The 72,089-nt window shown below is 36.3% G+C and overlaps 1 protein-coding gene across 1 annotated transcript; it reads left to right on the top strand.

Moving 5' to 3' along the window:
• Window positions 1-29,667: 29,667 nt before the first annotated feature.
• On the top strand, window positions 29,668-36,089 carry MRPS30 (mitochondrial ribosomal protein S30). Its single transcript, XM_050794765.1, has 5 exons — window positions 29,668-30,332; window positions 31,772-31,917; window positions 32,662-32,767; window positions 33,954-34,130; window positions 35,698-36,089. The coding sequence occupies exons 1-5, from the start codon at window positions 29,744-29,746 to the stop codon at window positions 35,985-35,987; spliced, it is 1,308 nt and encodes a 435-aa protein (XP_050650722.1). The 5' UTR covers window positions 29,668-29,743; the 3' UTR covers window positions 35,988-36,089.
• Window positions 36,090-72,089: the final 36,000 nt, after the last annotated feature.

The following is a 72,089-nucleotide window of genomic DNA, read 5'->3' on the forward strand; positions in this document are numbered from 1 at the left end:
TAGTTTAATAACAGAGTAATGAGAAATTCGTCATCTGAATTCTTGCTGAGCTACTTAAATGCGCCCATGGGAATGAAATGAGGTAATCGTGAAAGCCTTTTGAAATCCCCCAAATTGTCCTCATTTAGAAGAAAAGGTCCAGAGACCCTAATTTCAATTAACTATTTTCTAAAATACTGAAGGAAGAAGGTGTGGTTTGTTATATGGTGGTTTTTATTTTTCTCTAGCAAGTCTCAGTTTTCTGAGAGCCCCAAATTAAAAAAGAAATTCCAAGTTTAGTGTAAGAGGCAGTCAGGAGAGAAGCAAATGGATATTTAGCTACTTCCTTCTCTCATAAGTCTATGCACAAACCAGAACCAAATGCTATTACCACCACATTAAAGAAAAGAGGAGGAGTGGTTGGCCATGCTAATAGAGCTTCTATCAGACATTAACCCTGTGTGTGGTGGTTCCAGAAGCCAGTTCTCTAATTCTTGACAATTTTTTCATAAGCACTGACTAAGGATCACAGAAGGGGTCAGATATTCTATCACTGTGAATTCGTCACTCAGTTTATTTAAACATATCTCAGTTCTATGTAAACAGAAAGTACAAACATATTTGCAACCTGTTTATTATTCATCATATTTGCTATATTTTATGAAATGCCCTTTGTGGACCAGGTGCTATGCTAAAAGCCTTATATATCGCATCTTAATTAAGCCTTACAAATAATGCTAGGAGCAGGTATACAGCCAAATATGTTCAATATAGCACATGAGAGATACAAGATTTGAAATCCATCTATTTCTTATTCCTACATTCTAAGCCACTTCATTATACTACTCTTCCATTGTTTTTGCTTCTATATAGCCATTTAAGACTAGGTGATATATTCCAAAGGAGTTTGTTGACTCATAGGTTCATTTAGATTGTAGGTTTTAAATCTAGATGGTAATTCACACATTTGGGATTTCAATACCAGTCGCAACTGGTCCGCTTCAGTTGCTAATTTTTAAAAATCCAGCAAATATGATTTTTCCTTCTCCTGTGCTATGAATAATCAAGTAGACAGTTTCCATGTGAATAAGAACTCATCGTATGAATAGTATATACAATAACTATATTATATTTTATATATTGTATATTATTGTATAAATAGTATACTATTTATATAATGAGCACTATTGATACAATGAATATATACTGTAAAAATAAATATATAAATATATATGCTATAAAATATATAGTGTATATATGTGTGTATGTGTGTATATATATATATCATACATATCTTGGCTTGTGTGGTGTCTGACCTGTGTTATTATAAGAGAAAATGAAACCAAGAGGACAAATTTATTTATTTATTTACTTTGAGATGGGGTGTTGTTCTGTTGCCAGGCTGGAGTGCAGTGGCGTGATCTCAGCTCACTGCAACCTCCACCTCGAAGGTTCAAGCGATTCTCCTGCTTCAGCCTTCCAAGTAGCTGGGACTACAAGCATGCACCACCACGCCGAGCTAATTTTTGTATTTTTTAGTAGAGACAGGGTTTCACCATGTTGGCTAGGATGGTCTTGATCTCTTGACTTTGTGATCTGCCCGCGTCGGCCTCCTAAAGTGCCGGGAATACAGGCATGAGCCACCGCTCCTGGGCGACACATTTATTTTGCTACTTAATCAGCCATAACCTAGAGGTCATAGCATTGCAGTTCAGTATAAGGCTGGAGAGGTAGATTTTGGCCGTATACATAAACACACACATATCAGACATGTATATAAATGCACACACTCATCAGACCAGTGGGAATCTGGGTCACAGTAATTCATGGGCAAAAGGTTTGGAAGATTTGATTAATAAAGTAGGCAATGACATTAGACTACAAAAATTATTCTGGAAATCAATGATCTCAATGTATTCTTGATTCCTCCAACTATCTGTTGTATCAAATTCCAGTTTGAGCATCATATTTTAAGACTATCGTAAGCCTCCAACATCAGAGGACAGTAGCAAGATGATGGGGACCTAAAATTAGTACTAATATTAAGATGGCAAAAAACTGAAGGTGAGTTTAAGAAAATGAAAGCGATGCTTAGTTAAATGACAATTTTCAACAAGTATTTGAAAGGTTGTTATGCAGAAGCAGGAAAGAACTTATCTCTATGTGGTTCTCAAGGGCAGAAGTAAGACCAATGGCTAAAAGCTACAGAGAAGGAGTCATCAAGTTTGACTCAGGAAAAACTTTCTAGCGATTAATACTTTTCCATAGTTCAACAGGTGACCTTAAATTCTCACAGAATGGGAAAAAATGAAAAGTACTCTAGAACTCTTTTAGTCTTGTTTCTTAATTTTACGGATGAGGAAATTAAGGTTTGGCAATAAGTGGTTTGATGAAGGTGATGAAAACTAACTGTGGATCCAGAGTTATAACTCTTTCTCTCCTCTTGTACAAACTAATGTTTTGGGTTTTTTTTCCTTTTGTTAATACTCCATGCCATCTCCAAAGCAGTGAACTTGTCATTGTTTTTCATTCATTCAGAAAATGCTTAATAAGTAATCACATGCAGCCCAGCAGGGGCTTTGTGAAATCATGATAACTTTGAGCAGACTTTCTTGAAGGAGACTTACTCAATTTTTCAATTAGAGATCACTAACACAGAGACTGGCGTGTAGCTATTGTTAAATCAACTGAACAAGACTGAATAAAATGGAGGATTATTCCATACACTCCTCAAATCCTTCCAACTCTCAGCCTAATAGCATATGAACTAGGAAACAGAATTGGTTCAGAACAGAGGTCTAAGTGTGAGACTATAGTATAGGCAGGGTCAATAGAAGAGAAATGAGGGGAAATAGAAGGACTCTAAAGAAAGCAGGAGGAGTAAAAAGCAAAATCATAACAGAGTCAGAGTTATGGGATCTGCTTTGGAAATCAAAACTTACATTAAGGAAGGTTTAAATAAAGGCATCCTGGAAAGTAGGGGGTTAACAATAGACTTCTTTCTAAGTCACATGCAAAGTAATTTTTTAAATATTGTAGTGAAAAGGTAACAAAATCCAATTTAACACATTCATTCCTAAGCTATTATTTGGGGGTAAGACCAATTCTAGTCCTTAAAGCATCTTCTATGACACTCTTTTTCATCTTATATTAAATCTTTTCTGGAGGAAATGTTCATTAGTTCAAATAAAGCTATTGTTCCTGGTTAAAAGAGTAATGCCAACTCGGAGTGGTTTTGTGGGTTTATTCTCCACTTGAGACTAGAGGCTTCAACTTCATTAGCAAACCATATTGTTTTAAATTAAATTTCCAAAGAAATATACTTGGGTGTGAATTCAACTGAAAATATTCTGCAAAACTAAAAAAAAAATTCCAAAGTCTAAAAACATTCCAGCGGTTTCGAAAAACTGAAACATGTTGAGGGTTAGTTCTTGCCAAGGATTTTAAAATAATGGTTTGTAACCATACCTGCCCCACAAAACCTAGCTGCTGTTGAAGGCACACTTCCCTCCCATACATAGGTTAACAGTGACATCTTGTGGTCAGTTTTTACTTAAACATACAGGCAAAGTACAGAAATACATACTTTCATCATTGCAAAAATATCCAATTTCTCCTTGCCCTTCCAAATATTTCTATGGTACTTATCCACTATGCAAACACTCTTTTATATTTTTTTATTTTTGTGGGTACATACTAGGGGTATATATTTATGGGGTACATGAGATATTCTGGTAAATGCATGCAATGCGTAATCGTCACATCATGGAAAATTGGTGGATAGCCATCTCCTCAAGCATTTATCTTTTGTGTAGAGACAATCCAATTATACTCTTTTAGTTGTTTTAAAGTGTACAATTTAATTATTATTGACCATAGTCCTCCTGTTGTGCTATCAAATACTAGGTCTTTTTCATTGTTTCTGTTTTTTTGTACTCATTAAATATCCTCACCTCCTCCCATTCCCCCACTACGCTTCCTAGCCTCCGGTAACCATCCTTCAGTTCTCTATCTCCATGAGTTCAATTGTTTTGATTTTTAAATCGTATGAATGAGTGAGATCACACAATGTTGCTTGTCTTTCTGTGCCTGGTTTATTTCACTTAAATAATGACCTCCAGTTTCATCCATGTTATTGCAAATAATCAAATCTAGTTATTTTTCATGACTGTACATATGTACCACATTTTCTTTATCCATTTATCTGTTGGTGGACACTTAAGTTGCTCCAAATCTTGGCTATTGTGAACAATACTGCAACAAACATGAGAGTGCAGGTATCTCTTCGATATGCTGATTTCATTTCTTTTGGGTATATACTCAGCAGTAGGATGGTTGAATTGGATAATAGCCCTATTTTTAGTTTTTTGAGGAACCTCCAAACTGTTCTCCATAGGGGTTGTACTAATTTACGTTCACACCAACAGTGTACAAGCCTTCCCTTTTCTCCACGTCCTTGTCAACATTTGTTATTATTGCCTGTGTTTTGGATAAATGCCATTTTAACTGAGGTCAGATGATATCTCATTGTAGTTTTGATTTACATTTCACTGACAATCAGTGATGTTGAGCAACTTTTTATATGCTTTTTTGACATTTGTGTATCTTCTTTTGAGAAATGTCTACTCAAATCCTTTATCCATTTATTTCCTTATTTATTTATTTATATTTTTTATTTTTATTTTTTTTTTTGAGACGGAGTCTCTCTGTCGCCCAGGCTGGAGTTCAGTGAGACAATCTCAGCTCACTGCAAGCTCCGCCTCCTGGGTTCACACCATTCTTCTGCCTCAGCCTCCAGAGTAGCTGGGACTACAGGCACCCGCCACCACACCCTGCTAATTTTTTGTATATTTAGTAGAGACGGGGTTTCGCCATGTTAGCCAGGATGGTCTCAATCTCCTGACCTCGTGATCTGCCAGCCTCGGCCTCCCAAAGTGCTGGGATTACAGGCGTGAGCCACTGTGCCCGGCCAATCCTTTGTCCATTTTTAATCCATTGTTAGATTTGTTTCCTGTAGAGTTGTTTGAGCTCCTTATATATACTGGTTACTAACCCCTTGTCGGTTGAGTAGCTTGCAAATATTTTTTCCAGTTCTTTGGGTTGCCTCTGTGTTTTGTTGACAGTTTCATTTGCTGTGCAGAAACTTTTTAACTTGATGTGATCCCATTTGTCCATTTCGACTTTGGTTGCCTGTGCTTGTGGGCAAGAAATTTTTGCCCAGACGAATATCCTACAATGTTTACTCATAGTATTTTCATAGTGAGAGGTCTTAGATTGAAGTGTTTAATCCATTTGATTTGATTTTTGTGTATGGTGAGAGATAGGGGTCTAGTTTCATTCTTCTGCATGTGGATCTGCCCTACAGGATATCCCTTCATGATCCTAAGTGGCATATACTGAGTGTTATAAGTGAAAACTTTCCACAAATATGAAATTAATATGTGAGTGTTGAAGGAGAGTGGGAAAATCATGTCTGTTAAATGAATGAAGCTAAAATCTTCATTTTCCTGATGCTTTCATCTTTCTTATCCTTACCACTGACATCACAGAGTACTAGGTAAACATAATAAACATAGTAACAGTTAACATTTGTTGAACAGTCATGATACATCTGTAACCCCCCTAAGCCACTTTGAAGTGCTATTATTGCATTTAAACATAACAACACCCCCATCAAGCAGTTATGTCGTTATTTCCATTTCAAACATGAATAAAGGGGACACAGAAAGGTAAAATGACTTTCCTAAGATGGCAACACTAATCATTGGTAGAACTATGATTTGCCCAAGGCAATCTGACTCCACTGGATGCACTTATCCACTAATCTGAAAAAGAGGTGCTGCTGGATCAGAACACATGGGTTATTATCCTCTAGCTAACCTACATTGCAGAGTGAATCAACACCTTAGGTTTTATTCCTAGTGTTCCCTGATAATCTTAAAGGCCACAATCATAAAAATTCCACCTCTCTTTTTGTAGGAAGTCACTGTAGTCATAGTGATATTTTCTAATTAACTCAACATGCAACTAATTTAAGAACTTGAACGCAACAGACTGATTTCAAATTTCAAGAATGAATAAAGAAAATAAACTAGTTTTTCTTGTAGATCTCCAGGTGCTATAAATTCTAAGGATCTTTCTCATCAATTTCTTGAACTAGAAATTAAAGTCTCTTCTCTTTTGTGATGCACTAAAGTTCAATTGCTCTATACAAATGCAATTTGAGGTATTAATAATTGAAAAATAATGTACAAAAGCCAATCATGAGAATGTTGAGGGCTGCCTGTGTGTGTACATATATGTATGCATTTGTGTATGTGTGAACTTATAAATACACACCCATAGACCCTGTTTTTCATGCAACCCAAACCCCATTGTGCATTATTCTATTAACTCAATCTGTAAACCTTACCCTCTGATCTTCTCTTGATGTTTGGCATACCCTTTTGTATACCCTTCTGGGATATCCCTGGCTCTTCTACTACATTGCTGGAAAAAAATTAAGCATTCTCTAGATTTCTGTCAGTAAATTTAAGTTTCTACACTTGGCTACCCCCTTAGCAATATCTAAGCAGAGTTTAACCTAGAAATTTAGAGCAAAAACGTTTTAATACAGGAAATTATTTTGCTGTGCAATATAGGCAGACAGTTCGCCTTCAGAAATTCAGAAATGCAGCTTTTAGAGGGAGGTCAGCATCACTGGTTTCAACTACCTGCAATACAGAAGGAAATAATTTATTTCATAGGGAAAAGCATGAAGAGGACTCTTATCTCACACCACACACAGAAATGAATTCCAGCTGAACTAAAGACTAAAATGTGAAAAAAAAACCAAAATTATTAAAATTTTGGAAGATAATATATCATAATGTCATATTTGTGAAGTATTTCTTTAACCAGATTTTTTAAATGAGCAAAATACAAATATGATCACATTGAAGTTTAAGAACTTCTCTTTATCAAATGTAATACTGAAGAAAGTGAAAAGTGAAGCCACAAACTGGGCAACATATTTGCAAACTATTGAAAAAAAAAAAAAAAAGATGAACAAATCCTGAATAGGCACTTCACAGCAGAGGAAATAAAAATGACCAATAATTGTATTAAAATAAGCTCAAATTCATTAGTAGGCATGGAAATGCAAATTAGAACCACGAAAAGATGTCATTTTACCCAATGAATGAAAACTTAAAAGTCTGACAATAACAAGTGTTGCCGATAATAAATTGCTAGTAAGTGAAAGAACTGTTCAAAATTGATATATAATAGTTAAACTAAAACACTGTTAGAAAACAGTTTGTCATCTTACTAGAGTTGAAGATGATTCAGCCATCTTTATTCCAGACACTCTACTGCTAGCATACACTAAAGAGAAGTGTATATTTAAGGAGGGCTGTTTACAATAGGTCAAAATGAGAAGCAATGCAAATGTTAAACAATAGGAGGATTATCTGCTGAGAGTTATCCATGGAATGTAATACTACATAACATAAAAATCATGAAACCATAGCTACAAAATTCAACATGGATATATCTCATAAACTTAAAATTGAATGACCAAACACATTACAGAAGAAAATACAAAGCATGCCTTCATTGATATAAAGTTCAAGAACATGCAAAACTAAACAATTGAGAGGCCATAAAAGTTGTTCACTGTGAAAATCCAAGGCTCCCCTTCAGAGAGGGTAGATATTTAGGAATATCCACTCATGACAAAACTACAGAGACAAAATAATAATAAACATAAAGTTCAACATAAACATATGTTGAACTTTTAACAAAATAATAATAAACATAAAATTCAAGACAGTGGTTACCTCTGGTGGAGAAAAGGAGGGATAGGATTGGACTCACAGCAGAGGGGGACCTCCTGAAAGCTTTCAACTGGTGATGTCCTATTTCTTGATCTGGAAGGTAGGAATGTGATTGTTTATTTTGTTTAATTCTTAAATGTTACAAAAATTTTATCAATATTATCTTATGTGTATTCAATATTAAATTACAAAATTTAAAAGGACTCTCTGGTTCCACTTCCTCACCTGCATAACCTGGCCTCTCCTACTATTCTTCACTACCATCTGAGTTATCTTTCTTGTATGCAAACATTTCTCTGCTTATAGTTTTACAGTGGTTGTCCATCCCCAACAGGAGTGTATGTAGCATACAAGGCTCTGCATAAAGATACAGTCATTAAAATATCATTAATTTTCCAGTTTATCCTCTCCAAATTTGAACTTGGGCACAGACTATTAAACTCAGTGTAGAGGATCAGCGCAACCAGAACTCGACTTTGGAATCTGTACATGATCAGGTATATTCAACAAGTAATTGTCCACTTGATGGAATAATATATAATGCATGTATTCAGATTCTGGTGAAGCATTACTTTTCTTCCACATTTCTTACTTCTAAACCAAGTTTTGTTCTGATTTTTAAAAGAAATAGGCTGACGGGCATGGTGGCTCATGCCTGTAATCCCAGCACTTTGGGAGGCTGAGACAGGTGGATCACCTGAGGTCCGGAGTTTGAGACCAGCCTGGCCAACATGGTGAAACCCCATCTCTACTAAAAATACACAAAATAAGCTGGGTGTTACGGCAGATGCCTGTAATCCCAGCTACTTGGGAGGCTAAGGCAGAAGAATCGCTTGAACCCAGGAGGCAGTGGTTGCAGTGAGCCGAGATCATGGTACTACACTCCAGCTTGGGCAATGAGAGTGAAATTTTGTCAAAAGAAAAGAAAAGAAAAGAGCAATCCGTAACCAGTAAAGATAAATTAGAAATTACAAGGAGAAAAAATATCAATAATCCCATCATTTCCTCTCAACTTTTGTTAATATTTTATTGCACTTCTTTCCTGTTTTTTTCTGTGTCATTACGTGTGTATGTCTTCTCCTACCTTGTAGTTTATACATTTTTTAATCTTGGGTTTTAAACTCATCTTTATTTCAAAACTATTTTACTATTTTAAAAATGTTATTTTAATGGTTTCATAGTAGTCTTAATATACTACAACTTATTTTACCAGTCCTCTACTACTAGATAGATATGTGTGTGTGTGTGTGTGTGTGTGTGTGTGTGTGTGTGTGTGTATACACCCCTCATAATGATTATACAAAATTGTGCCTAGAGGAAGGGGAAGACGCAGAGTGGTGACTCAAATGCAAGGGAGAAAGAAGTTTAGAGGAACAGGGTTTCTTTCACTAATTGTGAAGAGAGAGAAAAAACTGTTCTGGACAGAGGACCAGGAAGCTGGATGGAAGAAACTCACCAACCAAGTAGTAGTAGAAAAACGACTGCCCCCACCTGCAGGTCAACAACCCTGGGTACTTTAAACCCTCATGACTGGGAAGTAGGGACTTAGATCTGCTGGAGATTAGGTGGAAATGATGGTGCCATGATCGGTGAGCTTCTAGTCCTTGACCTGGGCAAAACTAAACTTTTTCCAGAGACTGGGAAAGCAACCCACTGTCAACACTAAAAGTTGTGTGTGTCTTGGATGCCATAAGGCACTCTATTATCCATGCCATGTAAATATGCAGAGACACCTTTGCATCAAATAACATAGCCCTTCTAATAAAAAAAAAAAACAAAACACAGTTGTGTTTGTGTGTGTGTGTATTTAATATGTTAAATTATATTGAGTCACTCTGATTGAATTATAAACTTTTTCCTCAGGGTCAGAAGTAATGACCATTTTAATAGACTGAACTATATCACCAAAATACTCCCCAGAAAGGTGGTAATAATTTACTTTCCAATTGTGAATATCATACTTTTGATGCCTATTCATAAATTATTTGAGACTATTTTAACTACTTGAGTTATTTTAGGAAAATATTAATTTTAGGCCAACTTATTTCAACATAAATTTGAAGGAACTATGTTGAATAATGAGACGAAAATTATTGTTTTTCTCCTATGTTATCTTACAGACAAGTTTTCATTAAACTGGGTTGACTTCACTTGCCAAAGACATTTGATATATCAAATGCAGTCATATGTTCTAAATATAACAGATTACTGCCATGTGCATGAGTTAAGGAACATTGTATTGTGTAAGATGAAAGAACATTTAAAATATATGGTTAAATTTCAAATAATTCCTGTTGCATACATGTTCATATTTTAAAGACAGGGAAATAGGAAAATACATAGCTTGGTATTTGAGGTATAATCAGTTTGATGACACCTAAGCCATATTGAAATCTGGTCATATCTCCAAAAGAGTATATTTAAATTCATTGGTAACTCCTCAAAAAGTCTTTACTGGGGAGGAGGAAGCAGAAGCTACATATGGATAAAGATAATAGGATGTCAGGAAACTCATCAGTCTAATATTAAAGGAAGCGTTGTGTGCATGACTTCTTGGTGCCTCACTTATAAACTGTGAATAGATAATGAGTGGACAAGCATTTCTACTGATCCTAGTTTTATTCTGTTTGTTATGATTTTTGGCATTAATTTTGACTTTTAAATATATTTTATTGAAATATTATGTTGATTATGGAGTTTTTTAAAACCCTCCTTAAGTTTTGCACTGGTGGCAAGTAAGACACTCAAATTACTCCTGTCTCAGTAGACATGCCCTTGGCTACCTTTTTCTTCCCTTCATGATCCAGAAGTTTAGCATAGTCATGTGGCTGCTGAAGTCAGAATTTCTTACTGTATCTTCCAAGCCAAACCTTTCCCCATGGGCTTTTTTTTATGCTTCAAAAGGCCTCCCTCTTTCTCATCTCACAAACATCAAAAGAACTCTTAACTACATTCTATTCCTAGGTGTTCTTCTCCTAGCTGGTTGTAGACAATATAATAGACAATATATTGCACATGAATGTTAAAGGGTCATTATATTACTATTGCTAGGGTAAATTTATGTGTTAAAAAGATTTACCTAGAGATAAACTCTCTTATCTATTTTGACAAAAATATGTATGCTTCTAGTGGTATGATGATAGCTGTGAACAAGACATACAAGATTCCCATTCTCATGGGATTTACCTTATGGAAGATATACAAGCATAAAGATTTGATTAGGACTGATGACATCTCATGCACTTTGGCAAATAATGAGGAAGGAATAATAACAAAAATGCTGGTAACATAGTCAGGACCTATAAACAATCTTGAAAAGATAGGCTTGTCTGATCTGGGTAAGATGGCAGAAAATAAGATAAATGTAAACTGTTGAATTTGAGTTTTAATGATAACTACAGAGAAGGGGCTGTAGCTTAGTGATAACTCATACACTTTGGTACATAGAAACTCAGTAAGAATTGACAGTTTGAAATGATCCCACTCCTAATTCAGATAATATGTAATATGGAGGTGGGTGTTTCCAGGGTTGTTGTTTCAGGGATATAAAACCATTCTTTGGTTTGCTAGGAGTCACAGAACTCAGAAAAGTGGTGATATTCATGGTTATAGTTTATTACAGTAAGTTAGTACACACTAACATCAGTAAAGAAAAATGTGCATAGGGTAGAGTCCTAGAGAAAACAGGTGCTACCTTCCAGTTGTCCTCTTCTATTGCAGTTACATGGACAATGCTTACTTCTCCCAGCAATAATATGTGACAATACATACAAAGTGTTGCCAACTAAGGAAGCTCACTTGAGCATTTGTGTACAGAGTTGTTTTAGGGGTTGGTCACATAGGCACAGAGTGCTTGCCTGATGGACTTTAGTTACTTGTTCTCTAGTCTTTCCAGATGTCAAGCTGATAATATGTGATCCAAAGCCCCAGGTATACAATGATACTCTCATCAAGCAGGATATACCACGGGACTAGAAGTTATCCCCCAGAACCCCCAAGACCAGTTATTTTATTTATTCATTCATTTATTTATTTTTGTAATGAACAGAATTTTAACACTCTGAGTCTGGTGAGTTAATCTTTTACTGCACAGTTGCTTAATTTAGCAGGACAAAAAATGTCATAAAGGAACCAGGACCATCTTTCCACTCTGTCATTCTTGGTATTCCTGTGATGTCTCTTTGCATAATTGTAAATGGCTGAAACAATTCCAAGCATTACATGAAGATATAACAACTATTGTTGAAGTTGATGGGGTACCTTCCTTTATCAAACTAGAAAACCTATCCAAGAAGCTTCAAGAAAAATTGCCCTCAACCAGTGTAACTCAGGCTAATCATGATATACCCCATGGACTGAGGGGATTGTTACCTTTCCAGAGCACACTGGAGAGTAAATGCCTGAACACAATTCAGGTTCTACTAGTTAGGAAGAAGAGGGCAAAAGAATGGTCACTGGGTTCCAAAACTATCTGCCACAACCAATCCATGTTTTCACAGGAATCAAAACTGAATAAGTCAGAAGTTACAGGAATATCAAGCTCAATTTAGTATAATGAAAAACACTGGATTCACACACTACTTTTTATGTATTCTTAATGTAGCACCTATTACATTGTATTCAAATTATCTTTCCATGAAATGGTATTTACAGCTATGCTTTGAGGTTCTCAAGAACAGGGACAAGTCATATTTCTATGCCTAACCCTTAACATACATTAAACATTAAATAAATCATTGATGAGAACATAAATGAATTAACAGAGTAGTCCGAAAAATAAATAGGGATACTGTGGCAGTAGGTGACTTCTTCATCATTCACTTGATAAGATACAAGAAATAAGTCAGGTATTAAAATGGGTGCTGATACAAAATAACCTTTACATATGCTTCTAATACTAGATATTTTAAAAATGGAATTGCTAGATCATGAGAATAAATTGGTTTCTAGTGCTAATAACGTACTTCCTTTTCTTGTATTACCACCCCCAAATAATAATACTAATGAAAACATAATACTTAAAGAGCATCTTATTTAATGACTCTGTGAGAAATCAGGACAGGCAATAATCATCCTATATAGATAAGAAAATTGAGGCTATGAGGTCTTAAGTAACTTCTCCAAACTCACACAACTTATTAAAGTAGAGGAGCTGTTACAGGAAAGCAGTCCTGATCCAGACCCCAAGAGACGGTTCTGAGACTTCACACAAGAAAGAATTCAGGACGAGACCATACGGTAAAGTGAAAGCAAGTTTATTAAGAAAGTAAAGGAATAAAAGAATGGCTACTCCATAGGCATAGCAGTGGCATGGACTGTTTGACCAAGAATACTTATATTCATTTATTGATTACATGCTAAGCAAGGGGTGAATTATTCATGAGTTTTCTGGGAAAGGGTTGGACAATTCCAAGAACTTGGGGTTCTCCCCTTTTTAAGTCATATAGGGTAATTACCTGACATAGTCATGGCATTTGTAAACCTTTATGGTGCTTGTGGGAGTGTCTTTCAGCATACTATTGCATTATAATTAGCATATAATGAGCAGTCAGGAAGACCACAGGTCACCATCTTGGTTTTGGTGGGTTTGGGTTGGCTTCTCTACCACAACCTATTTTATCATCAAGATCTTTGTGACCTGTATCTTGTGTTGACCTCCTATCTCATCCTGTGACTAAGAATGCCTAACCTCCTGTGAATGCAGCCCAGTAGGTCTCAGCCTTATTTTACCCAACCCCTATTCAAGATGGAGTCACTCTGGTTTAAACACTTCTGACAGAGCCAGGAACATAACCCAAATAACCTGATTCCAGAATTCTTACCCCTAACCACTACACTTTACAGTATTGACTCACTCTTTCTTGCCCATGTTCTTTACTTCCTTTCCCTGGGCCATCAAACATTCTTCCTGAAATCTAAAAAACATAATCTCTATTTTTTATTTTATTTTTATTTTTTGAAACATAGTCTCGCTCTTGTCACCGAGGCTGGAGTCCAATGGCATGATCTCGGCTCACTGCAACCTCTGTCTTCCGGGTTCAACCAATTCTCCTGCTTCAGCCTTCCAAGTAGCTGGGATTATAGGCACCTGCCACCACACCTGGCTAATTTTTGTATTTTTAGTAGAGACAGGGTTACACTATGTTGGCCACGCTGGTCTCTAACTCCTGACCTCTGATGATCCACCTGTCTCGGCCTCCCAAAGTGTTGGGATTACAGGCATGAACCACCACGCCTGGCCTATCTCTACTCTTAAAAGATAATTATACATAAAAAGTCTTTCAAAAAATCTCCACTTCACGTAACTGCTAGATTAACTCACACACTCCATTATTCTATAAGACCTACAAAACTGTAGGAGAGAAAAACATAGTTTTCTCTAGCCCTTATAATTCTTGAGACTTCTCTGTAACAAAAGACAGATTAACAAAATGTGAAAGGAAAAAAAATCTTGGGACTCTAAAATCTCTAGGTTAAAGGGAAAAGTCTAGCTGGGAACTGCTTAGGGCAAACCTGTCTCCTATTCTACTCAAAGCCATCTCTCTGATCACTGACATAAATGCATATCTATTACCTCCTTTGGTGAGGCTAATCAGAAACTCAAAAGAATGCAACCATTTGTCTCTTATGTATCTACGGCCTGCAAGGCCCCTCCCTGCTTCAAGTTGGCCCACCTTTTCAGACCAAAATGTTCATCTTATATATGTTGACTGATGTCTCACATCTCCCTAAAGTGTATAAAACCAAGCGGTGCTCTCATTACCAGAAAGGGATCTCAATCCACACCCCAAGAGAGGGTTCCTGGTTCGTGCACAAGAAAGAATTCAGGGTGAGTCCATAGTGTAAAGCAAAAGCAAGTTTATTAAGAAAGTAAAGTGGTGAAAGAATGGCTACTCCATAGACAGAGTAGGGCATTCTCGAAAGTAACAGGAAGATATGGCGAGATGAGCTCTGCTACAAGAATTTGTGATAAAGGATTTATTTTCTTAATTACTATATTTTGCAAGAATTGATATTATTATCTTTAAAGCAAAATTAAGAATGTTTCTGTTCTCAAGATTCAGGATATCAGGACATTCCTAAGTCTGGGTCTCTTTAGTGAATGCTATCAATCTGTTCCCTTTACCATGAATATCTAGAGGCTGGGAATACCTAACTATCTGGCAATGCAGCCCAGCAAGTTTCAGCCTCATTTTCCTAGCCCTTACTCAAGATGGAGTCACTCTGGTTCAAACGCCTCTGACACTCTGGTCACTTTGGGCATATTTCATCAGGATCACCTGAAGCTGTTTCACAGGCATGCATCCTCAACTTTGGCAAAATAAACTTTCTAAATTAACTGACACCTGTCTCAGATATTCAGGGTTCACAAAGAGAAAAACAAACAAGTTTTTTTTTTTTAAACATATATTGCAGATATATATGAGAGAAAACCCAGAGAAATGAGTCCATTTCTAAGTAAGTCACAAATAAAGGGTTTAAACTTCATGCTTAGATTTCATTTGCTAAAACAAAGAAAGAAGGGTGTGGGGAAAACCCACAAAAACCCATCTATGGACAGATGGCCAGGAAGAGCACAGATGGCCAGGAAAAGCACATTTGTTATGCAGATTTAAGTCTAATCCCTCTCCATTCGTTCATTCCCCTCTTCCTGTTGCAGAGAAAGGGAGACATTCTTACAAGTGTAATTTCCTTTATAGATGTAAATTTCTCTTACAAAAGGGTAACTTTTCAAAGTTAGTCCTGTGCCTACATTTTCTCAAAATAACCAGTTCAAAATAATCAATGTGCCAAAGAGGCATATTTTGGGGTCATATTTTGGCCTCCTGCAGTCATGTTTTGGGGTAGTATATCCTGAGACCCAATAGTATAATGTAGAGCAAACACAAAGTACCTCTGCTTCCACTGCCCAGATGTGCTTATCACTATCTTCTCAAACGTGTTATATCAACATTATTTATTATTGAAGAATGTAGTTAAGCTAAAATAACCTAAAATGATAAAGAATGAATATAAAAAGAAAGAAAAGCATCTTTAAAATTATGTAAACTAAGCTTTAAAAAACTTGAGAAGTGTGGGTTGTCCCAAAACAATTACTGTTGAATTAGATGGGTCTCAGATTGTGGTGAAATATGGGAGCAGGAGGAGAGAAAGGAATAAGTCTAAAAAAAATCTATATTCATATTGTTTTGTGCTGCCAAGTCTGTCCTGCAGACTCTGGCTGAGCGATGGATGAAAGAATTACACTGACCCAGGCATTTTACCTGACAGCTTGGCTAGGGGACTGTACCCCTACGCACCGCTGACGAGAGTGTAGTGCAGCCACCGAGAGAGTGCAGCCCCAATAAGCTAGTACCACTCACATTTATTTAGTAAAGATTTAATGAAAAAGGCTTGGAGCAAACACAATTTGTGGGTAATAACCATAGTCACCACCCTCCCCAGTAGAGGGCAGTCCTGCATGCAAATGATCAAAGGCTGGTTTCTGGAGACAGGAGTAAACAAATTTATCTAGATAAGTTCCTTTACATTCCCTTGTTTTCTACCCTTTGCTCTCAGGGTCCGGATAAGAGAATTTGGCTGCCTTCAGGCAAATTTTCTTTTGAAGCTTTTGCAAAACCTCCTGGCCTTCCAAGAAGGTTTGTGTCTTTCCCTATAACTTTTCATAACTTTTCCCACCACCCTGACCAATCTCCTACAGTTTTGTAAATGTAGATCTATTTCACATTAAATAAACCAAAAATGGAAATTGTAGATGGTAAATTATGGGAGTGATTTATTAAAAAAAGAAAAACAAAAAACCTGGGGATCTTAATTAGGAAGCCATATTTATAAAGGAGGGCTTGGTACTACATCAAAAACTGGCAGTAGTTCCTATAATTTTCATTTATTATTTAAGATAATTTTAATTTATTTATGTAACTACCTTTAAAATCAAGAGCTATTACAAATTCCAATGGTTGGTGATAAAGGTATTTCTTTTCTAGAGACATCTGCATTTCAACAGGAATTTCTGGAGACAGAAAAGTAAGGACTTTTCTCACAGAAGAATTTTAAAACTAGGGAAAAGGGATGGGACCATTATAGGTCTGGAGCATTCTGTCATACTGAAACACACCGAACACACATTCACAGAGTTGTGAATCTGAATGCTTTCCTCTAGAAGATATTTAATGTGACAACAAGAGCGTAATCATTCCTTGTGAGAGGCCAGCTCTGTTTATCTCACAGGGTCCTGGCAAATGCCTGTTTTCTCACTGAGAGAGTACAGAGTTGTGATCAGTGCAGTGGGTCCTAGCAACCAGAGATCATGCCAAATGTTTGAAAGACAGCTTATTTTATTAAAAAGACATGCTTCCTCTTGATTTCCTTCTGGGATTAAATCTACTTAACTGAATATAATACAAGCTAGAAATATTTCAAAATGTCAAATTGTTGTTAAAATGTATTCGAGTGGAATATTCATGAGAAAATATGCCCTTTAATTAATGTTATATTGGCTGAATATTTCCTATCCTAAATTTTTCTACCCCTTTCTATTATCTTTAACTGAATTATGACATGCATGAATAAATGGCAGGGAAAAAAAGGATAAAACTTTTTCTAATCTTTTATTTCTCAAAGATTCAATTCCCTGTATTTCCCACCATTATCTGCTTCACAGCAGAGTATCTAAATATCTACGCTTCTTGTTAAAAGTAATAGGAAGATTAATGTGTACAGAAAGACAACAAAGCCTACAAGGCTCTTTCAAATGTTCAGCTCAATTAACACTTGAAATTCTACCAGAAAAGTAAAAATGTATGTGGGAGGAAAGACAAGTAGGTAGAGTATTTGTTAAGCTAGAAAATCACTTGACAATTGAAATATTACACTTGGAGAAAAGGAATCAACTCAAATTGAGAAACAGGAGATTTTAGGTGTTGTTTCTTAAGCTTCTTTTAGCATAGGGCAGAAAAATAAAACAATATAGCAAATAAAATTGGTCAATATGTGAGTGTCATTAATACAGATTGCCTTTAAAGTGGAAGAGAGTTGTGAATCTGAATGCTCTCCATTAGACAATATTCAGTGTGACATCAATGACTTTATCCTGAATTGTACATTGACAAAGTGGGACATGGTTTAGGTTCTAAAAGTGAAAAAAGTCAATGGGAGCTAAAAGAAGGATATAATTCTTCTGACACAAGTTCCAACATCATTGTGCTGCTGGTCAGAGGCAATGTACTTGTGGTAGCCAGAACTAAAAGGACAGTTGGAAAGAGCATTTTATCTATATACCCAAAAAATTTACCAAAGCAAAATTTGAGACCAATATTTACTAAAAATCAGTATGCAGTTGATGTTGAACCATACGCAATCTAGTAAAGTGATATATAGCCATACTGAGCCTATACATTTATTTTAGTTATTAATTCCTGAAACATCAAATGTATACATAGTCACATACAAATTGAGATAGTAGTTTGTTAGGACTTGTTTCTCAAGAACAGGTCACAAAGATGACACTGATAAAACAGGATATGGTAAAGAAACTGGCAGAAATCAGTCAGAATCAAGATGGTGATGAAAGCAATGTCTAGCTGTCCTCCCTGCTCATTTTACTCCTGGCATGTTAATAGAAACACCCAAAAGTGCCATGACAGTTTGCAGATGCTATGGCAATTCCCAGAAATTACCCTAGATAGTCTAAAAAGGGCAGGAACCCTTGATTCTGGGAACTCCCTACCCCTTTCCTGAAAAACTCGTAATTGACCCCTTGTTTAGCATATGATTGAAAATAACCATTAAAAATAGACAACTAGCAGTTCTTAGGGCGACTCTGCCTATGGGGTAACTGCCATTTTATTCCTTCACGTTTTAATAGACTGGCTTTCACTTTACTCTTGAATTCTTTCCTGCTCGAATCCAAGAACCTGCATGGCCTCCCAGGCTGAAACTCTAATTTTGGGGTTCATCTTGTGACAAGCTGACCTCCTCTTGTCAATTCAAAGTCAAATATAATCTATTTAAACCTGCATCTACTATATACCTCTAATCGTGTAATAATTGGAATGTTTCTCTTGAATTTTATCATGCATAATCCAGTTGCACTATTCTTTTGTGAACTCTATGACATTTAAAAAAAAATTTAAGAACCACTGCTGTAGATGGAATAAATAAAAATCTAATTTTTTTAAAGTGAAGGATCTTCTGTAGCAAAACAGGAAACTAGAATTGCGACTTTGAATTCATAAAACTGCTGTGCAGCAAAAGACTCCAAAAAAAGTAAAAAGATAAATTATAGATTACACAAAATATCTGCAACTTTTATGACATATATAAGGTTAACAAAACTAATATTAACAATAGACAAAGAACTTCAAGGAGAAAGACCCCAAAATAAATGCAAATGCCAACAAACACGTTAAAATGAGTCCTCAAACCCCAGGCCACAGACTAGTAGCAGTCTGTGACCTGTTAGGAACCAGTCCACACAGCAGGAGGTGACTGGTGGGTAAGCAAGCATTATTGCCTGAGCTCTGCCTCCTGATCCTTGTCGGATCAGCCAAGGTATTAGATTCTCATAGGAGTGTGAACCTTATTGTCAACTGTGCATGCAAGGGATCTAGGTTGCACACTTCTTATGAGAATCTAATGCCTGATGATCTGAGGTGGAATAGTTTCATCACAACACCATCCGCAACCCCCACCTCACACCATGGAAAAATTGTCTTCCGTAAAACCTGTCCCTTGTGCCAAAAAGGTTTGGGACTGCTACATTAAAAGATACTCAATCTCACTTGTAGTCTGATAAATAAAAGTTAAAACAATTATCGAATATATTAAGTTTGGCTGAAATTATATAAGATTTTTTAAAAAACTGCTAGTAGTATTGGTGAGAATGTAAGAAAATGTGCACTTTGTGTAGTATGGTAGGAACATAAGTTGTTGGCAATATGTCTAAAAATAAGGGTACATAACCTACACCACAAAAGTTCCACTGCTGAGAGTTCAGCCCACAAAATAAAAGCATCAGCACTTAACACGTTTTTCTTTTTTTTGTTTTGTTTTGTTTTTGGTTTTTTGGGTTTTTTTGAGATGGAGTTTCATTTTGTTGCCCAGGCTGAAGTGCAGTGGCACAATCTCAGCTCACTGCAACCTCCACCTCCTGGGTTCAAGTGATTCTCTTGCCTCAGCCTCCCGAGTAGCTGAGACTACAATTGTGCACTACCACGCCTGGCTAATTTTTTGTATTTTTAGTAGGGATAGGGTTTTACCAGGTTGGCCAGACTGGTCTCAAACTCCTGACCTCAAGCGATCTGCCTGCCTCACCCTCCCAAAATGCTGGGATTACAGGCAAGAGCCATTGCGCACACTCTTAAAAATGTTTTTTATAGAATTAATCGTATTGTTAAATAAATACATGAATAAAAAGGTAATATAATTAACATGAATGTCCATCTAGAAAAATGTCTAAATACCTGGTGGTATTTTGATATGCAGCTATCAAAAGAAGTTAGTTAGATTTTTGTCTATTGACCTGGAAGACTATCTGCAGTATGTATGAGATTCTATCTTGATTTAAAACAAATTCTCTCCAAACAACAACAAAAAAAAGTGTTTGGCACCCACATAAAATATTCATAGCTTTATGAGCTTTGTGGGAACCAATGACCATATCTGTCTGCTACTCTGAAGCCAAGTGTAAGGGCGAAAGACTGCAGAAAAACAGAACAGTAACAGAGAAATGAACCTGAATTCTTGATTTTTTTTCTTCACACAAAACAAGTCTAGAAACAAGTACTAAGGCTAGAGCATGGCTTAAAGAAGACTTGAGTATCTCAGATACACCTATCTTTCTGCTTCACTATTCTGAATGGGATGTTTGTCCTGATGGCTTATGGTGTCTTGCATTTGCGTTCCAGAAAGAAAAGTAAAAGGGTGAGGGGCAAAGAGCCTCCACTTGTGCAGTTTGTCTTTTTATTCAGGACAGAGTGCCCTCTCCAGGGACTCAGTAAGACAAAAGGTGGGGAAATGGGTAATTTGATTGATCAACTACTTGTATTGTTATAAAATTACAATACATGTCAGTGGGTAATCAATGTACATACTAGAAATAAAAAAATATGACTCAAAACCTACAATAGGAAGGGTGCAGTGACTCTTGACTAACTCCAGGGCTTTGAGAGGTAGAGGTAGAAGGATCACTTGAGGCCAGGAGTTCAAGACCAGTCTGAGCAATATAATGAGACCTACCTCTGCAAAAAAATAAATAATTAGAAAGGCATGATTTGTGCCTATAGTTCTAGCTACTCAGGAAGCTGAGGTGGGAGGATTGCTTGAGCCCAGGAGTTCAAGACTGCAGTGAGCTATGATTGCACCACTGCACTCCAGCCTGGGTATATAAAAATATTTGATTCTTTGATGATTTATGTAAAATGATTTTTATAAAGAATTCAGATATATATATATACACACACACATATATATCATATGTATTGCATATATTCCTTATTTTCTATATATCTTCTCTCTTCATCTCTCCTTCTGTTTCTAGATAGATGATAGATAGACAGATACACAGTATATAACTATTTATGTTTTATTTTCAGCAAAAGTCCCAAAACACTAGGTGCCAATCAGTTCCATATTTCCAAGGAAGGTGCCAGACTACCTACAAAATAATTGCAAATGAGTTTTTAAATCACGGTTTATGAGACATGGTTTTGTATTTCTTGACTCTCCCCTGCCTCAAAAGACATGAGACTGAAAAAGAATACTGAGAGCCTATGCCAACCAAACCTCATTATTGAGAGGACAGAAGGAATATTTTTCCAACATCTCAAGCCTAGCTAGGAAAAAGCGTCTTCCAATAGCACCTCTTGAAGGAGCTTGGTATGGGTTTCCTGAGGACTGGGGACACAGTGGACTGGTGTCACATTCACAACGTGAAACAAGAAGATGTAGGGCCGGGCGCGGTGGCTCACGCCTGTAATCCCAGCACTTTGGGAGGCCGAGGCGGGCGGATCACAAGGTCAGGATATCGAGACCACGGTGAAACCCCGTCTCTACTAAAAATACAAAAAAAAATTAGCCGGGCGCGGTTGTGGGTGCCTGTAGTCCCAGCTACTCGAGAGGCTGAGGCAGGAGAATGGCGTGAACCCGGGAGGCGGAGCTTGCAGTGAGCCGAGATCGCGCCACTGCACTCCAGCCTGGGCGACAGAGCGAGACTCCGTCTCAAAAAAAAAAAAAAAAAAAAAAAAAAAAAGAAACAAGAAGATGTCAGTGACAACCTAATGAATGGGAAAGAAGCCTAAGTAGAGAAACAGAGGAAGCCCATTCTAGCCTCTTTGTAGAGCAAACAACCTGTGTTAAGTAAGAGTGGAGAGAAGATAGAAATTTAAAGTTGACAGCATTTTTTTTTCTTATTGCACTGAACTGCACATGCAATTACTGAACTGAGATGTTTCCATGACTAGAAGATGGACGTAAGATCAACTGGTAAAGTGACAAGATTTGCTCGAGATTTTTTCCAAATATAAGAAAGAAACAGTTCTTCAGAGCAGTTTTCAATAGGCAGTCAGTAAAAAGAATAAAGTTTGTTAAATAGTATCTCACGTGTCCTTTTGAGGGTGTACATACATGTAAATATTCTTACACAGGAATAGAATTCTGTAGAAAGATATACAAGAGAATAGTAACAGTAATTGCCTATGGAAAAGGAAAAGAAGGGATAAGTTGGAAGAGGGATCTTCACCGTCCATTCTTTGGACTCCAAATTGTTTACTTTGGGCATTTATTACTTAGGAAAAATTGATTAGGTCACTGACATTCTGCAGCAGCTCTGATTTATCTTTATAAACATCAATTATAAATTATGTAATCATGTTGAAAAGTAGCGAGTTCTGATCAATAGAATACCAATAAAAGGAGCTAGTTAGAAAGTTTGAAGATCCTGAATTTGCATTTTCTTTGAAACCTGAAGTGTTACCTACTTTTTAATCAAACTTATCTAGGGGATTGAAAACTGGAAAAAATATTATCATTTCACAGATTTATTTTGTGGTTGAAATTTTCTGTCTTGAATACAGCTAACACATAGACTTTGACAAAACAAGAGTTTTATTTCTACTCACTTATACTATTCCTTAACTACTACCAGTACCACCACTAAAGACAAATAAAGACAGACAGATACTTTTCAGGTTTACAGGAGGATACTTTACAGATTATTTATCCTTGACTTACTCTTACTTAAATTAACAATTAACCTGAAAGTTCCGTGCTCTGTTATAATCATGATACAAAATATCAGTCAGTAAGAAAACCACCCCATGTTTTTCCCACAAACTTTTGCAAAGCATTGGGGTACAAAGGTTGCTCTGAAATTATATGAACTAATAAATTTTGCAGCTTTTTTTTCCATAGACATATTAAATTTAATTCATGGGAAATTTTCTGCAACATTATACTATTGATATGTACTGGAGAAACTTATCCCAATTACTGTTTTTAATTTAATGAATTACTCTTTCCATGACTATATTTTGTTGTTATTTTGTTTAGGTTTATAGGACACTAATGCCTCAAGTTTGTTCACCCACAGCGGAGGACTCTATCTTGATTATCAAAGTTAAAATGCTCTTACTTTTTAGAGTCAAAATAACTCATAAAATAATTTACTGATATGGCAGTCAACTTCCTCCAATAATTCACAGAATCTATGTCCTTTTGAGTTGACTTTAATTTTCCTCTGGAATAATGTCAATCTTTGTTTATGAGAATTCCACTGTGATCTCCAGTGTTCCAGGGATCAGCAAACTAATAACCCTGCCTAATCACTGCTAATGTTGTCCTATTATCCCCATATCACCAAGATTTTTTTCTGCTTCCTTCATGTTGCTTATTTATGGGAAAGGAAAAATTATGGACAAGTCAAAATAATATACAAGAAATTATGAAATATTTTCCTTTATAGCAAGTGCTTATAAATGAATTTCACATTTTCCCAATTTTAATTATTACTGAATTGTGCATACAATCTTAAGATGCTGACTCATAATCTTTCAAGAGTTTTTGCATCCCTTCAAGATCCAAGGTTCTAGGTTACAAAACCACTGGTATAAAAAACATAGGCTTCATGGTCTAAGATCATGGTTTCATGCTGGTCTGGCATTTAGGAGGCTGAGCTAATGTCTTAACCACTTAGGGCTGCATTTTTTCATCTATAAAATTAGGGCCATATGCCCTGATTTAAAGTATGTTGCTGACAGAATTAAAACCAGTGGCACGTATAAAGTGTTGGTGTTCAGTAAATGTTATTTTGCATCATTTTACACGTGCACCTCATTAAATCCCCATAGCAAACTTGTAAAGTCGGTACTATTAGTCTCCTAATTAAGAAAAGAGAAAGTGGCAGAGCCTGGCCAGATCTCAGTTGAGTTCATTGAGCTTTCAAATCAGTACAGAGACTAGTTTAGGAAACACAAAGAATATACTTCCATGGATGGACATAAGTTGTTACAAGTTGAACCTGTGGGAAAATAACATTCATCTTCATTTTTTCATATCTAACTATAAATGTAAACTACATTAAACATTCAAAATCCTATCAGATTCTATGCCCTCTTTTATAACAGTAGTTTATAGTTTGCAACACTCCCTCTAATATCCTGAAATAAAATCTTCAGATAACAGACTGAAACCCATAAATTCAAAAAGTATATCTTTATATGATACTCCACTGTAATATAAATTTTAAAATGTAATTATTAATTTGTAGTTCAAGATAAAATGCTCAGGTTCCCCTATTTGTAGAATCACTGGGATTGTGACAGCTACCGATGCAGACCTACTGAAGCCTACTTAACCTGAAGCATATAATATTTCTCCCTAAGTCCAAGAACTCTACCTCATTTGCTTTTATTTTTTAATTAAAACTTATTTTAAGATAATTATATATTAACAAGCTTTTGCAAGAATAATACAGCTAAATCTCCTACACCTTTCACCCAATTTCCAGGAACATCTTGCAGAACTATAGCAAAGTAATACACCAGGATTGACATTGATACAGTTAAGATAGAGAACATTTCCATTACCAGGAGAATCCCTTATGTTGCTCTTTTATAGGAATTTTCACTTCCTTCCCATCTCACCTACTCCTTAATCTCTACCAACTACTAATCTGTGTTCCACTTCTATAACTTTGTTACCTCAAGAATGTTATAGAAATGAAATCTTACCATACGTAACCTTTTAGTATTGGCTTTTTGCGAGGCCAGTGTAATTTTCTGGAGATTTATCCAGGTCTACTGCATGAATTGTTCAAGAACACCTGCTTGTTTGTTTCCGATGTTGGGCTATAATGAATAAGGCTGTATCATGAAGAGGTTTTTGCTTGAAAATAAATTTTCATTTACCTGGGAAAAATGCCCCAAGAGTGCAATTGCTGGTTAAAACTTACCAAGTTTTACTTTTATGGATTATGCTTTTGATATCAACTCTAGGAATTCTTTGCCTATTCCTATATCCTGCAGTTTTTTTCTCTTATATTTTGGTAATAATTGTATGCTTTCATTGAAATTTGTAGTCATTTTAATTTAATTTTTCCAAAAGGTGTAAGAGATAGATTGAAGTTTATTTACCTATTGACCAATGGATGTCCTATTGCCCCAACACAATTTGCCAAAAAGTTTATCTCTCTCCATTGATTACTGTAGCTATACATTAAGGCTTGAAATCAAGTAGACCGATCCTCCTACTTTATTCTTTTTCAAAATTGTTTTAGCTAATCTTCATCTCTTGATGTGTAAGTTTTATGACTTCGCAGACCAAAAAAAGGGGGAGAGAGGGAAGATAATATTTACTTTGAAAGGTGATTGTGACTATGTGGTTATGTAGATTTAAATACATATGAAGTTCTTAATACAGTAGCTGGCATGTAATGTAGACACTTAGCTTCCTTCCTATTAGTTCCGAACCAACTATCAGAAACCCTTCAAAAACAAATCAAGCACAAAAATGCACCTTTCTTTCCCCAAAACATTATGCTCTCAGTTTTACATAAATTTGTTATACATACAACTGGGTAAGATATCTGCATTACGTAGGAAATATATGCAAAAGAAACAATGCTCAAAAAGAACCAGCTGCAACTCCCACTACATCTGTTGGTAGGAAATAGTTTCTGTTTCCTTCTCACCTCATCAATTTGATAGTAAAAAAGCTCTGGTAAAAACTGCAGTTGATTGGGAAAGTTTAATCTTATTCAAACATCAACAGAATTGTCTGATGCTCAACTAAAATTGATCAAGACAGACATTCAATACCAAAAAATACAGTGGTTACAAATATTATCCCACTCATCAGAACCTGTTTCTGAATAAGGTAATTGTGATCGCTAGAAAAGTGTTCCATTCCACCTTAACTGTACTGGCTTCCTTGCTATTCTTCCCAGTTTCCAGGTATGCTAGAGGAGGATTGGGGCCTTTGTTCAGGCTGGAATCTTCCTCCCTCCCACCAGACGTGTCTCCCACCACATGGCTCTATCCTTTATCCCCTTCAAGTGTTACTCAAATGTCATCTTCTCAGGAAGGCCTTGTGTGATTAGTTTATTGAAACTATTCCGCTCAACTCCTATGTCTAACACTATTCAGTCTCCTTTCTTGCTTCATTTTTCTTCTTGGCTCCTAGTACTATTTAATTTGGAATATGTATATGTGACATATTTGGCTAGATTACTACACCCATTAGCATGTAAACTCCATGAAGGCCTTTATTTTATTGCAGTATTTTCTGCACCTAGAACAGTATTGGTATACACCAGTCACTTAAATACCTGTTGAATGAATGATGTAGAGAGGGTTCAAAAAGCATTGGAGAATGTCATGGCTTCACTGTTTTGAATTGTAATATTTTAAATCAAAGATCAATGGAAACATTAACAGGAAAGATCTTAACATCAATTTTCTTCCAGGAGAATTTAAACATAAACATATACAAATAGATAAGCATATGCTTTACAAATTCTCCCATTCCCTTCTCTAAACCTCAACCCACTCTCTCTGCCACTCTTCCCTAAAAAAATGAGAGATTAACAAAAAGGTAAACACACTGTGTCCATGGGCCTTTTTCCCTCATCCGACTGCTCAGATCCCAAATTTTAGAGTCTTTCTCGAATCATCTTTTTCTCATTGCTTCCCACTGTCTCCACTGCTATTACCCCTTTAAGCCACAATAAGTCCTTGCCTAAAATATGGCCAACTGTCTGCTAACTGGTTTCCCTCTTCCAAATTTGACCTGCCACAATCTTTATTTCCAAATCAGCTACAATGCAATGGACTGGATTGTCTCCCCACTAAATTCATATGCTGAAACCCTGACCCCTAATGTGAGATAGGGACATTATGGAACTAACTCAGATTTAATGAGGTCACAAGGCAAGGGCCCTTATGAGAAGAAACACCAAAGAGGTTGTTTTCTCTTCACCCTATGAGGACACAAGGAGAAGGTAGCTGTCTGCAAGTCAGGAAGAAAGCCCTCACCAGATTCTGATCATATTGGCATGCTCATCTTGGACTTCTAGCTTCCAGAATATAAGAAAATAAATGTCTGTTGTTCAAGTCACCCAGTATGTAGCATTTTGTTGTGGAAGCCCAAGCCAACTAATATGCTGAGAAATTCTTTTAAAAACCTAAGTCACACCATGACGGTCTTCTGAGTAGAACCCTCCAATGGCTCTCCAGTCTTAATCCTAGCAATTGCCTTCAGGAGCCTTTAGTTTCTGGCTCTTTTCCTTTCTAGCCCCATTTCCTACTATGTTGCCCACCCATCATTCCTTTCAACCACACTGGCCAATTACCTAATTCTTGAACGCATCAGGCATGTTTCCATCTCACGGCCCTATACTAGCTGCTCTTTCTAGAACAGCGTTCACTGATACTGGTATGGTTCACTCCTCACTTCCTTCAAACCTTTGCTAGATGAATGTTTTCCTTTCAATAAGCATTGCAAACAACACTCCTCACCTGCCCCCCACCCCCATCAAATACACTGCTCTGATGATCTTCACTTCTCCAGCTGTTTTTTTTTCCCCTGTGTGCTTATCCCCTTCTAACACATCATATAATTTACTACTATGATTATATTTTATTGTCTGTCTCCCTGTTAGAGTGTAAACTTTTGTTTGCTTGGTTCATTAACTATCCTGAGCACTTGGATCACTGCCTAACATATAAAAGACACTCAATAAAATCCATTAAGTAAAACTGACTGAGAGGCCAGCAGCCTGGGTTCCAGTCTCAATACTGCCCCTACCATGCTATATTACTTTGGCTTTATGTCTGTTTCCTTGTGTGTAACATAAAATCTTTGGACCATATTAGATAGCCTTCTTTCCACGGCTCTGACTCAGTCCTTTCTCATAGATAGGCTGTTCTGTTCATTGCTAGTCTTACTCCACCTTTCCTCTGGCCCAGACTGCTCCACCCTTCATTAAGTATACTTTCTTTCCCACAGCCTCATTCCTTGGTTCATAATGTTGATAATCAGTAAGTATTGAATAAATTGAAGTTATTTTGATTCACTCACAAAAAGCCATAAAGGTACTTTCTGACAGGATTATGTCTTTTGGTGTTAATTGGTCTCTAGCTCTAATTTCTAATCCTAAAATCAATGCTGTAATACTATAAGTACTTAAAAAATATCAACCTAGGATTTCTATGGTACATTCTCAAGCAGCGTATTTATTACTTATTTACACGAAAACCTGTCACTTCGACTTAGATAACATTGAGTACCTCACTTTTACTCTTTAAATATTAAATATCGGTTTTAAAGATCTCAAGTCTTCATGTCCTCCTTTTGTTAATAACGTAGAATGGATATTTTAGATTCCATTAGCAGCTTCTCACTGAAGATATTATTAATGAAACTGAAGTATTGTATTTTACTTCTAAAGGTCAGTTTAATAGACTTGTAGTTTCAAAGTTAAACCGTACCATCTGTTTTGACTTAAAAATATAGTTATAAATTCTTTTTAGCAACAAGACATTTGGGTTTTAATACTCTAAAGAATTATTACAATAAATCCAAATTAATATTCTAGTTCCTAATTATAGAAGAGTGAATCAATAAATTAGATTACCCAAAATAAGATGAGATTTTGGTGATTTTTTTTAGCATATATTTACTGAGCACCCATTATGCACAGGTATTGATTTGTTGCTTAATATTAAAAATTAAATCAGTCCCTTTTTAAGAGGCTCACAGATTAGTAAGAACAACTCGTGTTGAATTTATAATGGTTTTAACACAAGGCAAAATTTAAACACAATTCTTTAATAGTTTTATTTCTTTTCTGTCTTCCCCAGTTAAATCCAAGTAAAAATACGCCCCTCTTTCAAAATAAATATCATTAAACAAATTATCTGTATTTAAGCACAGATAAATATATAGAATTATTTTCCCAAAGATTAGTAGTAGGTCACGAGTGATGCTTGCATAATTTTTAAACATAATCAAGTATACTGAAAAACATGCTAGTAATGTATTTCCAAAAATAAGTTTCTATTCCTAGAACTAAAACTGAAAAGAAGTGTTGTGAGACACACAAATGAAGCCAATACGTTTAACCAAGGGCCTGCCATTTTCCTGCAAGACGTTCCCAAACAGTTCCTGGAAAGGGAGGTTGCCCTATAGGGTCCTACAAGTAACCTAGGTGGCAGCATCTCCCACCAGCGTAATGCCTAAACACACAAGCTCTTCCTTCCATCTACAAACGCAGGAAACCGCGACTGGAGAAGTTATATGATTGGCTAAACCATGAATGACGCAACATAACTCACGCCCACCGAGACTCTGCCTTTCCTAGACTGGCTCAGATTACGCTTTCCTATTGGCCCCTACAGCAAGAGAGGGACAATTGTTTAAGTCGACCTCTGGGTCCGGAACCGTGGGTAAAGATGGCGGCGGCCAGGTGGTGGAGGCCTATGCTTCGCGGTCCGAGCCTTTCATTGCACACCGCGGCTAATGCCGCCGCCACGGCTACAGAAACGACCTGCCAAGATGTCGCGGCGACCCCCGTCGCGCGGTACCCGCCGATTGTGGCCTCCATGACAGCCGACAGCAAGGCGGCACGGCTGCGGCGAATCGAACGCTGGCAGGCGACGGTGCACGCTGCGGAGTCGGTAGACGAGAAGCTGCGAATTCTCACCAAGATGCAGTTTATGAAGTACATGGTTTACCCGCAGACCTTCGCGCTGAACGCTGACCGCTGGTACCAGTACTTCACCAAGACCGTGTTCCTGTCGGGTCTGCCGCCGACCCCCGCGGAGCCCGAGCCCGAACCCGAACCCGCGCTGGACCTCGCGGCGCTGCGTGCGGTCGCCTGCGACTGCCTGCTGCAGGAGCACTTTTACCTGCGGCGTAAACGGCGCGTGCACCGTTACGAGGAGAGCGAGGTCATATCTTTGCCCTTCCTGGATCAGCTGGTGGCAACCCTCGTGGGCCTCCTCAGCCCACACAACCCGGCCCTGGCCGCTGCCGCCCTCGGTGAGCCTTGGATCCCCCAGGGCGGAAGGGAGAAATGGGGATTATACTGGGTTACTCCGCCGCAGATTTACCCCTCGTCATTTCTTTCTCTCTGCTTCGTTCTTGTTTTCCTAGTTCTTTCGTTCCTATCTGGGGTGACCTAGTTTTGTAACAGTCACTGCGTTAGGAATCTAGAGACTACGTGTTTGTGGCTGCGCTAACACCTACCAGCTCTTCAACTCTGGTAGCCTGAGCTCTCTAGGATTCCAGTCCTGGACTCTACTTTGTGAGGGTTAAGCCGAATGGAAGAGCAGTGGTGATGAAGAAAAACGCCACTTAAGAGAGTGGGGCGGGCCAGGTTTCCTTTTGGCTGTTCCACCAGAAAGCTGTGTGACGGTGTGTCACACGGCTGAGTAGTATTCTTTTTAGCTTAATTTTAAATTTAGTGTGCCTTTTCTTTTTCTTTAGTAACTTCTTTTTTGCTTAATTTTTCGCATTTTACGGTAGTGGTTCTTCGTCGTAGAATTGTGAAGATTAAATGAAATATTAACTAAGATACCTAACGTTTACTGAGTATGTGCTAGGCCCTGTTCTAAATTTTATGTGTGCCAATTTATTAATCCTCACAATAACCGTTCACGATAGGTAGCAATGTTTTGGTAAATGCAAAAAAGACCAAAATGTAACAAACTGAGGCATAGAAACGTTAAATGTGTCTGCCTGAGGACCCTATAGCTAATAGATTGGCGCGGGGTCGGGGGTCAAACTTCAAACCCCCATTTCTAGTTCCTAGTAAACCATCAGCAGCTTCTGTGTAACCGCTCAGGGCGGACATGAAAAGTAATTAACATATAGATAATGTTAAAAATTATTGTTTTTGGCGTATTCATCATTTTATATCTTCTACGAAGTGGATGTCTTAATATTGAAGTAATGTTAGGACTGTAGATGTGTGCTCAACCTAGCCTTGCTGTGTACATGTTTTTTCCCTTCTCCAGTTGAGAAAGAAGTCTTGAGGAAAGCGTCATGAACTTAGACTACTCCTGATGGATGGCCTAGAAAACCTATTTAACTTTGTCAAGACCTAGGTTCCTCTTCTATAAAATGGAGATAAGGAAAAGTATACATACCTTTGGGAGTTATTGTGAAAATTGAATTGGTAGTTCATAAAATAGTCCTATTTTTGTTTACGGTGAATGATACTCTTGTTAGTCTTATTTTCTTTTATTACTCCTAATGAGAAATCTCTTTGGTTAATGTTCAGAGTAATGATGGCACAAATAGACAAAAGTTTGAATGTTATATTTAAGTCATAATAGTTAAATTGTCACATAACCCAGACTCTTACTTCCATCATTCTTAAGTTATCATTTGCTAAGTTAGTACTCTTTAGTGTTCTAATAGTAACCAAATTTATTTAGATGATCAGATGAAAAAAATTTTGAATATCTTTTTGATAGATTATAGACGCCCAGTTCATTTTTACTGGGTGCGTGGTGAAGAAATTATTCCTCGTGGTCATCGAAAAGGTCGAATTGATAACTTGCGATACCAGATAGATGATAAACCAAACAACCAGGTTCGAATATCCAAGCAACTCGCAGAGGTAAGGATTTTTTGTGATTATGTATCTGTTGATCTCTCATGTAGGATTTGTCATAGGCAGGTTAAGTAATAGTAGAATAAAATGTTTCAGATGGATCTCTTGCCTTTCAAGTTTCCTTTTTGAAGACATCACATCTCAAAAATCTTTTTAGCTTATGTAATCTGCTACGGTATACACCATAAAGGTCAGATAATCATTTTAACAAAAACAGGTTGAGGTGTCATTTTGCCGGACCATACAGATCTGTATGTTTCTCTTAATATAAAAATTCTGAAATAGTTTATGATTGTAATTTACTAGACTGCACTAGCTAGTCATAAACCAAGGAAGTTTAACACTTATCAGCTGGGCCATTTTACATATTTGCAGTTCTTTTGGAAGAAAGTATATTTTGAGTATTGTCTGTGCTTTCGTGTCAGGGTTGACATACTTTTTCTGTAAAGATCTGGATAGTTAATATTTTAGGCTGTACAGGCTGTAAATCTCTGTTGCAAGTGTTCAGCTCTGCTCTTACAGTGCAGAGTGCCATACACAATTTATAAATGAGTTTGTGTGGGCTGTCTTCCAGTAAAACTTTACCTGTAAAAACAGGTAGCTTACTGGATTTAGCCCATCATTCAATGATAGTATTATCAAATCATTTTGTGAAACCACCTCATTTTAAGATTTTTAAATCTAATGAGTGTGAGTAAAATACATACTAATGTTGCTGTGAATTTAGTATGTCTTTTCTTTTTCTTTAAGTTTGTGCCATTGGATTATTCTGTTCCTATAGAAATTCCCACTATAAAATGTAAACCAGACAAACTTCCATTATTCAAACGGCAGTATGAAAACCGTATATTTGTTGGTAAGTTTCTCTTTTGACATATTATACTATAAATGTGTTCAAAGTGTCCTATGCGAATTTGGAGTATTGACTACAATGAAGAGTTAATTCTTGATTACCGAGAGGTTTACATAGTCCGTGAGCAATATAATTCATAATCTCAAAGTGTCCTATGCGAATTTGGAGTATTGACTGCAATGAGGAATTAATTCTTGATTACCGAGAGGTTTACATAGTCCATGAGCAATATAATTCATAATCTCAGGTTACTGCAACATGCATAAACACTGGAAAGAAAATGTTGTTTTAGTTTGTTATTTGAAATTTTACTTGTTTCTACCGAAATAGCAGTATTTAACTTTAGAAAATAGGCTTTGTTGACTTATTAGATAGAAAAATAAATTTGTGTTTTTTTAAAAGTAAAAACTTTTAGAACTGGACTTGAGATTGCTGTTGACTTTTTTAAGTGTTCTATTTGCGCCATGGATGGTGGTAAGATCAGGAATTCACAAATTCATAATGCCTGATGTCTGCCGTCCCTCGTGCAGCTTATTTTGTCATTTTTTCTTCCTTTGTTAATTCCTACCCAATGTGAAGAAGTCTTAAGAAGGTTTTATACTAGCCCTCCAGACCTATTTTATCAGCCTCAGTCACTGCGGTCTTAGGTAGTGACCTGCAAGGAACACTTTGTTGAAAAGACTTTACCACTAAGATCAAGAATGTCAGCATTTCATGAAATGTTGCTACTTATTTTTTTTTTTTACTTAGAAAAGTAGTGTAAAAATAATTTTTAAAAATTAGGAGCAAAGTGTGTAATTATTTCATTAAATAAGTTTTTAGAGTCTTGAAGTAGTTGTATCCTCTTGGTTAATATGACAAGGAGACAACCATAGCTAATCATGACTAAAGGATTTGAGAAAACAGATAATAGAAATTTTAAATAACTTTTCTATATATTCTTTCAACTTCTTCCTTGTTTTGATGGGCTTTATGATAGCTAGCAGATTGAGAAATTATGCTTTTCTGTGAAATTTAATTTTATTATGATCCATACGATATATAAGTATATTAATATTCCTACTTATGTATTTAGAGTACTGAGAATATGATGTATAAAGAAGGAAAAAAAAAGGCGCAAATACTAAAACATGTGCTCCAGATGTTCTACATGTTTGTTTCATCTGAAATGTTTTTCTTTGCTTTTCAGGCTCAAAAACTGCAGATCCTTGCTGTTACGGTCACACCCAGTTTCATCTGTTACCTAACAAATTAAGAAGGGAAAGACTTTTGAGACAAAACTGTGCTGATCAGATAGAAGTTGTTTTTAGAGCTAATGCTATTGCAAGCCTTTTTGCTTGGACTGGAGCACAAGCTATGTATCAAGGTAAAAACTAATTTTATAGCATTTTCTTTGAAGATATTTGTAACATTCTAAGAATATAATGGTTAAAATTGTTTTCTTTGGGTTGAAACATAGGTTGAATCTTAACATCTTTAAACTTTTACATTGGCCCAAAGTACAGTTGTTTTAAAATCCATGTTTAAATACTATACAGTTGAAATCTGACACTGAGGTGATTGTTTTTATCTTTTACTTTGACCATCTCCTGTGTGAATGTACTTTTGCACGCATTTTAAAGACTGTAGCCAACTAAGTCAACCCTTTCTAGATGATAATAGCTTTCAGAAGGTAGAAAAGGTAATGATTTTGTGGATTAAATACTTATATTAAATCAATGGCTATCCTATATAATTTCTTTAAAGGTTATATCCAGGATTTGAATTAGGAGATTGTTCATTCAGTAAACAGTAACTGCTTTTTTATATGCTATACTCTGTTCAAGATGCAGTGTTGAGTGAAACATCCTGCTTTCTTAGAGCTTATATTATAGTGGGGTAGGGGGGCGGTGGTAAAAGATAATAAGCGTGTAATATTTATAACTAGTGGTAATACTATGGGGAAAATACTTTAGAATAAAGAGTAGAATGATTTGTAGGGGGGCAGGTATAAATGAGGTATGGAGAAGAATTTATTTTATAAAAGTCATTCAGGGGAGGTCTCTAAAAATGACTTCTCCTAAGACCTGAATGGCGAGGAGCTGCCTGTGCACAAATCTGGAGGAAGACACTTCCAGGCAAAAGGAGCAGCAAGTAAAAAAGTCCCTGAGGTGGAAACAGGCCTGAAATATTTAGGAACAACATGAAGGGTAATGAAGAGTGGGACAAGGAGAATGATGTAGAAGGACATAGCAGAAGCCAAAGGCTATATCTTACAGGACTATTAGAGCTCATTGTGGGGCGTTTGGATTGTATTCTAAAACCTGAAGTAATATAATACATGTTTTTTTTTTAACGTATATATGTATTTTAACGTTGTACTCAAAATCGACTTAGATTTCTATAACAGAATTGAATAGAGAAAGTGGGAGTAGGAGTAGACGGAATTAGACATAAGTAAGAAGTAACTTTCTTGAAGATGGTAGAATGGCACTGTTTATTTTTGAAAGATAAAGAACTTCCTTTCACAATAAAATTAATTCTGTATGTTAACAGTATTATTCATTTGCCATCTCCATTAAAGATGACGTAAGATACGTGTGGAGAAATAAAGTTACTGCTTGGTGGTTGGGTAATGACATAGTACCAGATGTAGAAGTCATCTGCATAGATAGAGCTTGCTGCTCTTAGATGAAGCAAATAAGGCTGACATTGTTGAAAAAGATTAATCATGAGATTGAGGATACTAGAAGGGAGGAAAATATTATTTGTGCAGAAATGAAATATAGGGTTAGAATGGAGATGATAAGGAAACTTTGAGGTCTTCAGGGATTCTGTTACATAAAGTATCTAAGTTGTAGGAGGTATTTGATACCCTCTAATGTCTAATGTGTTTGTTTTGTTTGGGCAAGATATATTCTGTACGTAAATTTCAGCATAACTTTCTTCTACAGGATTCTGGAGTGAAGCAGATGTTACTCGACCTTTTGTCTCCCAGGCTGTGATCACAGATGGAAAATACTTTTCCTTTTTCTGCTACCAGCTAAATACTTTGGCACTGACTACACAAGCTGATCAAAATAACCCTCGTAAAAATATATGTTGGGGTACACAAAGTAAGCCTCTTTATGAAACAATTGAGGATAATGATGTGAAGGGTTTTAATGATGATGTTCTACTTCAGATAGTTCACTTTCTACTGAATAGACCAAAAGAAGAAAAAGCACAGCTGTTGGAAAACTGAAAAAACATACTTGATTGAGAACTTTGGGAATAAATTTTACTGAAGGAACAGTAATGAGATTTGTAACTGTCAACTATTAAATACATTGATTTTTGAGACAAATATTTCTTATGTCAGCCTGTTATTAGATCTCTTACTCTGCTGAAATTCGTCACTGAAAGATTTAATTTTAGTTACCTTTTATTGATTTAAAAATAATTGCATTTGTGTATTGCTAACTGATAAGACAAATTGAGTTATTGAGCTATTAAATGCACATTTTAATATAAATGCAGAAATCCCAAATAAAATACTAACATACTGAATTCAGTAATTAAAAGAACCCCCTGCAGCCGGGTGCACTGACTCACGCCTGTAATTCCAACACTTCGGGAGGCCAAGGTGGGTGGATCACTTGAGTCCAGGAGTTTGAGACCAGCCTGGGCAACATGGCAAAACCCCATCTCTACTAAAAATACAAAAATTAGCCTGGCCTGATGGTGCATGTCTGTAATCCCAGCTACTCCGGAGGCTGAGGCGCAAGAATTGCTGGAACCCGGGAGGCAGAGTTTGCAGTGAACCGAGATTGTGCCACTGCACTCCAGCCTGGGCGACAGAGCAAGACTCTGTCTCAAAACAAACAGAAGAACCCACTACAGCAGGGTAGAAAATCAATTCAGTAATGGACTAATGTTAGGATGTAATGCTAATACAGAACATTAGTTGTTCAAAGGAGAAAGAAGGCTTTGATAGAATTCTCAATCTTGGTTTTAAAAGAAAAGATAGATATTAATAGGACAGTATAATGGTGAAACATAAGGGATAACCCCATTGAAATCAAATTAAGCTTTGAACTTTACATGCTTTATTTGCTAATCCATTCCAAGTGCCTAGATTCATAGAAGTAAGAAATCAATAAATGTTGGTTGAATGGATGTGAATTAATGAATTTAAGGTAGTCAACCTTTTTAGTTTAAGATCTGGTATATCTTCTTATTTACTTGCTTTTTTTTTGAAACAGAGTTTTTGCTCTTGTTGCCCAGGCTAAAGTGCAATGGCACAGTCTCAGCTCACTATCACCTCCATGTCCTGGGTTTAAGCGACTCTCCTGCCTCAGCCTCCCAAGTAGCTGGGATTAATTACAGGCATGCACCATCATGCCTGGATAATTTTTTGTATTTAATAGAGACGGTGTTTCACCATGTTGGTTAGGCTAGTCTTGAACTCCTGACCTCAAGTGATCCACCCACCTCGGCCTCCCAAAGTGCTGGGATTACAGGTGTGAGCCACTGTACCTGGCGTATTTACATCTTTTATTTCTCAGCAAAGTTTAGAGTTTCTTTTATCTCCATGCATTTCCTATGTATGCCTACATTTTTGTGTAGTTGGAAATGGATTTTCTTTCCAATTTTATACTTCATAGTTTTTAAAAGTGGCTTTATATAGGTGATACTGATAGCTATATATTTATTTTGTAAAAGATCAGACCAATTTAAGTTGTTCATTAAAGCCAATAATTTTTCAGCTGATTCTCATGAGGTGTATATAACCAATCTGATTTGGGTTCTTCTGAAACTGCTTATCAAATGGGTAGCCATTAGTCTCTACATAGCAAAATCCAGTGGACAGTTTTCTGTATTGTACTCAGTAAGGTCTGACACATTTTGCATGGTTGACCACTCCTTCGTTCTTAAACTAGTCTTTTTATTGCCTTCAGTGAAACATGTTCTTGGTTTGCCTTCTATCTCATTGGCTATTCTGTCATATTTCTCTTTGCTGTTCTTCCTCTCACTTTTCTTCAAATATTGATGTACTTTTTTTTTCTTTTCTAAACTCCATTTTTGTTTAACCATACTCTCCCTAGATGATTTTATCAAATTCCATGGATTTAAATATATTTGTAAGCACATTCAAATTTAGTTTGGTTTCAACTTTGTGTTTTGTATCTGAATGATAAGCATCAGCATTATAACTAAACAGACTGTGTGATTAAGATTATGCTCAATTTTTCCCTCTAATTATCTGATTTTCATAATTACCCCCCAGAATGTGAGAACATTATTTTTATAATCAGAAAGTATTTTAAGAAACTAGTTGAGTGGACTCTAATATGGAACCATCAACATGTATCAAATTCCACTTAATTATAAGCAAATTCATTATGAAATTATATTGTATTTGAAAAAGCATTTCATGATTACATTTGTTATTTAAGAAAATGTTATTTAAAGAAATTTATGTAAGTTTCATTATACATGTATTTTAGCTTACTCATCTCTGGAAATGGAAAACTTAGATACTAGACAAGAGGGCTTTAGATTTTTTAATGAGATATTTTAATAGACCAGTACCTAGGTCTTAATATTTGGGTTTTTCAAAAATTTACATTGAAATCCTAATCCCCATGACTATAGTATTAGGAGGTAAGGCCTTTTGGAAGGTGACTGGAGCAGGGCAGCACCTTCATGAATGGAATTAGTGCCCTTATAAAATAGACCCAAGGGAATTTTTTCATCCCTTACACCCTGTGAGAACATGGTGAGAAGGCACCATCTATGAGCCAGACCAAACACTGAGGATCTATGATCCTCACCAAACACTGAATCCGCTGGTGCCTTGATCTTGGACTTTCTAGCCTCCAGAACTGTGAGAAACAAATTTCTGCTGTTTATAAGCTGTTCAGTTAATGGAATTTTGTTATTGTAGCCCAAATATACTAAGACAATGAATATAGTTAAAATTACTATGCCCGTTGCACTTTATATTAAGTTCTAGTGTACGTTGTGTAATGCTTACATTAAATAAAAGGTAAGGTTAATTTACATAAAACATGTTTAGGTAGGATAATTGTAAAAATTATTAGAGAAATTGGTAAAATTGTGGCTTTGGATAGAGGCAGGAGAAAGAAAAGAGCAAGGCACTAGTGAGAAAAATTGCCATGGAGAATATTGAGAATAGATACAAAGAGACCTACAGGTTTACAACATTAATATTGGCCAATACTTGATTGGACAGTTTGAATTTTTCAACCTGAAAGGCCTTTGTTCCCCAAAGTTTGGTAAGGAGATTTTGTAAAGACAAACAACAATAGCAATAAAAAATAATCAGGGAAGATTAAGAGATTCCATAAGGAGCAAGAATTTATAGGTAATATTTCAAAGGTATAGATATGATTACTATTTTGGTGAATAATAAGCACATGGTAGACTGAAATTCGGCAACAGCTACTGTGCAAATAAACATATCTGTGATTATGGCTTATATCGGGTTGGAGAACCGGGCTGTAAGCCATTCTTTTTAGTACAGATTAATCTCCATTTCTCAATCACAGTTCTGTTCTTTTCCTCTGTGGGAAATACTGAATTCTGTTTCAGATTTTGATTGTCTTTTGTATTCTTTGTCATCCAATAGAATTGCACATTTCACTTTGTAACATTTTTTATAAATAGCGTTTGACACTTGAAACTGGCTTTTGAGTCTTCCATAATAGTTTGTGCAGAAGTCTGAGGTTTAATATTATGATGGCCTTATTCATACTGTAGAAATATATACTGCAGCAATATGCACCCAAATGGTCAATAAGCTTTATAAATGAACTAGCTAGATTTTTAGTTTTGATTTTAATTCTTGGTTTGAATTACTAAAAGCTACCTTAACCTTAGGAAAATGAAAGCTGACATGAGGTTTAGCTACTTACAAAGTATTTCTTTGTGTCTCCAGTTCATGTGAAACCTGACTTTTATTTATAATATTTATGTTATGAGCACTTTTATTAGGATCTTTTTAAGACTCTCAAGAGTTTTCTCTGAGTCATTATTAATAGTACTAATAAACAAGGTGAGCAGGATTTAAAACTGAAAGGAGCATCAGAGATAATTGAGCTTTGTTTGTGCCATTCATTGTTACCCTATGCAATGTCTTTTGTTTGTTTTTTAATTAATTGCCAATATTTAACAAGAGAATCATAGAGCATTCATTATTCCAGATTCTCTTGAAAAACTGGAAGATCTGGCAACTCTGGGTTTATGTTCTTACATGTTAACAATATACAGGGGCTGGAATTACCTGCTCTGAGTCCCTTTAGACATGCATACTCTCTCCAATTGGCCACAGTTCCTACCACTTCTCATTTCTCCTCTCTTGGCCCACATCATTGGACCTGTCTACTAATTTCTATTAAATATTTTGTTACTGAGGCTGTTAGTTTATGACCTGTGAGGCCAAGACAGCTGTTAAGAACTTGCATTATTAGTGGCAAAATTATACCTTTATGATTACTTATTAGGCTTTAGAAATCTCACTTTTCTAACAAGAGATATTATGATAATCATAAGTTCCAAAGAATTCAAGTTCATTTGAGATAATTAAAACCTCTAGTCTTTGGGTTGGAGGGTGATAAAGTTATCTGGCGAAATACATGAACTTCTGGTACCTTACTCTTCTGCTAAATGAATGGTAAAATGAATCTTGATTTGTTTAGGCAGTTTACTTATGAAGTTGGGAGAATTTTTTTTTTTTTTTTCTTTAAAGTACTGAGTCTGGCTCTGTTGCCCAGGCTCAAGTACTGTGGATTTTGGCTCACTGCAGCCTCCACCTCCTGGGTTCAAGCAGTTCTCCTGCCTCAGCCTCCCGAGTAGTTGGGAACCATCATGTCCGGCTAATTTTTGTATTTTTAGTAAATGGGGTTTCACCATGTTGGCCAGGCTGGTCGTGAACTCCTGACCTCAAGTGAGCCGCCTACCTGGTCTCCCAAAGTGCTGGGATTATAGGTGTGAGCTACTGTGCCTGGCCTGAGGTTGGGAGAAATTTTGTCCATTTCTCTAGAACCAAAATTGGAAACCAGAAAGTATTTGGATGTTACACAAAATATTTAGTTTCCCTTTCTAGACTAAATTGGGTTGTTTATAGCACCCCTCTCTCCATTTGAGAAAAATGGTTAGGATGCTTGTGCAGGGATGAGGCTTTATTAGAATAGAGAAGGTGCCCAAATAGTGGTTCAAACACAGGCTGGCTAATAAGCTGTGAGGTGACTGACCAAAGAACAGACAACAACAACAAAAACTCTTGAACTTCTGCTTTCAATTTCTACTTTATGCTAGATTATTTGGTTCAGTCTTCCTGGTCTAACACCTGATTACAGATCACAACAAACATCTGCTTGAATGTGTTGGAAAGGTGATGATTAATTGCCAGGCTGATGTATTAAATAAAATGGAAATCCCAAAAGTTGAACTTGCTATTGGGCCTGCTTTTGCTCTGGAGGGGGGGATTTGTTAGCCAAGAAGAGGCTGAAAACGTGTAGTGTTTTAATATCTTGGGAGACTAGATGGACGAAAGTTAAAAGTATAGGACCTCCAAGGTTGTGACTCCGGTAGAAATTTTTGGTTAGAGACCCTGAAGGACAGCATCCTAGGGATAATGGTGAAACAGAAGTAGACCATTCACATTGAGTGTAGTTTAAAATCAAATCATCAAGGTGGCTTAGTAAATTGTGAGATTTTGGAAGTAGACTAAAGTGACCTTAGGTTTCTAATGCCCTTAGGAACCTGAAAGATACAAGCCTGGAGGAAGAATATTTTCCTAGGCCTCAAATTATTTGGGTACTTTTTCAAATACAGTATCTCCACATATCCTGGATACAGAAGGAGAAAGATGGAATGAAAACAGAAAGATGGCAGAAACAGTAGACCCAAAGGGGCACCAAATAATTGCATTGTGAGATAGACTTTAAGACTGTATTCAAGGAGATAAAAGATGGAAAATTTCCATATAGAATTGGAAACTATTAAAAAGTCACTGCAGATTTGTGAAAAAAATATATATATAAATTTGAAAACTAGAAAAATTAAACAGTAAAAATTAAGAACTCCAAATGTGTTAGTTATCTATTGCTGTGCAACATATTGCTCGAACTTATTGACTTAACATACGTTTATTATCTCAGTTTTTGTTGGTGAGGAATCCAAGCATGGCTTAAGTGGGTTCCCTGCTTTAGGCTGCAGTCAAAGCACTGGTTGGGGTAGTCTCTTCTGGAGGCTGAGCTGGGGAAGGATCTGCTTCAGATTTATGTACTTGCTAGCAGGTTCTTGGACTGAGGACCTCAGTAGCTTCCTGGCTGTTGGATGAAAGCACTCGTCAGTTCCTTGTCCCATGGACCTCTCCATTAGGGCAATTTACAACCTGGCAGCTTGCCAGAGGGAACCTATAGAGCCCATAGAGTGAGTCTGCTAACAAGACAACTGAAGAGAGAATTAACCAAACGGAAAATGAGAAAAAAATATTTAGAATTAATATCTTTGGAAACTTTTGACACCATTACTCTGCCATCACCAGTAAGGGCGAATTTAAATATACCCATGCTGAGAAACAATGGAAGTAGTGTGGATAAAAGGATAAATAAGGATATATTTTAATTGAATGTAGGAGCTTAGAAATAAGGACAGTATTAGGGAAGGAAATGGGTTATTAAACTAGACATTTAGGAATCCTCCTCATACTTATTCAGGACACTAGTGGGTACCCAATCTATACTGTTTTTACTGATCTTTGCACAATTTGCTGCTCAGCAGATATTTTCAATGCAGATTGGTAATATGTCAGTGGATAACCAGTGGAAATGTATGTCTATTAATTACTACTGCACATAATATCTTGTTTTTATATTTTGCACAGAATTTTCAAGGTGCTGATGTCATACTTATTTCTGAGCACTGTAAAGTTTTCTTTGAGAAATAGGTGTTTATTTTTAAATTGCATCGTCTCATGGGAGGGTAACATTCGTAAATATACTTCAAATTAGTGTTGTTCCCTCTGCTTTCTTTTTCCTGACTCAGAAACACAGAGTGCTTTTGACTGCTCTGTGTCGGGGCCATGTTTTCCACAGACTTGAACCCAAGCCACGCCCTTGAGTGTTCCCAGGCACGGATAAACTTGTTTAGGCTGCCTGAAACACTGAAACATCAAACATGTTGTTAAACACATAAATACTAGCCCCAACCCTGACCCCAATTCCTTAAGCTCCCATATAAACTCCATATCTGATTCCCCATGTGGTTCCCCTATGGTTCCACAGGTTAGAACGTCTCATTTCTCCCTGTCAATCATGAGGACTAATGCAGCACACAATGTATACAGTACTAATAAAGGCTTTGGACTTATCACTCGGTGTTTAGTGTTTCCTTCTTCGAAATCCCAACTGGTCCCATCTTAGGTTGGTTTGGGGCAGTCCCTTGTGGGAACTCTCCCGATATTCTGTCTGGTTTTGGGCCTTACTGCGGCTGTGGTTTTGGGCGGCCGGAACAAGCATATATTTCAATAAGTACATTTTTTAAATGTTCAGAAAACAACATGACACAACTGCAGGTCGAGAGCCAGTTTTAGTTTGTCCCATAAGCTTTCTGTCTTGTTCAGTTTAGTTATAATGGAGAAAACCTCTTTAATGTTGGCAGGATTTCTTTAGAAAAAAACCATCGCTGTATCTGAAAGACCAGTTTCAACTGGCAAAATTGGACAAAAGCAGCAATTTGAAAAACCAAGCTACCTATAACTTGACAAAGTCCTCTATAAACCAAGTCATTATATTTCTCCTTTCAAATAAACCATTGTAAATTTAATGTTCATATAAGTTGCATATTAGTTTCCAGCTGGATTCATGCTGAATAAAGTCCAGAAACTTTCGTTGTGATTCAAATAGATGCACAGGAAGCTGGGAAGGAAAAGAAAAGCATATGGTGAGTAAATTTCTTAATGCCAGGTATTACATTAACATTAAAGCAGCCAACATTCAGCATTCCTATTCATTTGGAACTCGATGAGAACATTCAGTTACTTATCACTACTTAAGGGGACATATGCCTATTTATTTACAATGCTCTGTAGAAGCATCCAGTAACATTTATGAATTTATTTGTATATATCAAATAGTATCTTATGTTCTAATGAATTTTATCCATTTCAGGTGGAGAATGGATTATTTAATTCTGAAAACTAGATTTTCATATAATTTTGTTTTTAGCTTCGTTTTCATTTTTAAAATGTAAGATTTTTGTTATTGCTGTAAAATACATGATCATTACAGAAAATCTGAAAAAAACAGTAGAGAAGATAATCTCATACTGTTAACGTTTAGGTTTTATCTTTTATCTTTTATCTATGGATTTTTGTTGATATTTTATGTTTTTCAGGTCATACTATAGATAAAGGTTTTTACATTTGTATTTCATAATCACTTTTCCCCATTATACATTTCAGTATTCCATAAGTAGTCTTTGTGTGTATTTTGTAAGTAATTGAATATAAAATTATTGCAAAATTAAACACTAAAAAAGCACATGAAATTTTCATAATAAGTTCACACTCATTACAGGGGGAAAAAGAATCAAAACTTTTTTCTATTAAAAAAACGCAAGCATGATAATTATATAAGATTAGCTCATGTGGGTGTAAATATATTTAATGTTGGAATAGTTCACAAGTACACAGATGATTAAATCCTGACTTCTAATATATCTGCAAGATTTCCATATCTTACCACCTGGGTGTGATTCATAATCAGATAAATAAAGGATCTGTGTATTTGGAAACTCTTAAAAGAAGTAAAAAATATCTATATAATTATCCTCTGGTAAAGTGTACTTTGTTTCAACCCTTGGTACCTAGAGTTGTTGTTGTTTTTGTTTTTTGTTTGTTTGTTTTTTTGAGACGGGGTCTTTGCTCTGTCACCCAGGCTGGAGTGTAGTGGCGTGATATCCGCTCACTGCAAGCTCCGCCTCCCGAGTTTACGCCATTCTCCTGCCTCAGCCTCCCGAGTAGCTGGGACTACAGGCGCCCGCTACCACACCCGGCTAATTTTTTGTATTTTTAGTAGAGACAGGGTTTCACCGTGTTAGCCAGGATGGTCTCGATCTCCTGACCTTGTGATCCGCCCGTCTCTGCCTCCCAAAGTGCTGGGATTACAGGCGTGAGCCACCGCGCCCGGCAGGTACCTAGAGTTTTAAATGCCATTTGAAAGAACAATTCTAGAAAAGTTCTATTAGCCTAATTCTCATGTTACCTGAAAATATAAACAAGTTTAAAATCAGTTTGACAGTTGAATCTGAAAGTTTAGGTTGAAGTCGTGCTTTAGTCATTAGCTAAGTGACTTAGGACCAATACATTTTTCTTGATTTTAGTTTCTTCATCGAATATATTGAGTGGATTGGACAAGAAGATACTCTAAATCCCTCTTAACTAACATGATGAATCATTCCTTCTAAGCTTCACACTGCAGATGTAATTTGCTGTTAACACTATTTTTTTAGCTTTCTTTTTTAAAACTCCTATTTCCAAATGACAAAATAATAATATTCTTAAAGAGCTAGAGAATTAATGGGGGTTAGCTTGCCCTTTCGCTGAATTTTCTCAGTTGCAATACTTTTCTTTCATACTGTTTCCCACCACAACAATATCCCCTGAGGCTAGACTCATGCACTTTTAGAATAAAAGGAAATTTCATTATCAAGTGGAACGAATGATTCAATGCTCAAATGTCCTCCCAAACACTTGCACCAAATATTCAGTTCCCTCTGTGCTTGAAAGTTAAAGATTTATTACCTCCCAAAACTGCTACTTTCCCGGTTTAAACTATACTGATTATTAGACAATGCTTACTGTGAGTTGAAATCTGTTTTTTGGTAGCTTCTACTTCTTCATTTTAGCTATACCTCTTAAGTATTTAGAAATCTTCTCCATTACTTTTTATCAGGTCAAAGTACATATTTTAGGGTCTTCTGTTCTTGAGGTTTTTTTTTTTTTCTTTTTTTCTTTTCCTGTTGGAGGTTTGATACCTATATTTTTCTCTGATATTTTGGGAATTTGCTTCCCAATGTCAAAAATATAATGCTTAACTTTTCCCGATTTGGCCAACATCAACTTTAAGATTCTGTGGTTATCTTTTACCAAGAGATTTGTCAATTTTACTGTCCCAATCATTTCCTTTTTACTGATTAGAATTAGGCCTTTGTGTAGCTGTTCACCTAATTACTCCCTCTACCTTGTGAAAAAGAACAGGGACATTAACATTTGCTGGGTACCTACTATATGCCAAGCACTTAATTGCAGGCAGTAATGTCATTTAATCTTCAAAATAACTCTCCAAAGGAAGTGTCACTGTCTTTGTTTGATTTCTTGCTTCCCAAATGGAAGGTCCTTTGTATTAATAGTATCTGTCAAATTTCATACAATACTTAAATATGTTCTTGATATGTACTTCAATATAACCAACAGGATGAAGGCAGTATTCGATAAAGTAAAAAATATGATGAATATTTTTAGTGATTTATAAGTTACTTGAGGAAATCATGCTGTTTATGCTTTTCCTTTTTAGCTATGTCTTTGTGAATTTGCTATTTGTGTGTGAATATATATGTTTCAATAATGAAATAACCATATGAAATGGATAATCATATGAAAATTCATTTGTAATTCAATGGATTTCCAGGGATTTTAGGTTGTTTATGAAGGTGGTGGTTGTTGTTGTTTTCTTTTGGAGAGTGGGGAGATTGTCATACAGTTTTAAATTGTTTATGTGGAAGCTGGAAGTCTGACTGACCTTGAAGAAAGGAAGAGAGGGACAAAGAAAGGGAGGGAGGTACCCCTAAGTGGGAACCTACCAGGACTTTCAAAGCAAGAGCAGTAAGTTCTGAATGTGCTGGAACAACCTGGGTGATATGCATGGATATGAGCTGTGGAGGCTGAGTGTTTTAATGATAACTTAGGGAAAAGAGGCATGGCCATGGTGTAAAACTCTCAAATCCCAACGCCTAATCCAACTTTAAAAGCTGAGTCTTCTAAAGGGCTCTTGTAACCATGAAAGGACCATAAGAAAGGCAATTCACAGAAAATGAGGTCATGTGGCCAAGAAACATAAGAAAAACAATAAAAGCCCTTAGTCTCAATAGCAATGGAGTGGATGCAAATGAATGTAATGAGTTACCATGTCGTTCTTACTGGATTGGAAAAAAATTAGAATGTCTAAATAACATGTATCATCCAAGATGCGGGGAAATGGGAGCTCCTGTACCCTGCAGGCAGGCATTTAAATTGGTGCAACCACTTTGGATTGCTGCTTTGTTGTATCTGGTGCAACTGAAGATGAACATGCCTTGTGACACAGCAACCTCACTTCTAGGTCAATACCCTAATTATATTCTTGCTGTGGTGCACAAGAAGGTATGTAAGCGGTTATTCCCTGAGCACTATTTAGAATAGGGGCAAACTGGAAATCCTGTAAATATCTATCAATGAAGGAATAGATAAATTGTAATATGTTCATATAAAATAGTGCATAAATGAATGGAATTTATAAATATACTAACATGAATGAATCTTGAAAACAGAGTTGGGAGGTAAAAGCAAGCTGTTGAAGAACATGGTCAGTATACTCTCACTTATGTAAGTTAAAAACTCCACAGAACATTATCTATATTGGTAACGGCATAGACATGTGTGGTAAAATATAAAAATAGTAACTAAAAGCTCTATATGCTTCAGGATATTGTTAGTATGATAAGGCAGGAAGTGGATAGCATTGGGGTGAGACAGTGGTTATGTTTGATGGTTATGTTTTGTTACTTTAGTTATGTTAGTAACTTTTTTTTTTTTAAAAAAAAGGATCCAGAATAATTATAATAAAATAATAGTATTTTAACACTAGATAATTGGTGTATTAGATTTCATCCACTATTTTCTAAGTTTGTTATGGAAGCTTAAAATTTATAGATATGTAGTAAAATTAATGTAAATTGGTACAAATAAAAATAAATGGCATGTGATATATGGCAGTAGCTATGTGTGTGTATGAAAAATAAAGGCAGGCAGGGCAAGTTTCTGGGTAGCATAAGCATGGAGCAATCCTAGGAATATGAAATTGGCCTAAATATACAAGCTTTCTTGAGATTCCACAGTTCCAGATGATTGATGATCTAATACAATTTTCTGGTTTTATTGATAAAGTAATAGAAACAAGAAGGGTTAAATGACTTTCTCCAAGTTGCACGTACATTAATGGCAGAGCTCGGTCTAGAATCCAAGTGTTCTGAGTCCTGTCCAGTGTTCTTCCTACATTGCCACAAATGAGTCCTTCATGTATAGCTCATGACTTGCATAAGGTAGGTAATTTTATGAGCTGTTCTTTACAGATTCCCTTTTATTTTATATTCTACTAGGTCTATCTATAGCAAAAGGCATTTAGAAGTGGTGTTAATATTAGCATGCCCAAAGTAACTCTGAGATGATATCATTTACTTCCATATGGGAATTTTCCAGTTAGTATCATGAAGCTTGAGATTCAAGTGGAAATTCGCTTTCAGGAATTTTTGCAATATAAAATTTATTATGTATTGACCTAGTTCTGTGTACCAAGCCAGGCTCAAAGTAGTAGTACAAGTATGTTGCTATTACACCCAAAAATAAGTTATCTAAAAGTTCTGCTGTTGTCTGTATTAACTACCTGATCTTTTGGATTAAAAGATTGATAGACAGTATTGTTTCTTTCTAACTATAGTTAGGAAAAAGGAAGTGTTCAAATGCATTTATTACAATCCAGATCATCTTATCTCTTCTTGACAACCTAGATAAATGGATTTATGACTAGCAAAATGGAACATTTTTAGTGCTGTCAGATATTTTGTAGAACCACATAAATTTTGTGGAGAAGTAGTTATATTTTTAGTAAGGGAATTATTTCCTCTGGAAAAAAGCACTGAACATGGAAGCATTAAAACAGGTGACAAGGAATGGAGGTCATTTATTGTACCCACCCTCTCTGTCCTATATAATCACTAAGCATTCCTAGGGGATAGAGTACAAATCTGGGTATTGGGAATTAGATTGTTGCTATTTTGATAATTCCACCTATATCAGTTATTTACAATATGTTATTTCTGCATCTGAAAAAACTGATTTTAATACTAAATAATTCAGAGATACAGAGTGAGAAGTTATTAATGCTTATTAAATATAGTATTTACAAGTCTTGAGTATTAATGTTTCACAATTTAAAATGGTAAGATGTCTGCAATGGAGAGATATTGGACATGGGGGAAGGAAACAAAACATTTAAGCAGGAACTGGCTTTAGTGGGTAATTGGGATCAGTATTGATCAGTATTGAACCTATACAATGGAAGAGTGACATAGCTTGAATGATATGATTTGGAGGATACAAAGGCCTCTTGAAGGAATAGTTGTTTCTCTTCCATAATGTCTGGGGTCTCAGCTGGTAAAACTCAAATACTGGGAGTGATTCCATACCTAGGGGCTGGGATCATGTGGAGCCATCTTCACTCACAGGTCTGGCAATTGATACTGGCTGTTGGCTGGAATCTTGGCTGGGGCTACTTGACCAGAGAACATACAGGTATCCTCTTCATATGGCCTGGGCTTTTTTAGAGGATGGTGGTATTAGGGTAGTTGGACTTTTTACCTGGTGGCTTAAAACTCCAAAAGCCAATGTGTAAAAAGATCTAATGGGGGTTGCAAGCCGTTTTCTAACTTTGCCTCAGAAGTTTCATAGTATCTTCTCCATTGTAATCAATTGGTTGAAGCAATTATAAGCCCACCAAGATCCAAGAGAAGGGATATAGACCCCACTTCTTGATGGCAAGAATATCAAAGAATTTTGGATGCATGTTTAAACCAACATAAGCTACGTGGGTTGAAAGTCACCAAAATCAGAAAGGCACTGTCTGTGAAAATCACTGCCTGTGAAAGGAACTTATCTCTAACTAAACCACGGCTGCTGCTGGCAATCCAAGTGTTGTTCTAGAGATTTATCTGAAGTTCTGGCTCTTGTTTCAGGAAGCCCTTCTGAAACATTGATACCATTACATTAGCAGGGACGATAAGGACCCCCACCTCAGGCTCATTACAGGCTTTCTGTTACTTCCTAAAAGAGAGCAGCAAAAATTAGGGGCTTCCTGCAAGCTTACTTGCTTGTCATCACATCAATCTACTAAAATATTCAATGTCAAACTACTCAATTATCGATGTATGAAAAAATTTTTCAGGTGTAAACACTACTTTTAGTACAATTTTAAGGACTCTCCTTCCTTAACGTAAGTCTTCTTATATAATGTGGTCTTCTAGGAGTACTATTTGTGCTTATATGTATACCAGTGCCTTCATGCTTGGCAGTAGGAGAAGAGAAGGGAAGTTGGGACGGAAAAGAGTAGTGATAAGAGAAGACATAAAGCTGTTTTTAGTTTTAAATTAAATCCACAAAGACTAAATTTAATGAAGGTGGTGGAGTGTTTGGAAACATCCCAGACGTAATGGTTTTTCAGAGGATGGTTTTCATATTCTTTATATTCAAGTTTACTTTTTCCTAATAATAAAAAATATAAAGGAGTCAAATATTTTTAGATGCCTACGGATTTTGAGAATCTTATCTCACTCCAGGTTTATTTCTGAACTCTTATTATTTTCACGTATATGAGGCAAATACAATTAAAATTTAAACGTAAAATATAGTGTTGCTGCTTTTGCTGTAGCACGTAAAGTAAGCATAAATTAGTCTCAGTTACACAAACATACAAATAATCATCCATCCAGGAAAGTAATTTAAAACAAATTATAGTCAAACAACTGATACTTTTAACTTTTGATATAAAATATGAATTAGATTATAAAAAATCAAGAAAATATTATTACAAATGAGGTATATAAGTGTGTATCTGGAATGAAAATTTGTAGAACTAAAAAGCCACAAAATTCTTTTAGTCTTAGAAATAATAATCTTAAAATTCTTTTAGTAAATTACAAAGCTTTTCTTGTCAAAAAGTACTATAGTCTGATTAGGAATTACATTTTCTATGATCTGTGACATAGACCTCTCCACATCTGCTAACTTTTCCTGAAATGCAAATGAGCAATGTTTATGAAAATAGCTTATTTTATTAATATTTGATGTTATAAAATTCATTATTTCTCAATTTCTTGAATTTGAACAAAAATATATAAAACAACACATCAGCATGGGATCATGGAATTTTCTGCTGCTAAAATATTTATTTAAGTAGTCATGTTCGCTGGGGATATGCTTTACTTTTAATGAGTGATAATCTGTGGATAGAGAAGTCAGAGTTAGCTGAGGATTCATTTCAAACTGTAGCCTCTAAAGGTTTGAAACTGTACCATCGCAGAGCTTGTCTGCAAGATTGAAAATCCTGCTGTTCTAAGCTTTTGATACCTGGTAACAGTATGTCACATTTCTGAGATGTTTTAGAAGAGGAAAAATGTTTTACGAGCCATTGCTTTTAACAAACCCTCATATATTAAAATCTAGATTTACATTACAGACAGATAGGGGTAATAGCTTTGTTAAGATATTCCAAACATTCTGCATGTTATTACAAGGCTTCAATGGACATGTGTACCTGAACAATTTTTCAGCCCCTCTCTTCAGCCAGAATTTGCTCCTGAGAGGCAAACTCATATCTCCAGACATCTCTACCTGAACATCCCAAATATGCTCATAATCAACATACCCCAAACTGCATTCATCAGCTTTTTGTCCTTTTCAATATTCCCAAACCAAGGTTTGGCACTACTACTTGCATAGTCTTTCATCTAGACACCTGGGAGTCATTTTTAACTTTCATTCTTCCCTTCCATATCCAGTCAGTCACCAAGTCTTGCAGATTCCTGAAGATGTTTCCAACCCGCCATTCATTACTTCCCTTACCAATACTTACCTTATTTCAGATCCCCATCATGGCTCCCCTGGACAATTCCAGGGGTCTTCTAAGGTTCCTTACTGACAGTCATTACCCTCTAGTCAGCCTTCAAAATGCAATCAGAAAGATCCTTCTGGCATACAAACTTTTTCCGTCTGAATGAAATCCATGCTTCTAACCAAGCCATGCAAGACTTCTTGTTTTCTTTCTAGTCTGAAGTCTTGTCATTCTTTACCTCCTGTGATTTAGCAATCATGATGGAGTTGACTCTCACTAAATGCACCAAATTAGCTTTTAGCTTCTTTTCTTTTATGTTTGCTTGTTTGTTTACCCGCATAGAAAATTCGTTCAAGGCATAGCTTCAGTTTTCCTTGATCTGTGAACCTTTCCCTGGCTCTTCCACATAAATTGAGACTCTCCTCCTATTTATCCCATTATTTACTCACTGTATTGTACTTCATTTTTCCTAGGTTCCTTGAGAGTATGGATTGTGTTTGTTCTTTGTTCAACTGGTAGCACATTTATAAAATGCCTGGTACATAGTAGTGCTCAATAAATATCTGGCTAATGAATTAATATATCCCCTCAATTAGAACACTAGACACAAACAATTAAAATATACTTTACAGTGCAATAATTCAAACTCTGGAGTTACAAATATATTGAATCTCCTACTGGCTTCACTCATAATCAGTAAAAATATTTTTAAAACGTAATTTTGTCTGATTTAAATATATTGATCTTCTGGGGGAAAATGCAGTTTGGAATTGTAGCGGATTATCACATAGTTGCAGGAAATCATAAACATCAGCACATTTATTATCTTTACTGTCTATTGTGTGTCTTTTCCCCCTACAATCAGCAGAATGCTTTGTATATCATATTTGTTCTCTCTTGCAAGGCACTGTGTGTGGGTGTTCTGATGTGTAATTTGCCCATGCAAGAAGAAAAATGACTGCTAGAGGAAAATGTAGGCGGTATCTGTTCTTACCTTTGGAAAAAAAAAATTTGTTATATAACTGGTCCCAAACTCTGAAAAAATTTTCTATCTTAAGGCTTTTTTTTTTCCCTTCACATGATTGTGACTGCAATTGATATAAGACTTCTAGAATCCTCTTCATTCATTCAGTGTTTATTGAACATTTAGTACTTGCCAGATATTGTCCTGGATGATGGCATTAGCAAAATGAATAAGACAGAATCCCTGTCCACACCATGATTGTAGCCTAGGAAGAAAGGCCAGTGAGGAGACAATACAATAATAGATATTATAGTATTATAGTAGATAGCCTGAACAAAGCTAAACTATTACCTGGCCCATCTCAATAGTATATTGTCTCACAGGGTGTGGCATGCAGGAGGAATTCAATCCAAAAGTGAAAATCAATTTTTCTGTATTTTCTTCAAAAATACCAACAATGATTAGTGCATGATGCACTGCAAAATATCCTAAAAATCTGCTGTGCACACCCACCTCCCATAGTCAATCATCACAGTAAGGGCCCTGCCTGGGATCTTGCACCTAGTTATTAGTTTATTTGCCCCCTCCCCCTTTCTCATTAATTGTCTCTCCCTCTCCAAAAATTTCTAAGAAATTTCAGACCACTCTTGATCTTTTGTATTTCTCCTTTTCCTCCTTCTTTTCCAAATCTTTTCCCCCCGCAACCATAGAATTTGCCTGTCTTCATGTAAGTAATATAGTTTTGTGGGGGTTTTGTTGGCTCTACCATTTCATACCTACCTATGTCAAAATCCTGACTAGTAAAATGACCAATATAATGAATTACTCAAAGTCAAGCAAGCATAGGGAAGTGAAGGAAACTTTGAATATTTATGCATTATTATTTTCCCCATCCTACTAAGACATTCTGACAGCCTATCATATCTTCCTTCCAAAACTGGGATTCAATGAGTAAATATAACACTTTCCAGTTGACACAAAGTAAGGAGGAACCATAAGTATTAAGCTCTCAGCTGGGTGCAGTGGCTGATGCCTGTAATCCCAGCACTTTGGAAGGCTGAGGTGGGTGGATCACCTGAGGTCAGGAGTTCGAGACCATCCTGGCCAACATGGCGAAACCCCATCTCTACTAAAAATACAAAAATTAGCCAGTGTGGTGGTGCCCACCTGTAATCCCAGCTACTCGAGAGGCTGAGACAGGAGAATTGCTTGAACTCAGGAGGCAGAGGTTGCAGTGAGCCAAGATTGTGACACTGCACTCCAGCCTGGGCAACAGAGCAAAACTCCATCTTAAAGAAAAAAAAAATTTTTAAACTCTCTAGACCTAAATATGCTTATGAAAAACACATTTTGCTGCTAAAAAAGGAATGGAACAATAAGAAAAATAGAGAATTCTAGATAACTTGTTAGGACAATTTGTCTTGGGAAATTCTGAAATGAAAACCTTTAGTCCTTGACTAATGAGGTTTCCATCTTTGGAAAACATACCAAATTCAAAATAGGCTGGAGTCAAGTTGTGATGTGCATTTGGGTCAGTATGAGAGTCTTCTGCTGATAATTTGCTCCTCTCCTAAACATGGAAACATTTTATTAAGTCTATCCAAAGGATTTTTGCAATTTTCTAGTCCAATCTCTTCCACAAAGTATTTGATAAACAGCCATTGGCCCTCTTCAGGGTCAATCTGGAGGAGTGGGGAAAGGTGGGAAGTATACGGGAGGGTTTCCCATGAAGAAAGCATCTGACCTATGTCTTAGACACAAAGTAGGGTGCCAGTAGACGGAGAAAGGAAGGGAGGACATCCCTGGTTAGTTGAATAGCATGATATATTGAGAGAGATGATTGAAACATATACTGTGTTTGCTGAAAATCCAGTAATTTTATATTGTGGGGACAAAACATTTAGGAAAAGATATAATGGGGGATAAAGACTGGACATATATTTTGGGAAAATGGTGAATTTTCTAGAGGCCACCACAAGGAGTTTGAAGTTTATTCTGAAAGCAATGAAGAGTTCAATCCACCTAATAATGGGAAGCCTCCCACTATTCTTGAAGTTTAAATAAAATTTTCTTTCTTCTGGAGACAGATGAATGAATGAATGACTAAAGGAATCACTGCCACAAGTCTATTTTTTTAACGCAAAAATAATTTGATTATTTATTGTTTCCATTTTGCACACTGCTTGGGAAAAGGATCCAGGATGAAATGGCCTCTGGAGTCCAGAGGCCCCTTGTGCTGGAGGATGAGTCTTTCAAAGAGGTATTCATCCAATCTGCCTGTGAAGAAGGCTGGCCAAGTGGTCATCCAAAAGTGGCCTACACCCTCCAGGGTGACATCTTTCCAGTGGAATTAGAAGCCCAGAGAAAGGTGTAAGAGACCCGCAGATGCTGGGGACCTGGTGGTTAACAGTAATGACCTACACCCTGAGTCAGAGTAATGTGTTGGATGTGGTGCTCATGGTTGGTTGGTAACAAGGAACTGATACATATAAACACACACCCCATAGCCTCATGAAAACAACAGCAACAAAAATTAAAAGGCATTAACTAATCCTGAAAGCTAGGGCTTAGATGCGAAGATGGTCCTGGAGATTGCTACTGGAGAGGAGATTGAAGGGTGGTTAGAGCTGGAGGGGCAGAGTCCCCAGAGTCTGTGACATGCCAACACTGTTGAAACAAACAGTGGATCCATGGGACCAGTGCAAACCCTGTGCCTTTGAACACTTTTTTACGTGCACATAACCAAGGATGCCTTCAAGATCATGACCCAATCATTAATCAAGAAAAAGGGATACATAAAGTAAGAGCATGATGGTGCTCATCCTATTGGAGACTTCTCCCTTGGTTGCCACAGTCATTGACTAAGAACTTCATGGGAATAAATGTTCCAATAGCGGAGACTTCCATCACTAGCAGAACCCTCAGCTCATATTTATTTCACTGCATATTTCACTTGATTACTTGAAAGGATATATTTATATGACTACATTTAAAGATAAACTACACTGGGGCAGACATCTCATAATAACACCAGAGATTTTTTTTCTAATTCACATATATTATTTCTGGTCTTTCCAGATATAAAATAGAATAATTATGGCAAGGATAATTGCCACAACTTTAAAGAAAAGGAAACTGAATTGAAGAGGGGTTAAATGATTTGCTTAAGGCCACATAATAAGGGGAACCCTAGGACACAAACCCAGATGTTTCCAGTTCTAACGTTTTTTCTAAAATGTTACAATAAATCCTAAATATATTTTGATTAAAATATATATAAATAAAATAAATGCATTTTGATTAAACATTATAAATGTATATTTTGACAAAATGTGGTCCATGAGAACAGTGAAAGAATGCTGTGCACAGTATGCAAATACATATTTTTCTTCCAAATCTATATTGATACATCAGTCAAATGCATGTAGGAGACAAAGCAACTTATAATGTTAAACACAGCCAGTGTGGAAAGACTACCTAAAAATGCTGGGAAAATTATTATTTTACTAGGAAACATACTTTTCACCTCTATTTGTCTTTGGAGACATAGCACAAGAAATTTTGTGAAGCAAAAGATGCAGACACATTTTAAGGAAGCCAAAGAGTGCTAGGGAAGAAAAATGCCCAAGGAAATATTAATAAAACAAATGTATTTAATCTCTGAGTGGTTATTTAAATGGAACTTTTCTTCTACTTTGAAGCTTAATAACAGTTTATTGTTTTAAAAAATATATATCTTGATTATGCATAATGGCAGGGTATATATCTTTGTTCAATTTCCCTCACTATATTCTGGTGGTTAAATCACTCCCATATTCTTTCCAATAGTATTTCTTGGTTCAAGTCCCCTTTCCCCCACAAACAGGGACATTCATAGTGCTATGCATGTAAGAGGTACGCATGAAATATGTGCTACTTATCTGAAGACTGACTTAGCTTTATTATCCTGGCAGCAACTATATATGCCATGAAATAGACAGAGAGGAGAAGTAGCAAAGAAACTCCCAGATAATAAATAGACCTCATAATTAGGCACTGAATAGTTGAGAAATATTTGAAATTAAATATAGTGCCTACAAATATTAAGCTAATTAGTCATGTATTTTTATAACATACACAATTGTTAACCACAGGCTGAAATAAGTGCTCTATGTTATCATCTTCTCATTTTAAGATTAATCTTTCCTTTTTCTTCCTTTTTTTTCTTCAACACAGTATAAAGTCTTTATAGAAGATGGGGGTAATAATAGAACTTACTTTTTGGTGTAATTTTGAAAATGAAGTGAGATGATCCATTTAAAGATCATACCATGTTGATAGCAATGTCAGCGTATTTTGTGGTAGATTGTTCATATTGGATCCTTATCTTTACCAGGCACTGGCCTAAGTGCCTTACCTAAATTATCTCTTTTTATCTTGACATACTTATTTTGGATAGGGTTCATGATCACAGAGCTAGTTAATGGTAATGACAATATTTGATCCTACTTAGTCTCATTTTAATTTCTTAATTCTTTGTCACCACACCATAGTGCTTCTTAGTTTGGACATCTGTGACTTGTTCTACTTTCTCTTTGTAAGCAGCAAGTTCAGCTCTGCTGTGTTTTATAACACGATTTTCAGATGTAGCAAAAACTTAGATCCTTTGAATAACTTGAGTGAAGTCCTCCAGCAATAAATCATCAATGCAAATATTTCAGGTTAATATTGAAATTTGATATGGTTTGGCTCTGCATCCCCACCCAAATCTCATCTTAAACTGTAATCCCCATGTGTCAAGGGAGGGACCTGGTGGGAGGTGATTTGATCATGGGGGTGATTTCCCCCATGCTGTTCTTGTAACTGTGAGTGAGTTCTCATGAGAGCTGATGGTTTAAAAGTGTTTGGCAGTACCCCTACTCCCTTTTGTCACCTTGTGAAGAAGGTGCTTGCTTCCCCTTTGTGTTCTGCCATGACTGTGAGTTTCCAGAGGTCTCCCCAGCCATGTGGAACTGTGAGTCAGTTAAACCTCTTTCCTTTATAAATTTCCTAGTCTCAAGTAGATCTTTATAGCAGTGTGAAAATGGACTAGTACAGAAAATTCGTGCTGGGAGTTTGGGGCACTGCCATGAAAATATCTGAAAATGTAGAAGTGACTTTGGAACTGGGTAATGGGTAGAGATTGGAACAGTTTGAAGGACTCAGACGAACACAGAAAAATGTGGGAAGGTTTGGAACTTCCTAGAGACTGGTTGAATGGTTTTGACCAAAGTGCTGATAGTGATATGAACAATAAAGTCTAGACTGAGGTGGTCTCAGATGGAGATGAGGAACTTACTGGGAACTGGAGCAAATGTCACTCTTGCTATGCTTAAGCAAAGAGACTGGCAGCATTTTGCTGCTGCTCTAGAGATCTGTGGAACTTTGAACATGAGAGAGATGATTTAGGGTATCTGGCAGAAGAAATTTCTAAGCATTGCATTCAAGATGTGACCTGGTTGTTTCTAAGAGCATATGGTCACATGCACTGACAAAGAGATGATCTGAAATTGGAACTTATATCTAGAAGGGAAGTAGAGCATAAAAGTTTGGAAAATTTGCAGCAGACCATGTGGTATAACATAAAAACCCATTTTCTGGGGAGAAATTCAATCTGGCTGCAGACATTTGCATAAGTAATGAGGTGTTGAATGGAAACCACTAAGACAATGGGGAAAATGTCTCCAGGGCATTTCAGAGACCTTCACACAGCCCCTCTCATAACAGGCTTGGAGGTCTAGGAAGGAAAAATGGTTTCCTGGGCCAGGGCCAGGCTCAGGGCCCTGCTGCTCTGTGCAGCTTTGGGACATTGTGTCCTGCATCCCAGCCACTCCACCTCTTGGCCATGACTTAAGGGGGCCAAGGTATAGCTTGGGCTGTTGCTTCAGAGGATGCAAGCCCCAAGCCTTGGTGGCTTTCATATTGTATCGTGCCTGTAGGTGTGCAGAAGACAAGAGTTGAGCTTTTGGAACCTCTGCCTCAATTTCAGAGGATGTATGGAAACGCCTGGATGTCCAGGCAGATGTCTACTGCATGGGAGGCACCTACATGGAGAACTTCTACTATGGCAATGCATAAGGGAAATGTGGGATTGGAGTCCCCACACAAAGTCCCAACTGGGGCACTGCCTAGTGGAGCTGTGAAAAGAGGACCACTGTCCTCCAGACCCTTGAAATGCAGATCCACCAACAGCCTGCTTCGGGCACCTGGAAAAGCTGCCAGCACTCAAGGCCAGCCAATGAAAGCAGCTGCAGGGGCTGTACCCTGTAGAGCCACAGGAGTGGAGCTGCCCAAGTCCTTGAGAGACCACCCCTTCCTTGCATCATCATGCCTTGAATGTGAGACATGGAGTCAAAGGAGATCATTTCAGAGCTTTAATATTTAATGACTGCCCTACTGGGTTTTGGACTTGCATGGGGCCTATATCCCCTTTTATTGGCCCATTTCTCCCATTTGTAATGGGAGACTTTACCTAATTTTTGTACCTTTATTGTATCTTGGAAGTAACTTACTTGCTTTTGATTTTATATGCTCATAGGTGGAAAGGGACTTGCCTTGTCTCAGATGAGACTTTGGACTTAGACTTTTGTGTTAATGCTGGAATGAGTTTAGACTTTGGGGGACTGTTGGAAGGCATAATTGTATTCTGAAATGTGAGAAAGATATGAGATTTGGGAGGGGCCACAGGTGGAATGATATGGTTTGCCTGTGTCCCCAACTAAATGTCATCTTAAATTATAATCCTCATGCGTCGAGGGAAAGTCCTGGTGGGCGGTGATTAGATCATAGGGGCAGTTTCCCCTATGCTGTTCTCATGATAATGAGTGAGTTCTCAAGATCTGATGGTTTAAAAGTGTTTGGCAGATCCCCACCACCTCTTCTGCTGCCTTGTAAAGAAGGTACTTTCTTCCCTTTTGCCTTCCACCATGATTGTAAGTTTCCTGAGGCCTCCCTGGCCTTTTTTCTTTATAAATTACTGAGTCTGAAGTAGTTCTTTATAGCAGTGTGAAAATGGACAAATACAAAAATCACTGAAATACCTCCAAATTTAATATGGAATTATGTTTACATTTAAGTTATCAATATCAAAAACTCTATCAGTTGTCAATAAATATAACTGGGAATGTCCTAGAATTAAATGGTTACCCCTTTTCCTTCATTGCTGCAATAAGAAACATTGTTCTGGTGGAACATTTCACAAAATTACCAATGTTTTGAAGGAAAGAAACATAGAATCCCTTGGATTTTACTAATACATACAGTTCTCATAATATACTACTTATTTACCATGCTAGAGAGATAGCAACCGTAAAAACAGCTGCAATTAAAATGTCACTAAAGCTTTTATACAAATGGTAGATTATTAAAAACAAAATGTTATACCGATAATTTAAGGAACAATATTAGGTTTCTATATTTTTCCCTTTAAAGGCTGTAGGTTTATGTTTGACTAATCCTTTTGACAATATCCCTGGCAATAATATTTTTTTGAAGTAGTTGGTATTCAGTATTTGTAATTCCATGTTTCCCAACATTCTGTTTTTCCGTGTTTATTTAAATAAAAAAAACTATAAAACAGGACAAGAAAATAGAAGAAATATAAAATCTATCACAGTTTAAGTAGTGTACCTGTGTCAAAGTAAAGGGTTATGTTTAAGGAGATAACTCTCTCATTCAGAGGACTACTGTAATTTAAAGAGAGTATTTTATTCTACTGAAAGTCATGTGGATTATATAAATTTTGCATCCTGCACCTAGCACCGAATCCCAGCTGTTAACATAATATTTAGCTGATAGTCTAACCCTATTAACACCTAGGAGGATCTCAAAAAATATTTGTTGAATGGATAAATTCTGGCTACTTAACAGAAACACTGTAGATGTGTGAGAGAGACTAAGAGTGAATGTGTGTGTGTAAGTGTATGTGTATGTGTGATTTTTAGATGGTAAAGACTAATTCATACACCATCAAATGAAAAAATAAGGTTTTTAAAAAAGGCTTCAGTGGCAAAGGCTTTGAAAGTAAAAGGTTATAAGCAATTTAGAATCCAAACTTGAGTACAAATGATAAATGTGAGTGATAAGTTCATACAGTGTAACTGTCTTTCAATGCCCTCTATTTGGATACTTCATTTCGTAGACATCGTTGCCTCAAGATATTTGTTGAAGTATGAATTTTCCGGATAAAATTTAATGTAAATTTTTTTTTAAAGTAACAATGTGCAATTACATTGTTTAAACAAGTTTGAATTAGGAAATATGTTATACAAGGATACATATTTTCTCTCAAGACTTCACATATCTGACAATTTTGCGATTTCTGTAGAAAACATCATCTTGCATGAGGAGAGAGGGCATTTTAAACTGCATAGGCAATTCCATCTAGTTATAAATAGGTTGTGTTTTAGAAGTTCATTTGAAAGTTAATTTTTTGGAAGTTATAACCTATTTTCCTGTGGAAGCAATGTGAGAAATAGGACTTGGATTCCCAGGATGCCAGATGGTGTCATGGCTTGTCCAAGCAATTTAATGTAAAAGCTAGTGCTCTGGAGGAAGAAAGATCAGGACTCACATTCCAGCTCTCTAAATGTTAGTGTCCTTCACTATAAAACTGCTAATTATAGCACACACTTTATTGCATCTACGTGGATTAAATGAGGTAATGTATTATTAAGTAAACTGCAATATTACTCAATTTTTTCAAGGAAGCCATTGTTATCTACGATTGTCACAAATTCTGTTAAAATCCACCTTCCCATTCTACTTTTAATATCTTTATTGTATCCTTTCCGTTTGGGGACCCAGACATGGATAGTGTTTAAAAATTATCCACAAAATTCTCTGCTGTGCCAGGGAAGACTTCATGCCTTTCCTCATGTTCTTTTCTCAGCTGGAAATGAATCCATCTACTTTTTTGCATTCAGGTCCCAGCTCAAATTGCTACTTCCTGGAAAGACATTTTTCCTGTATAGAGTCAGAACCATTAAGAAAAACTCAGATGTTGGAGAAGTACTAAATGCTAAGCAGAACTAGCTTTACAACTTAAAAAGGATTTTAGATTTGTTGCCTTTGCCTGCTTTTAGGGGTGGGTGAGGCAGGTAGTCAGGATCCTGGATTAGTAAAGTATCTAAACACAGAAGAACAAAGTTACATGGAAATCCAGCTGAAGCTATGTGATGCATAGAAATAAGCCATATATGGACAGACACATACTCCAGTTCATTGTTATAATCCTGCCATCGAGTACAGGGCTAGCTGTTCATCAACTGAATTGGTTACTTGTTTAAACAGGAGAGACGGAAGGATGAAGGGAGAATATGGAAAACTAAGTTGTATGGAAATCCAGAAGTCTGTATTAAACTATACTCACTGAAATAAAATGTCACCAAAGGTAATGATTCTACATAAAGTAAAACTACCTGCTTGGTGCCTCTGTTTTATTCTCTGACATGTGTTCATCTTTTACCTGTTTGTTTTTGACCTAAACAGAAACACGTGTGAAAGACAGGCTGAAGAAATAAAACTACATCGAATTTATGCAGCCTCAGAATAAAGCATGTACATATAAATAATATTTTAATAATTATGTTATATGTTACATTAATAAAGTATTATAAATTAATACATTATATTAATATATTGATAACTAATAATATAAGAATATATGAAATAATGATGTAAAAATGGGGAACTATCAATAAATATTGAAAAGCTGGCTGAACTGCATTAGAGACAATTTAAAATAAAACAAGTTATTAAAGAAAGATACTGTGGAAAGTGAGCTGTACTGGCAAGATTGTTGAATTTTTCAGATTTCTTATTTCTGTTACCCTATATTTGCATGAGTATATACTACATATACCTGTTCCATGCATATTTTCTTAACTTTTCAGTTATTCTCATTTTCATTAACAATTTTGCTGTTTTTGTTAAAATAACACATACTATTAACAATTAAAAGCATAGCAAAAATTACTCCTAATATCACTCCTCAAAGCTAACCACTCAATAGTTGGAAAATTTTCTTCTCATTCTCTCTCTCTCTCTCACATCGTATCCTCACATACTGCTTTTTAATTTCTTTCTTTTCACTCAAAATATGTTTCAATACTTATATATCATTATAGACATCGTTACTGTCATGGCAACAAAGTATTCCGCTGGGTATATGTAAGATAATTTACAGGACAAGCTGCCCATTTCTAAATTGGAAGGTTGCTTCCAATTTTTCTTCAGTATACATTTATTAATCTTTTAAAAACAAGTGCTTTCGTTATGCCAACGGTAAACCCAGCTTAACAGTAATGGAAGATTGAGTAGTCACCCTTTTTCTAAACCAAAAAGATTAAGCTTCTGAAGGGTATTTATGTTCAGTGGTACTAATGATTAAAAACAAATTAATGAACTAAATTCAAGCCTAGAAACCTCTAAGCTTTCTGATTAGAGTAGAAAAAACACAGCGGTTTATAGTTTAATCAAGAAAATAATGAGGAAATGGAGGGATTATCACTTAGACCTAGAACTATTAATTTATCTAACTTGTGAAAATGTGTGTGTGCATGTGTGTGTGTGTGTGTGTGTGTATTCAGCTTTCTGGAAAGATGAAACAATAAAACATCATATGAAAAGCTGAAACAATGAACATAGAGCAAAGTATTGCCTGTATCTTACTTTGAAAATCTGAAATCCTATTATGGAGAAAAATATTAGAGAGCATCTGGCTTGCTTGGTTATTTCTCAGTGTATTAATAACAGTACTAAAATAAAACCTTAGAAACTCCATGATAGAAATTAGGTCACAACAAACTTGTTTAAATGAGACATTAATGCAGATACTTCAGGGAGGACTAACTAATGCTTGTGTTTTAAGACATTTTAAAGATAAGGGTTTGGCCGGGCACAGTGGCTCACGCCTGTAATCCCAGCACTTGGGGAGGCCAAGGCGGGCGGATCACGAGGTCAGGAAATCAAGACTATCCTGGCTAACACGGTGACACTCCGTCTCTACCAAAAAAAAAAAAAAAAAAAAAAAAAAAGCTAGGCATGGCGGCTACTCAGGGAGGCTGAGGCAAGGAGAATGGCGTGAACTCAGGAGGTGGAGCTTGCTGTGAGCTGAGATGGCACCACTGCACTCCAGCCTGGGCAACAGAGCGAGACTCCGTCTCAAAAAAAAAAAAAGGGCTTGCTTTCATAAAACTATATTTTCTCGGCTGGGTGAGGTGGCTCACACCTGCAATCCCAGCACTTTGGGAGGCTGAGGTGGGCAGATCACCTGAGGTCAGGAGTTTGAGATCAGCCTGGCCAACATGGCAAAACCCTGTCTCTACTAAAAAATGCAAAAATTAGCCAGGCATGGTGGTGCGCACCTGTAACCCCAGCTACTCAGGAGGGTGAGGTAAGAGAATTGCTTGAACTCAGGAGGTAGAGGTTGCAGCAGGCCGAAATCATGCCACTAGAGTTTGCAGTGAGCCGAGATCATGCCACTGTACTCCAGGCTGAGCGACAGAGCAAGACCCTGTCTCAAAACAAAACAAACAAACGAAAGCAAAACCAACAACAACAACAAAACACTATTTTTCTCAAGTATATGCTCCACTGAATTTTTGTTCAGAAATATTTTTTAGTCCAAGAAGATTGTCTGTGTATCAGTGTAGTTGGATATGAACACTGTCAGTATAGCAGTGTAGTTGGGTATGAATATTTGCAGGTAACTCTAGAATGCCAGATGTCAAATCTAATTGACATGACTCAGTTTGATTCATTCTCAAAATATTCTGATTCACTTAAATAAGAAAGAGGAAAACAAAAGAGTGAACAAAAAATGAAAATCAAATCTTGACAAGAACTACGATAACAAGTACAGTCAGAGCAATTTTTCCTGGTCTTAAAATGAGAGGCAATGGTAAGCCATATTTATTTTTTGCTCTAATTTGCAATTCCTCATTTAAGAAATAATTTCACATTTCATTTCAAATCATCATTACAAATATTCATATCTCTTTTGTGGCAATTTTGAATAGAGTAGGGTGGTGGGGGGGTGAGACAATAGCCTTAACTGAATATTAAAAACTACAATGTTTTTATCATAAGGCTTTTCAATTTCAAAATACTAGGTAAACATGTTTACCCTTATAACTTTCGTAGCTCAATGTATGCAGTTATAGAATACGAAAATTCCAGCCACGTGCGGTGGCTCATTACTGTAATCCCAGCACTTTGGGAGGCCGAGGTGGGTGGATCACTTGGGGTCAGGAGTTGGAGACCAGCCTGGCCAAAATGGTAAAACCTCGTCCCTACTAAAAACACAAAAATTAACTGGACATGGTGGCACTCATCTGTAATCCCAGCTACTCGGGAGTGCAGGAGAATTGCTTGAACTTGGAAGGTGGAGGTTTCAGTGAACCGAGATCATGCCACTGCACTCCAGCCTGGGCAACAGAATGAGACTCCGTCTCAAAAAAAAAAAAAGAAAAAGAAAAAGAAAAAAGAAAAAAAAGAAAACTCTTTTGAGAAGAGGAGGGTCAGATACACACTAGCAGACTTAATTAAAACTCGTATTACCTTATTTTCCATTTTCCTAGCCCTCCAAATTATATTGACAATTCTGACTTTTCTTAGAAAGGAATTTTACATTTTTGGTAAATGTTACTTTTGTATTTTTCCTTAAGGGTAACTGTTACTAAAGGCTATTTTACACACACACACACACACACACACACACACAGGATTCTCAGAAGATAGTAGTTTATGGCTATACTCCAACTCTTCCATTCAGCACATGGCTTTCCCAAGGGGACAGTTCTACTTTATAATTATGCTGTTATGGGCAACTTCTTTAATCAGGTGCAGTGGAAATTTTTCTTCCTTTCATGATTGCTAAGCCAGCCACCCCCTCACGCATGCGGCTGCACACGTTTCTGTGAACATCAATTTGATTGTACACCTTCAGATGTAGTTCTTGCCCTTCATGTCTTTTCACGCTTGATGATCTTTGGTTTATTTCCTTTCTTCCTATGATTTCAAGTGCTATCTCTGTACGAAGCAAAGGTGCCCAATTCAAATTGCCAACCATATCTCTGTCCTGAATACTCAGATACGTGTATTAATACCCAAATGTCCGTGAATATCTTAACTTCCATATCCAATGGACAGCTCACACTCAACATGTTAGAATCTTAGATATTATACACCTACAATATCTCCCCTCTCCTTTTGGTTTCACAATAACATGTCTCTTTTGCTATATCCTTATCTCAGCGAATGTCACCTTTATTTATGTAGTACCTAAAATTAATCTGAAGGCATAGCTCCATCTTCCTTGTCTCTTACAGCCAAATAATTCACCCTTCTTAACATCTTTGGGATCTTTTTATTTCCCTATATCATAGATGTACAACAGAGCCTCATAGAATTTTGCTTACTTTACTGCCATAACCTCTAAAACACTCATTTCCTTACAGCGCAGCTCTTTTCCAATTTATTTTCATACTGTACTCATCCACAATGGTCTTTCTAACACACAAACCTTAGATTCTAAATTTAGCTAACATTCTTCTGATTCAGTAAGTTCCTTGAGTTTACCACATTTGATTCAACTTTGTATCTCTAATTTCTAGACGAATCCAGGATACAAGGATGATTTACTAATTCATTCTCTTATTCATTCATTCTCTTTCTATTGAACACCTTCTGTGATCCAGGAACCATGACTCATGCTAGGTATACAGATGTAAATAACACAGATGAAGCACCTGTTTTAAGAAAAGATCATGTGATATGACAGAAAGTAAGCAGAAGTGGCTATTTTACATAGTTTTATCAGAGAAGGGTGCTCTATAGACATAACTTTGGGGTTGGAATCTTAAGGGTGGGAAGGATGCAGTCTTGAAAAACGAAAAGGAGACAGTGTATCTGGAGCGCGGTGGGCTAGAGGGAGGTTGCAGAAGGTCAGAATGCCCAGATGGGAACAAGCTAGATTTCAGAGGCAGTCAATACACCTTCATTCCCTTCCTGGCTGAATGAATAAAATATCTAGGTGGGGAGGGTCTTCATTTTTTGACTTGGTCAGCTAACATAGCAGTCCTCAACCTTGTTGGCACCAGGGACCAGTTTCATGGAAGACAATTTTTCCACGGACGGGTTTGCGGGGGATGGTTTTGAGGTGTAACTGTTCCACTTCAGATTATCAGGTATGAATTAGTAAGATTATCATAAGGAGAAACCCAGATTCCTCACATGGGCAGTTTACAATAGGGTTTGTGCTTCTATGTCAATCTAATGCCTCATCTGATCTGATAGGCGGTCCTTACCTCCTGCTGTGCGGCTCAGTTCCTAACAGGCCAATGACAGGTACCAGTCAGTGGGTTGAGGACCTTTGAGCTAACAGACACAAGGAGAAGTACTTTCTGGTCATTTCAAGCTATTGCCTTTACATTTCCATGGGATACTGCAATCTGCTCTTTGTTTAAAAGTGGCCACTGGGGATTAGTGAGCTCCATTGTCCTTTGAACAGTTGGTTGGGAACCTGCAAGGCCAAAAATGAAAATGTCGGCAGTCCCGTGTGACAGTTAAAGTGGATCCATCCAATGATTTACTTCTCCAAGTCTTTTAAAAGCCTTAAGTGTAAACTCAGAAGCATGACTTCAGTGTGAATTAGCATCAGGGAAAAAACACATTCTTCCTTTGTTTTGATTCATTCTAAGGGGCCTGATTTCACATTAGAGCAAAAATGTCCTGATTTTTTTTTAAAGCAGTACCAAGTTTAAATATGCTCTCTATTGTCTGCATAAACTTACAAAAGTGTTCCAAAATTCAAATACTTTCATTTATTAGCAGCATCTTGAACTCCTTCTTATAGGCAGAGGCAGGCCTATTCCATTGGGATGAACAAGTCACTACAATGAAGACAGAATTGCAAACTGCTGTTGCATAGACAAATATATTCATTTCCATAATGAAAATAATTAGTACCATGCTGCAGAGTATACTTAACCGAATTTGGTTAGACAAGTTTTAAGGTGAGTGAGAATGAGGTTCTATTTGAGAAATGAAGCCAAACAAATCATTTTTCTTGCCTCTAACCTATGGGAAGAACTTCAACTCCCCTGAGGTTTAGACTTATCAACCTATTTTCTTTAATGCAGTATTCTACAAATTTGTCTGGTGATAACAATTACCTAGGGTAAGACTTATGTTTTACATTCTATAGTTTCTCCTGAGATCACAAGCTGTCTAGGGGAAGGATTGGGGAAATTATATATTTAATTCCTTGAATTATTTTCATAATCTGAAAAATTGGGGACCCACAAGCCTTATGCAAATATTTAGAAATTCTGTAATCAATCCCTAAAAATTCTGAGGTTCATCAGTTTGAGAAACATTGATTTAAGAACCTAAACACTTAAGATAACAATAGGCTTAATTAGAGAAATTCAAGAAACAGCATTAATATACTTACCGCTTAAGAAAAGACAATGGAAATCCCTTTTTCATGGTGAATCTCTCCTTTTCATGTGAATTCCAATCTTTATGGTGTTTCATCATGAAGGTAAAGGACACATTCTAGCTGTATTTTTTGTTTTTTACTAATTCTTAGAGCCTATTAGTACCTAAGTCTTTTTAAAGTGAATTGTATAATAGGCCTTGGGCTTTATGCACATAAGTTATTTCATTACTGCAATGTCTTGCTATACTGCCTTCCTAAAAGGGCAGTGTTTGTTTCTTATACTATCATCCTAACTTCATTTACTCTGCCACCACTCAATATATTATCTAATTTGATATTTGTAAAATGTTATAATACATAAGCTATTTTAAATTAAATTTAAAATGCTAAAAAAGAAATTAAAGAAATACTTTTAGAATGTCTTTAACATGCTAATTATTACTGAAAAAGGGTAGTTGTGCCTTTAAGCCTGTTAAAATTGGTTTAAGTCTCACTCGTACAGTAAATAGTAAAATTTAAAAAATTCTCAGAGAATTCACAAACTCCTAGGAAAATATGGTACAATCTTTGGTTTGAGAAACTAAATTTGAGCCCATAACCAAATATGATAGTGGATTTATTATTGCATAATTACTTTCAAACTTTTTATTATCTCATATCCTAATTTCCCATTCTAAAGAAACCCAAGTTGTCCTAATGAACGGGAACTAACATTTTGGAATACTTAATATGTGTCAATATATACCTAATATATTTAGGTCTAGCTCCATATACATTATCACATAAGTTTGATAAAAAGATATTTCAATTAACTGATTATATTTTTTGTATTTGTCTCTGGGAGAGAGTCAAGTCACTGGAACATGTGAGTATGTGTGTAGTAGAACAACTTCTGGAGCACATATCATAGTTAGAAGTCCAACACCTTTGCCAGGCATAGTGGCTCATGCCTGTAATTCCAGCACTTTGTGAGGCCATAGCAGGTAGATCACTTGAGGTCAGAAGTTCGACACCAGCCTGACCAACATGGTGAAACCGCATCTCTACTAAAAATACAAAAATTAGCCAGTTGTGGTGGTGGGTACCTGTAATCCCAGCTGCTCAGGAGGCTGAGGCAGGAGGATCACTTGAACAATAGCAGTGAGACAAGATGGCGCCACTGCACTCCAGCCTGGGTGACAGAGAAAGACTCCATTTAAAAAAAAAAAGTCCTAAACCTCAGTCTCCTTTGATTTTTACACCAAAAAGGAAGGATGATTGTTTATGTTCAAAATAAAGATTCTTTGGTTATGAAGTTCTTAAACATCAAAGAAAGCATCATATAGAATTTAATGGATTGCTCTGATCCCATGTATTGCTAAAAGATTTTCAGGGATAATTTTACTATTTCATTGCAGTCTTTAATTTTTCTATACATGGTTTTCATGTAGTTTAGATCTATCTATCTAGCTAGTTTTCTCTCCTGCTTTCTTTGTGTCCGCTTCTCCTTTCTCACTTTACAGTGTATTTTTCTTTTCAAGAGCACTGGAGATTTCTGAATCAGATATCTATATATTTCTGAGACTCCAGGAAGTCTAGGATATGGAGGAGGAGAACTGGAACTTTGACTGAAAAAATGCGGTTTTTAGGCTGTTATAAAGAATTAAGTTACGTACTAGTTAGTTGTCTCTCCAAACAAGGTTATGATTAATAATATTTAGCTTTCAATTTTTATATATGATATAAAAAGATGAATTGTTCTAGGCCATGCAGTATGTATTTTATAGCATACTCCTGATCTTAGCTCTGTCACTAAAAAAACACAAATGAATATATGTATAAATAAATATGAGCGCTAGATCCTTGAATAAGAATGAGATAAGAATGAGATATATATTTTCTCCCCTTTTGGCAATCTCTATCACAGAAATGGGACAAGTTGTCACCACATTTAGTTCATGGAAAGTTTGTTTTATTTTGAAAGTGCTACTCTAGTTTTGTTGTATGAAATAACAACAATTTGGATTTAATTAGTCTAGTACTTCAGAATAGATGTTCAACTGTTTCAACTATTTGGAAAAGTCACTCTAATATTTGTTATCCCAGAAAATCTTTGCATCCTATTAAAAACTAAAATATAGTTTGTCTGTCCTTTTATTATTACTATTTTCTTTTAAACTGCAAGATATGGTCATGACTATCTGGAAAACGCTCAGAAAATGAAAAATTATAGCTAATAATATTGCATTATTTCTCACACGGTTAAGAACTCACATGATACCAGGTGCCACAATTTTACAGAAAAAAAGGCCCCTAAAACAAATTTGAAAGAGCAGTTTCTCAAAGAGTGATTAAAAGAATAATACATTTAAAAAAATAATCGTGTAATGATAATTTTTAAATATAAAATTGATATTTAACAAATTCAGCTAAATCACAGTTCTATGAATAATTTACTTCCTATGTGAATTCATTAAACATATAACTCATTACTCATTTAGTCCTTGCTTAGCTAAGTTGACTAAATTCTCATGTAGCAAGACTAGAAATGGCTTTTTGTTATTTGGTAGTTTGGCATTTTGAAAAAAAAAATTTCAAAGTAACACTTTTCATGCTATCCACTGGCCACTCTGTGTTGGATTTCAACTAAAAAATGACAAGATTTCCATACTTGACCTCTTTTTTTTTTTAAATGTCAGCTTTTGATTATTTACTCTAGCAACAAAATATCCAAAATCATAGGTAATTTAAAATACTTGAATATTTGGTTTTTGAATCTGCAGCTTCACTTTGTGAAGTTACTTCTCAGTTCTTCCCAGATCAGAAAATGCCACCTGTGGAGATCTGAATAAAAAAGAAGAAAGTTGCACAGTTTCTCATTTTTAAAACATTTATTTTTTGTTATAGAAAATTTAGAAAATAGAAAAAGCAGAATTTAGAGAAAAAGTACTGTCACTTTTACCATCCAAATTCAGAAGCTTTTAATCTTCAGTACATGTTCTTCTAGCATATTATCTAAGTTTACCTTTAAAGACTTTCAGAGTTGGGTATAAGCAATATGAAACTCTGCTTTTCTTCCCAGTACACACCATATTTTCCCCATATTGTTATACATTTCTCACAGATATAATTTTAAATATCTGCAAAATATTTCATTGGGTTGATGTCCCACAATTCATTTAATCCTTCCTCTATGCTGGACAATGAAAGAACCTGTAATATGATATTATTTTTTAGTACAACTTTGCTATTCTATCATTGACTTGTTGCATTTCTCTATGACTCTATATGTTGTTCATGAGAGTTCAAGTCCCTGGGAAAATAGAACTATCAATAAATTTTAAAACGAGATTTTTCTCAAACAAAACCAAGTGGAATTATCGAGAGATGATAATGGAAATTGCTTATTCTTATTAGAGAGATACTACTAGATAAAATTTAATTATTACCTTAAAGGTTGGTATATCGATAACCAATCTCAAAATCAGTGTCTTGAAAATTATGTATAAAGCAATGTAACCTTAACTGAATGGCAAAAATTATATGTACACAGCAGATTACCTAATTTGAATTATATATGATTATATTTTATCTAAATGCTGGAGGTTGAATATTGTCATGTTGGGTATTAAACAAATCCCAGACAAAAATAATAGTGGGAACCAATTTCTGTACCTCATAGACTCTGTAATGTGTCCACAAAAGGATCAGACTGGGATGCAGTGGGGATGGACAGTAGACTGATGAATTGAATTTTCTTATGTGTCTTGGGGTGCTGAATCCAAGCGAGGTTACACTGTTATTTGTTGACATAATAGTTGGAAACAGAGAAAGTGCTATTGATCCTTTCATCAATAAATCATGTGTAGAAAAAGTAAGCTGCTGAACTGAGAGGGGAAGATTATGGTATCTCATTTCCAGCTTACCTCCGCAGGGAGAGCGGGATCATTCACTAAATATGTGCAAGGGAAGTTTCAATTCTGAGCTGACTTCCAACATTTTTTTCAG

This window comes from Macaca thibetana, chromosome 6 (genome assembly GCF_024542745.1).
Source record: "Macaca thibetana thibetana isolate TM-01 chromosome 6, ASM2454274v1, whole genome shotgun sequence".
Lineage (NCBI taxonomy): Eukaryota > Metazoa > Chordata > Mammalia > Primates > Cercopithecidae > Macaca > Macaca thibetana.

Coding starts and splice junctions, on each gene's coding strand:
- MRPS30 (XM_050794765.1), top strand. CDS start 29,744: ATGGCGGCGGCCAGGTGGTGGAGGCCTATGCTTCGCGGTCCGAGCCTT. Junction 32,768..33,953: donor TGAAAACCGTATATTTGTTG/GTAAGTTTCTCT, acceptor TTTGCTTTTCAG/GCTCAAAAACTGCAGATCCT. Junction 34,131..35,697: donor AGCACAAGCTATGTATCAAG/GTAAAAACTAAT, acceptor TTTCTTCTACAG/GATTCTGGAGTGAAGCAGAT.